Source organism: Desmodus rotundus, chromosome 7 (genome assembly GCF_022682495.2).
Source record: "Desmodus rotundus isolate HL8 chromosome 7, HLdesRot8A.1, whole genome shotgun sequence".
Lineage (NCBI taxonomy): Eukaryota > Metazoa > Chordata > Mammalia > Chiroptera > Phyllostomidae > Desmodus > Desmodus rotundus.
Genome location: NC_071393.1, coordinates 106,853,433 through 106,918,193, shown reverse-complemented (window position 1 = coordinate 106,918,193; position 64,761 = coordinate 106,853,433). Strand labels below are relative to the sequence as shown.

General features: G+C 38.3%; 2 protein-coding genes, 1 long non-coding RNA gene and 1 other non-coding gene across 5 annotated transcripts in view; 1 reads left to right on the top strand and 3 right to left on the bottom strand.

Annotated features, from left to right (window-relative positions):
* Window positions 1-4,921: 4,921 nt before the first annotated feature.
* Window positions 4,922-26,142, bottom strand: SNAPC1 (small nuclear RNA activating complex polypeptide 1). 2 transcript variants are annotated; one of them, XR_008427386.2, is made up of 11 exons: window positions 25,944-26,142; window positions 23,742-23,901; window positions 23,441-23,581; window positions 22,655-22,759; window positions 19,388-19,546; window positions 17,684-17,752; window positions 16,952-17,014; window positions 13,675-13,825; window positions 12,052-12,150; window positions 9,002-10,046; window positions 4,922-5,899 (listed from the first exon to the last, which is right to left on the bottom strand). XR_008427386.2 is itself a non-coding variant. In XM_024567720.4 (10 exons), exons 1-10 carry the CDS (start codon window positions 26,069-26,071, stop codon window positions 9,994-9,996), a joined length of 1,128 nt encoding a protein of 375 aa, XP_024423488.2. In that variant the 5' UTR covers window positions 26,072-26,142; the 3' UTR covers window positions 7,222-9,993. The 2 variants fall into 2 exon arrangements, 1 of the variants encoding a protein (XP_024423488.2); XM_024567720.4 differs by lacking the exon at window positions 4,922-5,899 and having other exon boundaries at window positions 7,222-10,046.
* LOC112312093 (small nucleolar RNA SNORA24) lies at window positions 22,301-22,431 on the bottom strand. The gene has a single exon (XR_002975541.2). It is a non-coding gene; the product is annotated as a small nucleolar RNA SNORA24 (small nucleolar RNA).
* A 12,767-nt stretch (window positions 26,143-38,909) lies between the features above and the next one.
* The window catches only part of LOC139441045 (uncharacterized), a 29,201-nt gene continuing 3,349 nt past the window's right edge, over window positions 38,910-64,761 (top strand). Inside the window, exon 1 of the long non-coding RNA XR_011651445.1 lies at window positions 38,910-39,104. This is a non-coding gene — a long non-coding RNA (uncharacterized lncRNA). The remainder of the gene's footprint in view (window positions 39,105-64,761) is intronic.
* Window positions 41,860-64,761, bottom strand: part of HIF1A (hypoxia inducible factor 1 subunit alpha) — a 48,093-nt gene continuing 25,191 nt past the window's right edge. The window contains exons 5-15 of the mRNA XM_024567391.3: window positions 62,636-62,748; window positions 61,345-61,547; window positions 53,862-53,968; window positions 52,587-52,734; window positions 51,140-51,360; window positions 50,191-50,477; window positions 47,429-47,551; window positions 46,890-47,314; window positions 44,497-44,605; window positions 43,804-43,930; window positions 41,860-43,134 (exon numbers count right to left, since the gene is read on the bottom strand). Of these exons, the coding sequence (XP_024423159.1) occupies window positions 42,983-43,134; window positions 43,804-43,930; window positions 44,497-44,605; window positions 46,890-47,314; window positions 47,429-47,551; window positions 50,191-50,477; window positions 51,140-51,360; window positions 52,587-52,734; window positions 53,862-53,968; window positions 61,345-61,547; window positions 62,636-62,748 (2,015 nt within the window). The 3' untranslated portion in view covers window positions 41,860-42,982. The remainder of the gene's footprint in view (window positions 43,135-43,803; window positions 43,931-44,496; window positions 44,606-46,889; window positions 47,315-47,428; window positions 47,552-50,190; window positions 50,478-51,139; window positions 51,361-52,586; window positions 52,735-53,861; window positions 53,969-61,344; window positions 61,548-62,635; window positions 62,749-64,761) is intronic.

Here is a 64,761-nt window from a genome sequence, read left to right as displayed (position 1 = left end):
GGGAGGGGGAGTGAGGGGGAAAGGTACAGAGAATAAGTGGCATAAATGGTAGGTAGAAAATAGACAGGGGGAGGGTAAGAATAGTACAGGAAATGTAGAAGCCTAAGAAGTTATATGTATGACTCACAGATATGAACTAAAGGGGGGAATGTGGGAGGGAGGGGGTGTGCAGGGCGGATGGGAGTGAAGGGGGGAAAATGGGACAACTGTAATAGCATAATCAATAAAATATATTTTTTAAAAATTTTTAAACAAAAAATAATTTTTAAAGAAAACAAAATGTTTTAGCTAAGTAATTTATGATTATTGCAGGGCTCTTATTGTGATTCACCATCCACATTGCTTGAGTTCATTTCCAGTGTAAGACAAGACAAATATCTCTCCTACACACCCTGAGGAAATTACCATATAGGCTCTCTGACCCTTGGCCTGTGACTGCTTCCTGTTGACTTTGTCAACACTCAGGCTATGGGAAGAAATGAGGGCAGGAAAGGGTGCAGGGCTGAAGCCACACACTGAGTGGGTCTGCGTCACCGCGGAGACTATTTTTGGTTGAAATAGCTATTGCTTTGTCTCTTTGTTAGAGTAGGTGAAAATAGAAAACTTAACTATGATTTGTGCAGATAGCTGGCGAGCTACTGTTTTATCTGACAAGACAGAAGTTTTTGACTGATTTGTCAGAGACTTGCCTTTGATTTTCATTCAGTCTCTGTATATGTCCTAAGCTTCTGAACAAAAATACTTCAGAACATTTAAATATGGCACAGATTCTGATAATAAACAAATAAAGCTTTTCCAAGTTATTTCAAGCCATTAGGTATTATGATATTAAATTATGGTCACAGAGTACTTGGGTGACTTAAACGAGTCCATAAACTCCCAAAGAACACTTAAGGGGAATCGCGGTACCCTGGGAGACCCTCAGAGCACAAAGGCAGTGAAGAAGGTTCCATAACTTCTGGATAGATGGGAGGCTATGGTCTCATTCTTCTCTGCAGTAAAACCTGTAGGGCATGCAGCCCTTGACAGAAGAGAGCCATGTTTATGCAGCTGGGCCCTGCGTGCACGCCGTGGCCATGAAGCAGGGCAGGCAGAACTCAGAGTGGTTGGAAATCAAGACAGGAAATCCCTGAAAGCCGCAATTACAGAGAGGTCACCCCGAAATGAGAGTGTAAAATCCCCTCAGGTCTTAGTCTGCAAGCAAGACAAGAACTCCATTGATTCCAGGCCAAATAAACTGCTGCAGAATGGACAGTGCCGAGCAGATATTTCAGCAGCTGCCCACTAGGGGCTCTCCAGAGTTCAAACTTCAAGTCCTGCCAGGATAGAGCAATGGGGCAAACACTGGCTTTCCATGAAAACTTAAGAAGGGCCACATCCTTAGAAATAAAGGAAAGGCAACATACGAGGACTAAGGTATTTGCATTAAAACTAAGGACCAAACCTAAACAGATTCAGCTAACAAAGCCTATAATCAAACCTCAATTAGTTCAAGATGCTGCATCAGTGATTTAACCATCTCCTAGAACAATGCTCAACATCCTTCAGAGAAAGACAATAGAGTGCAGAGCCTCTAATAGGTACCATCACACAGTAAAAAATTACTAAATATTCAGTACAGTGTGCAGGTGATGGGTTGTAGAACTGTGCACCTGAAACCTGTATCATTTGTTAACCGGTGTCACCCCAATAAATCCAATAAGAAGGAGGAAAAAGAAACAAAGAACAAGGACAATAAATTTTTTAAAGCTACAAATTTTTAAAAATTACTACGTGGGTAGAAAAACAAGAAAATGTGATCCAATAGTCTATAGAAAAAATATCATTCAACAGAAACACATACTGATGATCGCAATGCTGGAACTAGCAAAGACTTCAAAATAACTACACAAGTATATTAAACAATCTGGAGTAAAAGATGGACATAATGAGTAAAGAAAAGAAGAATTTCAGCAGAGATATGAAAACCATAAAAAGGAACCATGGGGAACATCCAAAAATCGAAAAATCTTACATCTAAATTTTAAAAGTTATTGGATGAGATGAACAGCAGGGAGGGTGAATACATGAGAAGAAAGGATCTGTGAGCTTGAAAACAAGTTGAAAGGAATCATCAAGCCTGAATAACAGACAAAAACTAAAGGGTGGGGGAGTTACAGTGACCTGTGGGACAGTATCAAGCAGTGAACACACATGTAGTTGAAATCCTAAAAAGAGGCAGGAGACCAGTGCAGAAGAACAGATGATAGACTGAGGAAATAAACCACAATAGATGTATCATATCAAAGTGCTGAAAGTCAAAAACAAAGAAAAAACATTTTTAAAATATATTTTATTGATTATGCTATTCAGTTGTCCCATTTTTTTCTCCCCTTTATCTCCCCTCTGCCCTGCACCCCCCACACCCTCCAGCATCCCTTCCTTTTAGTTCATGTGCGTGGGTTGTACATAAAAGTTCCTTGGCTTCTCCATTTCCCATACTAAACTTCCCCCTATTTTGTGCCTAGCATTTACACTTCTTATTCCCTGTACCCTTCCCCCATTCTCTCCACCCCTCCCTGCTGATAATCCTCCACATGATCTCCATTTCTGTGATTTTATTCCCGTTCTAGTTGTTTGCTTAGTTTGTTTTTGTGGCTTTTTAAGTGTAGTTGTTGATAGTTGTGAGTTTGTTGTCATTTTACTGTTCACAGTTTTTCATCTTCTTCTTTTTCTTAGATAAACCCCTTAACATTTCATATAATAAGGGCTTGGTGATGATGAACTCCTTTAACTTGATCTTATCTGGGAAGCACTTTATCTGCCCTCCATTCTAAAGGATAGCTTTGCTGGATAGAGCAATCTTGGGTGTAGGTCCTTGCCTTTCATGACTTGGAATACTTCTTGCCAGCCCCTTCTTGCCTGTAAGGTCTCTTTGGAGAAATCAGCTGGGAAGTCCTTTGTAGGTAACTGTGTCCTTTTCTCTTGCTGCTTGTCAGATTCTCTCCTTCTCTTTAATCTTGGGTAATGTAATTATGATGTGCCTTGGTGTGTTTCTCCTTGGGTCCAACTTCTTTGGGACTCTCTGAGTTTCCTGGACTTCCTGGAAGTCTATTTCCTTTGGCAGATTGGGGAAGTTCTCCTTCATTATTGGTTCAAATAAGTTTTCAATTTCTTGCTCTTCCTCTTGTCCTTCTGGTACCCCTATAATTCAGATGTTGGAATGTTTAAAGATGTCCTAGAGGTTCCTAAGCCTCTCCTCATTTTTTTTGAGTTCTTGTTTCTTCATTCTTTTCTGGTTGGATGTTTCTTTCTTCCTTCTGGTCCACACCATTGATTTGAGTCCCAGTTTCCTTCCCATCACTGTTGGTTCCCTGTACATTTTCTATTTCACTTAGCATAGCCTTCAGTTTTTCCTCTATTTTGTGACCATACTCAACCATTTCTGTGAGTATCCTGATTCCCAGTGTTTTGAACTGTGCGTCTGATAGGTTGGCTATCTCTTCATTGCTTAGTTGTATTTTTTCTGGAGCTCGAAGTCCCCCTAAAAAATATTTTAAAAGCAGCAAAAAAGAGGGGGGGCGCATATCATATACAAAGGATTAATGGTGAGAATCAATACTTTCATCTGAGGCAATGAAGGCTGAAGACAATAGAACGATTTTTAAAGTGCTGAAAGAAACAGCTGTCAACCTGAAATTCTAAATCCAGCAAAAACATCTTTCAAACATGCAGGTGAAATAAAGACATTCTCAGACAAACAAAAGCTCATAGAATCTGTCTCCAACAGAGCTGAGCTATAAGAAATTAATATTAAAAGAAATTCTACAGACTGAAGAAAAATTATTCCAAAATGCAAACCCACTGCCTAGGTTTGCATGAAGGAAAAAGAGCACTGGAAAAGCTTCATATGTGGGTTAATATTTATTATTTTTTCTTTGTTTAAAGCCACAAAATGTATGATGAGGTGTATACCATAAAGAAGTAAAGTATGTAACACTATCACAAGAGATAGAAGGGGGCTTACATGGATTTATATTAAGTGAAGGATATATGTCCCTAACTAATTTCATGGTAATCCCAAAGCAAACCCAGGCAGTCTGGTCCCCAGGCGATTTCTCTTAACCACTTCACAATGCTGCTGTTTGTCAAATGAACACTTTTGCCACTACTTGGTTCCTTTATGAAGTTGCAATATTGACAATAATGTATAGAATCATTATCATTTTAATCGAATCATGATTGGACCAAGAAATCCACGAGATTCCAAAGGCCTGTCCTGCTCACAACCTCTTCTAAGTTGCCAGAGTTGGGTCCTTCCACAGAATTTGCTGTGCCCGGTGGCTTGTAGCCCTCCTGTACTGGCCACAAGTGACTATACCAGGGATCTATGCCTTAGTTAAGGATGGCCATCCTCTGCGTGGACATAAAAAGAAACCAGAATGACCCAGTAATCTGTGCCCAATCAGGGAACTCTTTCGGATTATGACCAGTAGAATCAATCAATCAGAACTCTTTCAGAGACGGAAGTAGCAGAAGAAATGCGCAGAGAGAAGCTGGAAAACACATGAAGAAGAGTATGCATATTGTGACTACGCAGCAATGCACATCCATTTCAGGATGAGGCCACAACCCGGACATCGGAGCTGCTGGGTTTACTCTATGACAAAGATGTATTTTCTCAGCTTTCCAAGGAACCGTGCCTCTTATGAGACGATGGCCTTACTATCCTCTATATTCTTAAAATAAGCCTCCAGCATTTAAGATAATGTGCCTTGGTTCCTTGCAACCGCAAGGAGCCTGTCCAAACTTACATTAAACAAAAAATCAGACATCAGCACACACATTAAACCGAATATTTCAGGCATAAGAAATACAATGTAAAAAAGGGGTTATACAGCCTGAGGCACTGGCACGTACTTTATTTACTACAGGGAATTTTTTTTAATGTGCTATGATAATTACTACATAGTTGGTCAAAGATAAATGAAAATGTGAACAGTTAAGCACCCACAGGGTACTCTCAATGCCATTCAAAAAGAGAATTCTTCAAACATTGAATACAAGAAACAAGGGTACATTGGGAAGGTATTAATAACTCTGCATATTTTCCTGGGCTTTTAATGTCAAAGCAAAAGTAATTTTCAGCTCATAAAATTAATTTTTAAAGATACCTCAGTTAAAGATATTGTCTCTCTCCATACATGTATGTCTTTTTGTCATAACCAAAATAGGCTATTAGGAAGAGGACATACAGGTCTGTCCACAAGGTATCCAGCCATGTAATATGAAAAATAGACAGTTTTTTAAGAAGCTACAAGAAACATTGTACATAGGACAATGATGTTTCAGTCCCCTTCAAAGCAGGTACCTTGGGACCCCACACAGTTCTCCCAATCGCCATCGGCTGCCCCATCATATTTTCCTGAATTTCAGCGACGGCCTGAGATCTCTTCCCTTTCTAAAGTGATTTAATTTTGGGAAAAGCCAGAAGTTAACAGGCCCCAAATCAGGGCTGTAGGGGGACTGAGTCACCTGGGTGATTTGATGTTTCACCAAAAAACTCTGCTCTAGACATGACGCATGAGTGGGCCCACTGTCATGATGAAGCTGCAGTCTTCTGAATCATCCGAATAATTCCGTGGAGGAATGTTCAAGCTTAACGCAAAATTTGATGCAGATTCATTGCTCTATCTGCTCAGTCATTTCAAATGCAATGACCACAAAGTACACATCCTCACTCATTGGCGTCTACTGCCCCCACAGAGTAGTACGGTGAAGTCATCATTGTTCACACATTCGCATTCCAGTCCACTCTCCTTGGCTGCCAGGTTACGCTGATGTCGTGTGAACCATCCTCGTTATATTAACAATGGCTGAACTTCTTCCGGACAGACCTCGTACATTATACCTAATCCAGCTGGAAAAAAGGAAAACCAGGTGCTCCTTAAGTTGTCTGTTCAGCCACAAGAGCTTTGTCTCATACCAATCTGAGGACCTTTGTAAACACATATGCTTTCAATTATTATGACAAGAAAATCACTTCGGAAATCTCATGAGATCCACGTAAGAGACTTTGCTTGGGGCGACAGGCGCACGATGCAGTGTGCAGATGACGTTTTACCGAGTTGTAGACTTGAAACCTGTATGGTTTTGTGAGTGGATGTCACCACAATAAATTCAATTTTTAAAAAAAACATGTGAAGCCTTAATTATCATTCTGGTTTCCTTGGCATCCAAGTACATTTTAAAAGCTTACACTTTCCAGTGGTAATTATTTTGAAGCTGAGCTTTCTTATCTTTGCACTTTTAAAGCATTATGCAGTTCTTAATATTTTTGACAAGTCAGTGATATAGTTGTTTTATCTTGAATTTACAGCTGAGAAAAGGATTTAATTTTAAAAAATTAATGGGTTTTTTTTTTTTTGTCAGCTGTCTGAGCAACCTTTGCTTTGATGCTAAGCTTCACATAATAGGTGTGTACAGGTTTCACTTTTTTTTAATTTTAATTTTGTATTGTTATTCACTTACAGTTGTGTGCCTTTTCTCCCCATCCCTCCACCCCACCCCAGCTGAACCCCCTCCCTCCCCCACCTCCACCCTCCCCCTTGATTTTATCCATGTGTCCTTTATAGTAGTTCCTGTAATCCCCTCTCCTCACTGTCCCCTCCCCCCAAAATTAATGTTTTAAAGATACACAGTGAGTCAGTGTCCAAACTAGGATACAAGTTTTTGACTTCCCAGTATCTACATAAGTACAAGTATTCACACCATTTAGATAAATGAATTTTTAGTGCATTTCCCCATTATATTACTGTTCTAGAAATCCCTGTGTAACAGCGGCCCCCAACTTTTTTGGCACCAGGGACTGGTTTCACAGAAGACAATTTTTCCATGGAGGTAGGGGGGGTGGTTTCATGATGATTCAAGTACATTACATTCAAGCTCACCTCCTGCCATGCAGCCTGGTTCCTAACAGGCCTGAGATGGGGTACCATCCACAGCCCAGAGGTTGGGGACCCCTGCTGTGTAAGACAGAGTCTTTGCCTAAAAGTTGGTTTATTGTCCCGTCTTTGGCAGCAGAAAATACCTTGCAGGTGGTACAACTGTGTGTGTTTCAGGGAAGGAGCACTTTAATCGGTTGTGAAAGAGATTGGGAGTGTTTCCTCCCACTGAATGTATCCACTCACAGTCTCTGAAGCGTCAAGAGAAAGAGGTTATAAACCTCAATGGGAGCTTAGTCGTGCTTACACAACACAAACCCCTAATAGTACCAGAAAACACAGAAAACCCGTAACAGCACCAGAAAAGAAAACAAAGACAAGACACAAGGATTTCTCAACAGAACTGCACTTTTTCAGGGTAGTTTCCTTCTGAAGAAATCACTTACAATACCTTCTTTTCAGAATGAAAAATATTCCTCCGTAAGCATCCATAGAAGCTCCATTTTCTTTATGGTCCCACTTCTTTTATTCTTGCTTTGCTTTTCAGATCCAAGTAAAACTGGCATATAATATTATAAACTACTATAATTCCAATTCTCTACTTTGAACACACTGTCATGTATTAAGATTTCTGAAAGTGGTATGATTTTAAAATGCAGCTTGCTTATGAACATTGCCACAGTGACTCTTCCCTTACAAAACATTAATTTAGTAGTTATTTAACATTACAATCATGTGGTTATGACTTGGTATAGCCATTTCATTACAATTAAGCTGAAAATGGAAATAGCTTAACAGGTAACTAATATCTGAACACATTTTAATTCTGAAAACCTACTGATGAACACAAATACTTTCTATTTTAACTCTGTTCAGTAAGTTCTCATTGTACATTTAAAGCAAAGCTATCGAGTGATTCACACCGTATCTTCATAATATATTCATGAAAAACTTGCTACCAGCTAAAGCACTAGAGATGCTTTAACAACTCACCTCTCCTTAGTCTAGGTTTGTTACTTTTATCTATCTTTCTACATTTTCTGTTGTTGAGACTCAGTCTATATTCAACTGACAATTACAAAGATAACCAGTATACAGTCCCTTGCAAAAACAGTAGGAATGTAAATTGGCAGTATTTTTGGAGAACAATTTGGCAATAATTATCAAAATTATATGTATGTATACACACACACACACACACAGAATTTGATGAGCAAATTCATGTGTAAATCTATCCAACAGAAACACCGACCTAAATGAGCCAAGATGCACACACAAAGGTCAACCCAGCGTTGTTGGAAACAGTGAAAACGGACATGAGCCCACCTGCACAGAGGAGGTAACACAGCAGGGCTTGAGACTGCTGTCGTTAGGAAGGCCTGCCTGCGCGGCTGGCTTTCGGCTACTGTCTGGGAACTTGGCTGGTGAACAGTTCCCTACACCGGCATAAAGCTCTCCCCAAGGACCCAAACCTGGGCATAGGAAGCCACCGTGGAATTGACGTACTACAGTATATAACTGAGACTCATCTGGTTTTAAACTGACTTTATTGTCTGAGCCACATGGAAATGGATTAATGCTTACAGTCAAAGGTACTCCTCTGGATTTCTGTTTCTGTTGGCTTATGTAAAATGGCAGTGAAATTACAGACCAGAGTCTGCTGTTGTACCCACAGATACACCACTTACTAACTTTGTAAAGTGTGGCAAGGCACCCTGAGGTAGTTTCTTCACTGTACATGTGAAATGGTACCTAGTACTTTATAAGTACTGTTATGAAAAAATAGAGGGCTACTTACTGTGTTAGCTGTACAATGTTATAAACTTTAATGACCAGACAAGTTCTAGCAAATAACCTGGTCTACAAGTGGCCAATAATGGATCCATACCTCCAAGTGTCCCAACCCTAGAATATTTAAATCCCAGAAGCCCTGCCCAATGTCCACATGTCATTCATGGGAAACAATTCTGTTTAGGAGCTAGTGTGATGACATATATTCTAATGAATTAAAGTGGTATTTGGGCAAGTGTTAGCAGTTTGATTTTAAAAGATTATAGGTATCACGCATTGTCACTCACAGGCATTTGCAGAAATCCTGAATGCACGATGCTGGAAAACAGCCTGGAGCAGAACGAACTGTGAGACAGGCGAGCCCACGTGACAGGGAGATGGTCTGCTACTGGCAGCAACTTAAACAACATGGCTCAGACCATCTCCGTTTAAATGTCTCAAATGAGAAATTAACAGTGAGGCACATTCAGGAAGTTGTAGAATTTTTTTCTGAATACCAACTATCCTATAACCATAGACACATTCTGGAATTTACATTACCACTCCTAAAGACTTTATCAGAAATAATCAGTATTTAAATGTTGTACTTAATATATTTACTAATCATGTTATATGTATATATTTGGACAGATGGCTACATGCATCTATACATATACAAACAGAATACATACATACACACGTAAATGTTAGGCCAAGGGAGTTTTAAAACAAGCACCAAAAAATATATAATTGACTACAAAAGTGGAAACTGAGCTTCTTATGCTATCAATCACATAAGTTACCAACCGTGTAAATTTCATATATTAAAAAATAAAGCAAGTAAGGCAAAAACTTTAGTGCGCTTAACCATAAATATATAAAATAGTTAATATACACCATAAATCCATTAACAAATTATAGATACAAAATAATTAGCCATTTACATGCAATAAACAATATTTCAAGAAAAACGTTTTTAAATATATTACCAAAACTGTACTTAATAAATATCACAAGTTATAAGAAATATTAAAATTTTTCAAATAACAGGATTACTTCTAACATTCTAAATCAAAATTTTCTCTCCATTTATGCAGATTTCATAAAAAGTGTTCAAAATAAATTTGAATAAATTCTTACTCTAAGTTTTCGTATTTTTATTCTAGAACTATGTTAAAGTATTGCCATTTCAAAGAAATAACCTACAGTTTCTCAGAAGTATTTTTAATAATGGCAGCCTTCTGGTCAATGCACAAAGTATCAATCTTTTCTTCTGTCGGAAGGTTCAGAATTACGAACTCTACACCAGGCTCTTTTTTCTGAGTTTCCTTTTCCTCTTGGGTGCAGTGACCTCTAAAGACATAAAATTAAGAAGTCTGTCAGCTCTATAAAAATAATACTTAACTGATAATATGCATTTAAACTATATAGATGATAGACTGGTATTAAGTAAGAATGCCACACAGCAAAGCTCTAACAAGAAATCTTAGACCTGACATATACATGATTTTTCCTCAAAATGATGTTACAGTTGAAAACTTACTAATGTAGACTGCAGTTATCTTAAATCCTACTTAATAATTAGCTACTCTGAAGTTGTTTCACATGGGTATGCCCTCCCTATAATTAGCATGGACCCAGTGTGCAAGATCTGAAAGGTATCTAGGCCAGCGCAAAGAGATAAAGTATCTAAGATTTCAATTTCATTTCCATTAAACCTGGACATGTAACCCAAAACACAAGTACCATAATTCTTTTTCGCTATCACAGCAGACGCCAGAACCAATACACAAACAGGCATCCATGTAGAAAGTAATTAAAAACTGGTCATTAAAAACAAAGAAAATAACAGAAGATACAAAAACATGAAAATTATGAAAAATGTAAAGAAAAGAAATATTCCCCACCAATGAAAAATAAAAGGGGAGTAACAGGAAAAGGTGTAAGAAAAGACAAAGAAAAAATTAAGAATGCAGCCGCCAGGACAGAGCACAGGGGCCCCGGGAACCAACTGCCTGGGGACAGCGCGCACGGGCCTGGAGGAGACTTCTTCACAGAGGCAAGACTGAGGGAGGTGCTTGAGCGCACCCAGAGGGGATTTACAATTGAGGGAGAAGAGTCTGGGGGGTCAGTCAGTGGTAAGCACATAGAAAAATTAAATTAATAAGGCAAAAAGAATTTATTAACTCTCTAGAGAATAAAATGTAGAGGTTAAGGAAGAATCATAGCATATTGCATGGCCCTGCTGCCAGTAATGTTTTGTAAATGCCGAATACCAACACAACTAAAATAATAATTAAATTGGAAGGGTGGGACTGGAAAGCATTCAAGTGCTTGGGGTGGGAAGCAAAGGATACAAGAGAATTAAATCCTCACCTTCCTCAGGTGGAAGTTAATACATAACTCATAGAATTGACATATGAAGAAATGGCAATAGGAACATGTTATTTAGAGACACAGAAGTAAACCACAATAATTAGTAAAGGGTTAAAAGTGGCTCTTCCTGGGGAGTAATAAATGGGAGTCAGAGTTAAAGACTGGCTTCTTATAATGAGTATTATAAAATTATTTGAATTGTTCAATTATGTGCATATATAATTATGATTAATGAAAACCAACTTTTTAAAAGTAACAAGCCGATGATTTTGGAACAGGATTGTCAGCCAGCCGTAAAGATGTGTGTGCGATTAATAGTTTACATACAGTAAAAGCCAGTGAGCAAGACAAGAGAGAAACTAGTCTGAAACTCACCACAAGCCTGTAAAGGACTGTTTTGTGCTGACGTCAGCAAACCACAGAAGCACCGAGATTTCTGAAGGAACACACACTCCCTTTTACTTGTCTATTCTTTTCCTTGCATGTGCTTTTACAGCACCCTGACTCTCTTTACCATAATGTACTGGCTTGTTTTCCTTCCACACTAAACTGTAAGGCCACTGGGGCACAGACTGATAGGATTCAGTCAACAAATACTTCCTTAGGTCCACTCTGGGCCAGTCACTGGGCTCAGATCTACAATTACTATGATTAAAAGAAATGGTTCTTAAATTCTTGTAGTATGTATCTTTATATACCTCCACCTAGCTAGGTGCTTGAAACTAAGACACACCAAATAAATGCTTGCTGAATGAATATAGAGCCCAAATGAAAAAAAGTCAACAGGCATTATTCTTAATACATACTATATTCCCTAATTGGTGGATTTCCAATTACTACTCTGAGTGTCTCCATTAACAGTATGCATGATTAATGCTAAAATTCTCCAGTGTGCCCAAGGTGGAAGCACAGCAGGAACACACAGCCAACCCTCATGCTCTTCAAGCTTTCCTTCAGTAGTTGGACGAAATTTCGTCTCTACCTGCTTCACTCTGACTTCCGTTCTCCTCGTCCTCTTCCGTAATTACAGGCATACTCAGACTCAAACATTTGTCTTCCTTCTGTATGTTCTGTACGTCTCCTGAAAATGGATGGAAAAATGATTTTATATGAAAACAAATAATCTTTCATAAAAATTTTATACAAATAATGTCACTATTACAATATAAAAATTAGATGTTTAAACTAAAAGCTAAAATTGTAATGGTAAACAGAAATACGCATTTGAAAATGTCTTTTTTTAAGTATTGGGTTGGCCAAAAAGTTCATTTGTTCTTGTTTTTTTCCATAAGGTGGCTCTAGTAGTGCTTAGTTGTCTTTAACTTCATTCAAAAGAATTTTGTTAGACTGTATTGTGACAGCTGTCATAACAGCAAGCTTTTAAAAAAAATCCATCAGCCCTGGCTGGCTCGGCGGGTTGAGAATGGGCCTGAAAAGCAATGGGTCGCTGGTTCGATTCCCAATCAGGGCACATGTCTGAGTTATAGGCCAGGTCCCCTCTGGGGGGCACATAAAAGGCAACCACACACTGATGTTTCTCTCCCTTTCTTTCTCTCTCCCTAACCCTCTCTCTAAAAATAAATTAATTCTTAAAAATTCATCAAAATAGGTGAATTTGGGTGTAGCTATTTTAATATTGAAGATGGAAAAAAACACCCAACATTTTTGGCATATTATACTTTACTCTTTCAAGAAAGGTAAAAATGCAACTGAAATGCGAAAGATTTGTGCAGCGTATGAAGAAGGTGCTGTGACTGATCTAATGTGTCAAAAGTGGTTTGCAGAGTTTCATGCTGGAGACTGCTCGCTCGACAATGCTGCACGGCCGTGTAGACCAGTCGAAGTTGGTAGTGATCAAATCGAGACATTAGCTGAGAACAATCAATGTTACACCAAGTAGGAGATGGCCGACATACTCAACATACCCAAATAAATAACGGTATTGGTGAAAATGAAAAATGTGTCTTTTATTTTACAGAACAAACCACATGAGCTTTTTGGTCAACCCACTGTCTTCAGTTTGTTCCCACCTACCTACCAATCAATTCCTGGTGAGAGCCATGAGTGTTCTATCCTGGGCTTTAAGTATTTACTAATGTTTCTGATGCTCCTTTTTTTGTATAATTTTTAAACTTTAACTTTTAAAATAAGTCATTTAAGAACCAAATACCAAAGGCATGTTATAGATACCCTATTTTAAAAGAAAAGCAGGTATAGCTTAACTAGTATAGCTAGAGGGAAATATGGTTTATAGAATGTTACTATTCATCATACCTTATTCTAAACATAAGTTTGTTTCACACAGAAAAATTACTAATAAAGTATGATCTGGAAAATTCTAGACTGATTCTATAACTATCTAGCTAATTAATCTATCTGGGTGTAAATTTCATAATCTATGAAATGATTAATTTGATGACTCCTTAAGTCCCTTTCTGCAGTAAAATTCTAAGAATGTAAGATAATTCATTTATTTTTAATATTAAATCTCACAAGGTTCTCAAACACATATCTAATCCTTTTTTATAACAAAAAACCAGTGAGGGAAGATTGTAAATAACACCCCTTCTCCCTTGCTGAGTCTCAAAAAGACTTTAAAAGCGACCTCTTTTTCTGGAAGACATCTTCCTTCCTACTGATTTCAATGTTTCTTTGTTTCTTCTCTTCCTGGTTGCTTTGATCTGTCCTTGACCAGACGCAGAATCAGAGTCAGAAGAGTCCAGTCTGACTTGGCGATGCCTTCTTGACTTGGAAGCCTTAAGAGTTAGAAACTCAATTACCCACAATGAATTACAAAATGAATCCAGCTGATACAGACAAAATACAAAATCAAAGATGTATAAAGAGGTACAAAAATACAGGATCTGGCAGAAATAACGCCACTGAGTGTGATTGGTAGGGTACATGAGTATCTCGCACGAGATGGACAACAATTTGAACTTTTCACCTAAAATGTCACAGGGTGAGCTTAAGTGTGGTATTGTTCCGTTACAAAATTACATGCTTATGATTTTGTAATAAAATATTTTTATGTAATAAAAAAGGAGCGTTATTTGTGCCAGACTTAGTGCCCCATATTTGTCGTCAGTGCTGTACCATCATTCTGGCTTAACACCTGTCACATGTGCATACTCTTTCATCGTTACACAGAGCAAGTTCCTGCAGCTGTTACCACCACCCACTCAGACAGGGCCAACACGCAGCTGCAGCTGCACGCCTGGGAAACAGAGGAACACAGGACACGTACTGTGCTTTACTGCCCACTTACCTGTTCTCCCTTTCTTCTGAAATTTTATTTTCCTTAGTTACCACCATGTGTCCGAGTGGAACTACTTTATGCTGGCTCCAGCTCTGGCCATATGGCCCTGATCTAGTCAAAGTGAGTTTCACAACCTCTAGTTTGTCCAGGGATGGGCAAAGGATCTGCATCGTAACTGATAAAACTCAACTTAAGAATTCTGTTAAACTGTTAGGAAATAAAATTCTCCCTTTCCATTGGACCTGAACCTGGCCACAGGCAAGGCTGGAGCTGTCATGAAGAGCACTTGAAGAGAGTGAAGGCAACATAAAGGTGAGATGTGGCAGGGCAGTCCAGGGAGTTTTTAGTCCAGCAGCCAATGCCTAAGCAGAGCCCTGATTAACACAGCGCTTTCAGCTAATGGCACATACGCAGCGCAGGTAGGTATTAACAACTGGTTAATAGCTACCGTGTGCTGTATGTTAACTGTACCTCAACAGAGGAAAAAACCAAACTATGCAATAACACACATCTAACAATTTATGGAGATTATACTTTGATTAATTGATTTTTAAAAATTATTTCATAATTTCTTAAGCATCAGTGACCACTATATAATAAGGAAACAGTTCCGGTCTCAAAGAATGTAGAATTAATTTATTGTTCTTAGTGCTTTTATTCACCAATATCTTGTACTCAATTTACTGTGGTTTGCACATACATAACACTTAAACAATCTACAGTCACTTTTCATTTTTTTATGTATTCTTTTTTATTTCTACAACCAAAAATGATAGTAATTTCCCACAGAATACATTCTTACACTCATGGAAAAAGCCAGGAAAAAAATTAATTAGTCACCTAAATTTATCAGTGCCCCCTTCTGAAATGCCACTAAAATGAGAGTAAAGGAACAAAAATGAACAAACTCACAAAACAAAGATAATAAGAAACACAGCGTCTGTTAAAAAAATTAGGAAGTGGGGAAGTGAATGATAGCTGACAACAGAATGAAGAAAGCTGAAACCTAATTGCCCATATGTAGGAAGTTACTAGAAAGCAAGCTGGTCCAAGTAGATCAGGAACTGAAGCCATCAGAAATGGGACTAAAAAATGGGTAGATATGTTGAAAATCTACTTAGGCATCACAGTCCCATTTCTCAGCCTCAAAATTAAGTTGACTTCTTTCTGTAGAAAATAGGTTTGCTCTCTGGAGAGTCTAAACCAAAAAGGCTGTGGCCTGAGGAAGCTGGCATAGCTGAGGAAGGGGACAGAACCTCTTACTGTAAAAAGGGAGGTTACGTGAAACCTGCATAAGGAATGGTAAGCCTCTTGGCTGATTCTCCCGGTAGGCTTTCCAAACTCCAGCAGCTGGGCTTATTTGAGATTAAAAAGCTGTATCTCCACGTGACCACTCTTAAATATGATCCAAGGATCTTCAAACATTTGAAAAAGCCACCAAAATATAAACTCCAGAGGGAAAGGAGGAAACTTTAAAAAAACTGTAACATCCACAAAGAGATAAGGTAATACATCCAGAAAAAAAAGATATAAAGAATATTTTTAAGCCCTGGCTGGTGTGGCTCAGACTGAGTGCCGGCCGCGAATCAAAAGGTCACTGGTTCAACTCTCGGGGCACAAGCCTGGGTTGCAGGCCAGGTCCCCAGTTGGGGGCGTGCAAGAGGCAACCTATCGATGTATCTATCGCACATCAATGTTTCTCTCCCTCTCTTTCCTCCTCCCTCCCTTTAAAAATAAATAAATAAAATATCTTTTTTAAAAAAAGAATATTTTTAAGTGATAAAAGATTCAGAGAACAAGAAAAAAACATTAGTAATGAAAAAACATCAGCAGAAATTCAAAAATCCAATATAATGTTCAGAAAACAAAGTTTAAGAAATCTCCCTGAAAATAGAAAGAGATTAAAAACAGAAAGGAAAAATAATAAAAGTTCAAGAAAAGATAAAGAGCAAAAATGCAGTAAAGAACTTTATCAAAGAAAAATACAAAAAAATTCCTCTGAGCTCTTGCTGGTGTGGCTCAGTGGACTGAGTGCCAGCCTGTGAACCTAAGGGTTGCCAGTTTGATTCCCAGTTGGGGCACGTGCCTGCGTTGCGGTCCAGGTCCCTGGTGGGGGACGTGTGAGAGGCAGCCACACATTGATGTTTCTATCCCCCTCTTTCTCCCTCCCACCTCTCTCTCTAAAAATAAATAAATAAAACTTTTTTTTTTTTAAATTCCTCTGAACTGAAGGCCATCAAATCAAACAATGCCCACAGTGATGGAAAAAAGACCTATATCAAGTTATTACTATCATGAATTTTCAGAACTTCAAGGATAAACAGAAACTCCTAAAATCTTCCATGAACAGGAAAAAAAAGCTGGAAGACAATAAAGAACAATGGCATTGAAATTCCAGGTAAATACCAGAAGTAATTAAATGAGAAAAAGTTAAAGATGGTTGCCTCTTGAGGTTAGGAATACAGGGGTAGGAAGTGAGCAGGCGATTACTGGGTTATACGAGCCATACAGTATTATTAGACATTTTAAACTATGTACATGTATTACTTACAGGAAAAATATAAATGTAATTCAGAAAACATCAAGTCAATTTCTAAATTACCTTACTAAAGAAATAACTTACCTGAACAACAACTGAAAACGCCTTTGATTTAATTTTTGCTAATGTTTCTGCCCTTTCGCATCTCTAAAAGTGAAAATATACAGGAAGGGAAAAAGTTAGAGCACGTCAACATTAAGTGAAATTATGAATACCCACAGAAATAAGATTTTAGACAGAGGAAGGATATTAGAAAGTAACATCTATTAGACACATATTGAGTAAAGACACATAAACACACACCGCATTCTCACAGCAGGTGCCATGATGCCCTCCCCACGGCTACTGAGTAGTAATAGTAAGGAGGATAATATGGAAAGATCATTGGTGATGAAACCATTCCCTCCTCATCAGTCTACGGCCACAGATGGCCAGGCCCTTGTCTCATCCACTGAGTTAGATGAAAACCCCTGAGGCAAGACGCTCCACACCAGCTGAAAGACTGACAGGAAGTGAGAAAAGACACACAAAAGAACACTTACTCTGCCCCTGTAGGGACTCAGGTACCTCCAGCTTCATCCTGCCCACCCTCACTGAAAACAGTTACCACCCTACTCCCCATCTACACCTGATGTAGTCTTACACAAGGTTTCCAGTAAAAAACAGACTCGCTTTTCACAGAACCTCATGTTTCAGAATTTTCTAAGATACTGACCAAGGATCATAATGCTTAGTATACAGAGTCACAGCCACACATAAAATAAAAAGAAGTTAATCAAACTACTGCACTGTAAGCTATCAGTGAATTTTTCTGACCTCTGATTCTTGTGAATTTCCTTCCCTCTTTTCTTCTCCATCTTTAACTTTTGATCTTAAGGATGAATTCTGAAAGAGCAAACATTTCGCATATACAGATTAACAATTCAAATTAACTAAAAATTAATTGCAAGTCAATTTCATTAACAATGAGAATCATTTACTTAATTACTGAAAAACTGAAAGATCGTTTCATGTTATTGCAGTATGGTTCACCACCTGACATTAAGACCATGGTTAGGTGTCAAAACAGTTCTAAAATTCGTCAATAAAATGCCTAAATCCTGCAAATGAAGGATAACACACATTTTATGTGGTAAAGAAAACTGGTTTATTCTCCTCTCCTTCAGGTTTCAGAGGTCTTAGTACTGCTCATTAAAGATGGTTTGTTAAAGAGTACTGCCCTGGCCGAGTGACTTGGTTGGTTGGAGCGTCGTCCCGTGTACCGAAGGGTTATGGGTTTGCCCCTCAGTCAGGGCACGTACCTAGGCTGCGCCCTGATCGGGGTGAGTATGGGAGGCAACTGATCTACGTTTCTCTCTCACATCAATATTTCTTCCTCTCTCTCTAGAATCAGTAAATACATCCTAAAGTAAGGATTTAAAATAATATTTAATAAAATAAAATAAAATAAAAGAGAGTACTATTCAAACATTCTAAAATGTGCTACATCGTTAAAATAAATGTGGGTACAGGAAGCAAAGTATTTCCTTCTCCTCAAGACTGTCATCTCCTCATCATTTTCCTTGTGTATGTTTTTCTAAAATTAATTTGAGCCAGCTCCCTTTATATAAAGGAAAGCCAAAAAGCGGCATCAAATATTTCTGAAAAACACAAGATATCTATCTAGCATTTAAGAAAACACTAACACATTATCTCACACATAGTAAGTAGTTAGAAGTTGCTTATTTTTACTTCATTTTTCAGAAGTATTTACTAAAATAAGATGAAGTAGTGGTTTCAAAGGTAAATTTAGCAAGGCTAGCCTTCAGGTTTCCAGAGTAAAAAAGTTTCTCCAGCTGAAAAGGTTAATGTGGAGTATAGGTGGCTCTGGCCTCGGTATTGGGATCAGGAAACCAAACTGCAGATTTGTGTCGATGAGATTTGTAAAGGGTAATAAACCAAGGCTGGCAGAGCCCACAGGAGAGGCCGCCATGCAGGCCTGGCTGTCTGCAGCCGCGCAGCAGGGCGGGACCAATGCTGCCAAAGCTCTGACTTTCAAGAGAAGCTGGAAGTCTGGAATATCACATGCAGTCTATAAATATTTAAATGTTAGCCATTATTCAAAATTGCTAAACAATGTTAGGATTGATGTTGTGCCAAACAAAACACCTGTGTGTGCAGGATTTTGCCCGAAGATGCCTGTGTATCCTCTGGAAAATGTTAAATTATAAACATTGTAATAAACCTGTGGTATACAAGATGGCTCATTCCTCTGTAATTATATATATTATTTGATTGTACATTATAAAATTGTCATTAATTAGAATTATTTGATTATATATACAATATATATAAAATCTATTTATAAGGTTAAATAACATTACATAGCTAAGAAGTGTCAAAGAAAAGTAAAGCCCCCTAAATCTTAGCTCCACAGGAATGAAGCCACTCAGCTAGGCTGCCTCTCAACATCATCACCCATGTCTAGCCACGTGTACAGCGCCAATGCCACCGCGAGGTACCAAACAAGCAGTCACATACCTTCCTGTCTTTGTGCCACTGCTGATGCTCCAAAACTATGTTCTTAATATTATCAAAAAAATCATCCTTTATCAAGCTGAGGGCTTTGTCTGGATTGGACTTATCCGCTGAAATTACATGTTTCATGTTCTGATAATGGTCATGAACATTCAGCATTTCCTAAAAGCGAAAAGATGTGTCTTTCATTTCCATTTTATAGAAGAAACTCATAGGCAAAACCAAAACAAAATCAAATGACATTCCAAAGTGACTCCTGATGAGGAGTAACATGCTACAGTATATTGAAAATGACATAACTGTGTAAATAAGACAGCACAACTTTATTAATGAAGCACAGGCTGCTTTCAGAGGTATGTCCTTGTTCAATTCAATTTAATGAACATTAAGTAACGCACACTGTTTGGGAAAAGACTAGTTAATAAAGGATTACACTCCTGGCTGTAACAAAAATTACTTACAAAATATCATTGAATATCACTACTGATAATAACTAAGATCACATTTTTATTTTATATTGTCATTTCGAGTATATTTACATAGTTCTTTACACTCAGCTGGAAGACCCCGTATAATGACTCCACTTAATCCTCCACTTATGAGACGTGCCGACAACTTTGAAGACTTTCACAAGTTTCAAAGCCCATGTGCCTGTAGCCATAAGCTTCATCATTACTTCGGTGTTAAAATGTAGGATTAAAAGAAATAGAGGGGATTTATGGCACCATTTGAGGCATTATTCATTCATTAGACCATCCTCCCCCAGAAACTTCCATTCAGATGGGCAGATCTAAGGGGTAAGGAGAAAGGCAGCACACTGCAGGCAGACTTACGAAATCAAATAAAACCAGTATTGGGATGTGGTTCAAAGATCGGCAGCGGACTACTGACACTTCTTTCACAAATGGCACGACAACATCTGAGTCACCCTGAAATTAGGCTACTCGACTCACTTCTAGGAGATTTGGGTGGAATTCACAGGATTTGGTCAAGGAATCAGAAACTGCTCAGTAGTGACGAGTGCTCACATACGGAGCATCTACAAAGGGCAAGCGCCGGGCTTGCAGAGCCCCTGGCTTTTCACAGTTTACAACATGCTGTACTCCCGTTATTCTACTGCATGCAGTGCAAGAGAAGGGGAAGACCACCAGCTGCACCGGGTTTGGGCCCGAGTTCTGTCACCTGCTAGGTTGCGATCTTGAGCAAATCCCTCAATCTGAGAGTGTTCGGAAAGGAGTAATGCCACCTAACCCACTGTAAAAATATCGAGTGAGTGTCTACAAGTGAGAGTGTTCTGCCTAATGTAAAGCATCATGCAATTAAGTGTTAGGAAATAAAAGAAAGTGCCTAGACTTTGGAGTCTTACAGACTTGGACATTTAAATCAAGTGCCTAGACCTTAGTTTCTGCAAACTACTTAACTTCCCTGGGCCTCAGTTTCCTTGTTTTTAAAATTAGGAAAACACCACCTCCTCTGCAAGGTTACTATGATGATTAGTGAGATAACACGCAGGAAACATATAACACAGTCCCTAGCACATGTTGAAAACTCACCACGTAATGGTCATTATTATAACTGTATAAATGGAAAAAACTGACTTAGAAATGAAACAATTAGCTGAAGGTCATATTTAAGTAGCAGAGTTAGAATTAAAAATTGGATGTTTTAATTCAGTATCTCATTCTCTTCATATTATTATGCCTCCTTAACCACAAAGCTAGAACTAAGGAGTGGCAGAAGAATGACCAGAATTCAGGTGTGCTGATATGGAGACAAAAGCATTTGCAAGCCATAGATGGAAAGTAGAAAGTACTGAATTTAAGGATCATCGATGAATACGCGCCAAAGGCTCTACAAGGACAGGACAAGTAGAATCAAGAGAGGTATTGACAGAAAAGGCTCTCAAAGCAGGTCTGTGGCAAGCCAAAGATGGAGGTAGTCAGGAGGACTTCACACAGACTACTTCATGCTGAGGAGCTTCTAGGAACAGGCATTTCCTAGCCTGCCCCTTCTGACCCTCCTCTCCAATCACCCTAAAAGCACAGGCATTTGTGCCCTGGCCGGGGCTCAGGTGGTTGGAGCATAGCCCCAAACACCAAAAGGCTGCAGGTTTGATCCCCAGCCAGGGCACATACCTAGGTTGTGGGTTTGATCCTCAGTCGGGGCATGTATAGGAGGCAGCCAGTTGATGTTTCTCTATCTCAACCTCTCAATCTCTTAATCTCTCTCCCCACCCCCCCACCCCCGCCCACTTCCTCTCTCCCTAAAAATCAAAAAACATTAAAAAAACAAAAATAGGCCTTTGTGCTTTGTGCATCACCCCAGCTCTGTTCTCTTAGATCTTCCTAGTTTACAGTGAGTTTTTAAATAAGCACTGTAAAAAGGAACTTAAAAAATATGTATTGTTAAAAAAAAAAAAAAGTCCTGGCTGGTGTAGCTCAGCGGACTGAGTGCAGGCTGGGAAACAAAGGGTCGCCAACTCGATTCTCAGTCAGGGCACATGCCTGGGTTGCAGGTTCAGTCCCTGGTCTGGGAGCTTAGGAAAGGCAACCTATCGATGTTTCTCTCTCACATCGATGTTTCTCTCCCTCTCTCTAAAAATAAATAAAGTCTAATTTAAAAACAAATTAGACTCAGGCTTATATTGAAAATACTACCTAGGTAGTTTCCAGAACATTATTTTGTTTCCATGACATTATTTGCCACTCAATCCCGAAACTGTTGAGATTTGAAATCATGTTGGTCCTGTGCACTGCAGGACACTAAATGAGACTTCACCTGTGTCACTGAATTCCTCAGTCTCTTGTTATGTTTTCTATCACCCGTCAGGACAATTAGATCAACTTCACAGGAACATTTGAAACACAGTTAGATCTCTGCACAATAACCCAGCACCGTCCAAGTTTTTAAAATGAAGAATGTTACTTGTGCAAGTCAGAATCTGACACCAATTAAATGGTGCCAGCTTTGCCAATAAACAAGGACAGGCTCTTCCATGGCCACGAGGCGTGGCTGCCAGAGCTGACAGGTCCCAAAGACACATGGGGCTCTTCTACATCTTTGTTTCCAGCTGTGTTTCAAGATTTTATAAATTTTGATATATTTAGGGTGTGTTATTTCTAATACTTTAGAGAAAATAATATGCATTCTATGGTTGTTTAAAGCCATTAAAAATTTTTCAGTAACCAGTAGAAAAAGGTATAACCTCAATATATAGTTAACAGTAAAACATGTTTTTTTTACATTTCAAGAGAATAAAAGCAAATTTACCTCTAATACATCGGAAGTGATAAGTTTCATTACACGATCATTTGGGTCCTTAAATTCTTCTGTAATTTCAGCTCGCTGAATTTTTTTCTTCATTCTACATGACAGCTGTATGATAATAAATGTCTTTTAAAGTATATTTTTTTAAGTATGGAAATAAGTATGACAGCAACAAAAACTATCAGTAAACATGAATGAAACAAAAACAGCACTACGTATATTTATTAAATAATCCATTTATCAAAGACTATTAGACTTTTAAAATAACCCTTATGGTAACCCACGTGCTTAGAAACCCAAATGAGACTCAGAGAAGCCCCACATTTGCCAGCTGATGGCAGAGCCAGAACTAGAACCTAGTGTCTAATCTAATCTCTTCTAATCCAGTGTCTCAGCTGGCATAAGATCAAAGAAATCTCATATCTTATGAGTGAAAGTTTCAACTTTCCACCAACTGACATTCAAATTCTTTGTTCCTCTTTCAACAGTACCCCTCAGATGTCCGAATAAAAAACAATGAACAAATGCAGATGCTGAATGTAATGTCCTCTTCTATCAATCTGCTTACCAGACAGCATTTAGAAACACATCAGATTTAAAAGCAGAGACTGAATTTTGTTTGCAACAAAGAGTAATCGGAGAACATTTTCTCCTTTTTTAAGAAGTCTTTCTACAAGTATAAGAAACTATATAATAATATTCTTTCCACATTATGGAGACTGAGATAGTTTAAGGACGATGAAGTGTAACTTCTCACTGTGAAGAAACAATCTATCTTGGGTACCATACCAATTTGGGCATTGCTGTAAAGTGAAATGCTTTGTCTAGTCGCAGCTTCCTAAAAATATAGGCTGCATCGTAATGTTGTGCATTTATCAAATCTTGCTGAAATTTTAAAACTTCATCCCAATCCTTCAGCGCAACTCTAATCTGCGAACAAGAGAAGTAAAAAAGTTATTACTAAATGTAAATCTTCTTCACAAATGTTTTAGAATTTTGAAACACTGGCATTTCCACATAAATCAGTTTGCTGTAAGAATATGTACCCGTTTTGTGTTTCTGCTGGTAGAAAACAACTCATCAGTATTACCTTTTGTTTTGGTTGACACAGTTGGGTGTTATATAATCCATACAGCAGATACAAAGCACCAACTCTGATCTGGAAGGTGTATGGAGGTAAAAAATATCGCCAAGCCAAAGCTAAAGCTTCTTTTGTAAATGTGTTCTTTTCTAAATTTCTCATTCTACCGCTAGAAACAAAGAGAAAATATGTTACGACTTTAAATAAGTAATGAACCAAAATTAGAAGAGGTATATTCTAGCGGCTACTAGAAATTGGATGGGCATTCTACATCTGATCTCTTCCCGATTCAAGCTCAAAGACCTAATCTTGGTTGTGTTTCTTCCACGGAGGCATAGGCATACCCTAGGTAAACAGGGTACATCTACGTAAAGCATCAACGTGACGAGCTGAACTGGGGAGCAAAAGGGGAGGGGTTACAAATTATTCCCAGTTAAGAATTTAAAACATTTAATATATTAAAGTAACCATGGTTATGTTACAGAATAAAATACACAAGCTACATGCATTTAAATATATAATAGATATTTTCCTCAATACTCTCAGGGATTCACACGAATCCTCATTTGTCCTTGGGACATCTAGGTAAAAAAGATAGAGACTACCATACAATGTAATCCAACCCTCCTTCCAATTCTTCAGGGCAAAGTTCACCATAGGAAAGCAGATTCCTCTAAACTCCCAAAGCCCGGTCTCTCCAAATAATAATTAACACAGTAGAAGAATGCAAAATACCTACTGTAAGTATATGCAAATAAAGCAACTTCTAAAGAAAACTCCCCATTCCTCAGGTGGCTCTACCTTTTTCCTCCTTTTAGTTTTTCCTCATTAGCTAAAAAATGAGGTAACCCCAGCAAAATGTACACTTTTTTCAAGAGGGTTACAATGAAAGATCATGGGTTTGGGAAACAGGCAAACATATAGGTTTCAATATCTGCTCTACTACCTACTGGCTTTGTGATCAGGGAGAAATTACTTAAATTCCTTAAGCCTTAATTTCCTCATCTATAAAACATCCATTCTACCTGTTTTTCAGAGTTGTTCTATGGATTAAATACATTAAGCTCTAAATGCATTACATTTAATAGACATTAAAAAAATTAGTTTCTCTCCTATCATTATTTGTACAACGAACAGCTCTCCATTCTCCATCCCTACAATGTACAAACTACATAGGTAATTATTTTACATCAACAGAGAGAAAAAAGAGAACTTCTATATTTTATTCAGCAAAACAAAGTTTCAATCACAAGAATTTATTCATTCATCAATTATTTAGCCTTTGCAATATTGTTATGTAGTATGCTAATGGGCGCCAGATTTGTACAGTCACTGTCCTCTCAGAGCTCTGTCTAACGGAGGGAAAATTTAAAAATAATAGCAAAACTGAACATTTACTAAGCACTTAGAGCGCACTTAACATATATTAATCAGCTCATTTAATCATCAGAACCGAGGTATTACCATTGTCCCTCTTTTACAGATAAGGAAGCTCAGGTAAATAACCTACCAAAAGTCAGTGGACTCGGGTTCAAATTCGGACAATTGGGCTCCATAATCTGTGCTCTTAAACACTAATACTTTTCTTTTTAACTACACACAATCATAATGTATAAGAAAAAAAGAGCAGAATCCCTCACTTAATCTAGAAGGGCAAAGGAAGGCTTCCTTGAGGAATGGGCATTTGAACTTAAACGGAGTGAAGAATGAAGTGGCCAGGCAAGGGGAGTTGGGAGAAAGCTCCAGGCTAAGCAAACACCTGTAGGGGCCTAGAGACATTGGAAACGCCAGGAGAGGGCGGGAGCAAGAGAGAGTACGCGGAGATTGGTACCGAAGCTGCAGAGAAGGGCAATCACAACCGGTCTAGCCAACCCTGTTAGGAAATTTGAGCTGTATCCCAAAGGCAATGAAAACCACTGAGGGGGTAAGCAAGGGATTGCCCTGGTCAAATCTGCACTTTTGAAAGAGAACTCTGGGCGGCCAGGCACAACCACGTATTCGGGAAGAGGCCGCAAAAGGATGCAACCGAAGCCAATGAAATCACCCAGGGAAAGCACGGAGCCTGAGCAAAGGCGGCCCAGGAGAGATGGGGGTAGCCTTCAGAGAATGCCATTTTCCTAAGCCCTTCACAGGTGCGGCGACGGGGAGGAGGGGAGTGGAGGTGGGTGTGCAACTACCTACGCCGCGTCTCAGCGGACGAGAAACACCCACCAGAAGATGGTCCCGAACTTCATGCTCCTCCAGAGCTCCGTGAAGTCCTCGAAGCGAACACTGTCCGTCTCTTGGAAGCGGCTGAGCAGCGCCTCGCAGTCGGCCTGCAGGCCTGGAGGGGTCCCCATGCCTGCAAAACTTGTACATACAAGAGCTGTTCCAGCCCCGGCGGTCGCCGAGGAAACTCAGCGCGGACGCCCGGCTCCGACGACGTGACGCACGCGCGCTCCGTAACGGGACGTCCGGCCCCGTTAGCTCCACCTCCAACCCGCCCCGCCCTGAGTGGTTGCGCGTGTACTTCAACTGTTAGTCAAAGGACAGAGATCATCCCTTTTAATTTCTTTAAAAATGTTTGTATCTCAAGTGTCATATGAGCCCAAGAAGGAATTTAGGTCTACATTAGGCTCGATTATGAAAGATGGCTTTACTCTCACTGTCACTCTTTAAGGCGGAAGAGTGACAGAACTTAGCTTTCAATAGGTAGGCGGGAACAGTTCAGACCCTCAATGCTCCCCCTGGTGGGAAGAGGTCTAAGGAGGGTTTACTAGGAAATGGACGGGACTCGTTCTCCCAACAGTCTGTGTCTACGTAGTAGGGAAATTACTCGGAGGCTCTCTGGTTGTAAACCAAGCTGTCTTCTGCAACCACTCTTTTTTCGGGGTGGGGTTTTTTTTGAGACTTTTTATAAAAATGTATTTGAGGCGAACAGGATACACCTGGAAGCAAGATCTCACACAGACTGAGATAAATGCTCATTTTGCCCACTCTTGAGGAGCTGTTTTGTAAACATCTCCCCACCACCACCCACCAACCCCTGCTCTACAATCTAGCACAGTGCTTAGCAGAAAGCACTTACCTTATGTATACTTATTATTTGGCTAAATTGACTTCCTCTATACACTCCACTTCTTGGCTTCTCCTTGGAACTAGATATGGAGTAGTATTTTGTACTTTTCACCATTTCTCTGATTTCAGGGCATGCTGGTTTTATTCTTTAGGAGAAGTATCCTAATATAATAGGAGAGCATGGGTCTTTCTGTCTGTAAAGGGAGATTCAATTCACTTTACTGATCATTGATCTATTTTTTAATTTTATATATACAGAATAACATGCAATGCGTGCAATAAAAGGCATAGCAGAAATACGAACATCTGTGTGCATTCTACCTGTGTGGAAACCAGAATATTACTAACACTGCCACGCTAATGTGTGAATTCCTCTTTTAAACTCTTGCCCTGCCTCTGCCACTACCTTGATTACAACTATTTTATTTTGTTCCTCATTATCTTGTGTATGCTTTTTCACATGTGTATGACTACTTAAACAATACATTGTTTAGTTGTGGATGGTTTTGAGTTTTATGAAAATGATATTGCAATGTATAAACATATTCTTTGAATTGCTTATTAAATTTAGCAATGTTTCTAAGATTCATTTATGTTATTACTCATAGCTGTAACTCATTCGTTTTCACTCCTGCCTAATATTCCACTATGTGAAAATAGTTTATCCATTATTTCCTCAGTGCAAATGTAGGTGGGTTCCAGACGTTGCTATTATAAACGATGCCACGAACACTTGTACATGCCTCCTCTTTATTTGTAGGATCCCACCCAGGTAAAGCATAGGAGGCCCAATAAAATTTGAATTTCAGATCAAATTTTAAAATTATTTATTATTTATCTTAAATACTGTTTAACTGGCCATCCATTATTTTTGTTTGCTAAACATGGCAATTCTACTTATATGTAACAGCAGTCTAGAGTATATACACCTATGGTGGAATTGTTGGTGACAATAGGTGCAAATGTAAAATTTTAAAAGATGATGTTAAATTGTTTTCCTAGAGTGGTCGAGCTGATTTCCATTTCGCTATCAGTGAATGAAAGTTCCCAATTCAGCCATATCATTTCAGAACCTTGGTATCTAATCGTGGTCTTAATGTGCATTTCTCTGATTATTGACATAGTTGTACATTTTCTCAAGTTCTGATTTTTATTTCTATTTCCTCTACTGTGAAAGGTTGTTTATATATTTTGCTCATATTCAATTGGGTTGTTTGCCTTTTTCATATTGATTTGTAAGATCACCTTATATATTCTAAAAACTAAACTGAGGTTTCTTTTATGTATTGCAAATATCTTTTCCCAGTTTGTAACTTGCTTTTATTTACTATATTTATGGTGATTTTTGATGTACAGAAAATCTTATTTTTAGTGTAGTCAATTTTTAAATCTTTTCTGATAAGGACTTTTGTATGGTAGAGCCACAAATATTTTCCCTCTATCACATTATCAGTTAAGCTGATACCAATAGTATAACTAATAAACCTTGACTTCTCAGTGGCTTAACACAAATGAATTTTATTTTTCTTTCACATTAATTTCATGTAACGATGGTGTGGGAAGGGTTCTGCTCCAAAAAGTCCCCTGGGGACCCAGGCAAATGGAGACTTAAAATCTTTAGCTATTGGCTTTCCAGGCCACCCTGATTATAGACAGCTAGCCTGTAGACATAGGAGAAAAGAGAGTGTGAAAGACTGCATGAGAGGTTTTTATGGGCCATGTCTGGAAATAGTGTACACCCCGAGGACAGTCTGCTGACCTCTGCTGGTCTGAAAACTTTTATTACCCCTCCGTCACCCAGCTGTAGAGAAATAGAAAATAAGTGTTCGGTGAGCTTCTAATAGCAATTTGACAAAGTAAATTTGTCTGTTGAATCTAATAATAAAAAATGGGCTTGTATTTGGTGTGAATTTTTTAAATTTTATTTATTGATTTTAGAGAGAGAGGAAGGTGGGGAGAGAAAGAAACATCAACTTATTGTTCCACTTATTTATGCATTCATAGCTTGCTTTTGTATGTGCCCTGACTGGGGATCGAACCTGCAAACTTGACATATTGGGACAATGCTCTTACCAATTGAGCTACATGGCCAGGGTGTGGGTGTGAACTTTTTAATTTCAATTTTTCTGGTTTTGTATTTTTATTTTAGCTTTTAAAAGCATTGATCCATGATAAATTGGGAAGAAATAGTACATTCCCACAGATGTGTGAGAAGCACTGGTGTACACTACTGCATTTCAGTCCACATTCCATTGTCCAGAACTCATTTATGTGGCACCATTTAGGGGCAAAGAGACCTGGAAAGTGTAGTCCCTATTGGGCAACCTCTTCCCAGCAACTTCGGTCTATGAAAAAGGTGCACAGTCTCTGTTGAACTGCCAACATCTCTGCCACAACTTTACTCCAACTCTTAAAGTACTGCCTTTCACTCTTAATGCTCATATCCACCTAAAAACGATTTCTGTGGATAGTATGAGTCAAGGATCCAATTTCATGTTTTTGCACATATACACCATGTTTATATGTACATGTGTTTTCTATATGTGTAATTTCCCAGCACCTGTGGTTGCACGGTCCGTCCTTTCCCCAGTGATCACTTCTGTCACGTGTCAACTGTGCAGGGAGGGCTAATTGAAATGAGTACACGACTCTACGGCTCTGTACCTGTTGTTAAAGTCCCAAAACGTCTCCATTATTGTTAGTAAATAGTTACCGTCCTGAACCTCCTTACTGCCCTCAACACCACCGCCTGAGCCACCCAGGCCCCTCCCCTGAAGTCCCCAGATCTCCCCACCATCCAAAAATGAAAGGGTTAAGCCCGGCACAGGAAGAGGCCTCCAGGACCCACTCCAGCTTCGGTCTGCATCTGGGGTTACAGATATCTATCTACTTCCAAAGGTTAATTTAGATTTTGCTACACTAATACCACACTCTGATTACTATAACTTTAAAAATATCTAGAAAAGAAAGTTCTCTCATCTTCTTTTTCTTCAGGAGTAACTTGATTGTTCTTAAACTTTTGCTTCTTCCTAGAAATTTTTATTTCATTTTATTTTATTTTATTTTATTGTTTATGCTATTACAGTTGTCGCACTTTTTCCTGCTGTGCCCCCCTCCACCCAGCCAACTCCCCACTTCCATAATCAGTCCCCTCACCATTGTCCATGTCCATGGGTCCTTCAAAGGTTCTTTGACTGATCCCTTCATCTCCTTTCAATCACAGAAATTTTTAAATCAAGTTGTCAAATGTCTCTAATCATGCCACTTGGATTTTGATTGATTGCATTAAATTCATGAGTCGGTTTGGGACAGAATAACATCTTTATTATATTGAGACTTTCTATCCATACATTTGTCATCTTTAGCGTCTTCACTAAAGTTTTATAATTTTTTCCATAAACTTTTAAAATTAATTTTTATTCTATTTTTTCCATTACCATTTATCCCCCTTATACACTTTTCCACCTCCACCCCCACCCCCCTCTCCATAAACTTTTACATGTCTTTTGTTAGACTTATTCCTATATCCCTTGTTTTTCTGTAGCTATTGCATTTTTTATCTTTCACTTCCTTACACTTCCTAACTGCTTGATTACAATCTATAAAAATGCCATTGAATTTTATATATTGATCTAATATCCAGTGCCATTCCTAAATTCTTATTAATTATAATGGTTTTTCTATAGATTCCTACAGGTTTTATATCTAGATGATATTAGCAGCTATGAATAATGATAGCTTGCTTTTTCCTTTATAATCCTTATTTCTCAATTTCTTTTTCTCCTGTTACTACATCTCCCTGTGAAATAGAAGCACAGGAGCATGGGGGGGGGGGGTGTCTATTCACTACTATGTCACCAGTACCTGAAAGCGTTTCGTACATAGCAGACGCTCGTGAAAAGTCTAGTGACTTTTTCATTTGTTTACTTTTCAATTCTACAATTCCTCACTGGTTCTGTATTAGTTTTTATGTTTGTATTTGTATTTGGTCAGCCGTTGTCATCATACAGTCCTTTACATCTTTAAGCCCGGTTTCCTTTGGTTCTTTGAACAGATTTATAATGGCTGCTTTAAGTCTTTTTCTGTTAAGTCTGCCATCTGGACCATCTGATATGTAATCTCTATTGCTTGCTTTTTTTTTTTTTTTTTAACTATGTATGGACTAAACTTTCTTGTTTCTTTTCATGGCTCCCAATATTTTTGTTAAACTGAACATTTTAGAGAATTTATTGTTCAATTCTGAATACTGATTGCTCCCCCTTTCCCATGGGGCTTGTTACTTTGTTGTGTACTTGTTTATTTGTTTAATGACGTGGCTGGACTGTTTTAGTGAAGTCCATGTTCCCCAGAGCGTGCAGCCCGTTAAGTAGCTCTCAGAAAGCACAGTCACCTGGAATGACAGTGGTTTGGGCCGGGCTCTCTTTGGCCCTTTCCGGGATCTCTCTGTGCAGCTGTCTGCCTCTACTGGTATCTCGGCTCCACTAGCTGCCCGCTGACTGCTCCATTGCTTTGACAGTATCCTGGGGCATGAATTGCTCCAGTCTAATTCAATCACATTTCAAAGGTCCTTATGACTTTGTTAAATTGCTTTTAATCCTAGCTCTCAAAATCTTCTCTCTATATATATACACCCCTCAGAGCTCTAGCCTTTACCCCTTGGAAACAGAAAAAGACAGTGGCCTGGACCTGACTCACAGTCACAAAGGCTGAACCTCTAGCAGGCTAAAGATAACATCTTGGCCTAACTTCTGTTTCTGAGCCACAAAAATGGAAGAACCCCCTGGCTACTTTCCTATGAGACCAGACAGAGGGACACAGGAGCAGACCTCAGAACCATCCTTGAGGCCTAAAGAAATTATTTATTACCCTTACCTACGATCAACCAGCTCCCAGCACAACCTCGCCACCCGCCCCCAACCTGTGGTGCCTTGTACTGTCACCCCATATATTCTGTAACATACACGCCATTGGAGAGACAGGTCTTTAGGGCATAAGCTCCCCACCTTCATATTGGCCAACTCAGTACTAAACTATTTATTTTTTCTACGCTGCAAACTCCTGCTTCTACATTTCCTTGGGCCAGTGTGCACAACAGGCAAATGGATTCAAGGAAAATACATTTGGGTCCTGGTAATAGGATCCTTTAAGGAGTAGTCTTTGAGCCCAACCTCGAGGTTTGTTCTCATTCCAAGAGGGCTCTTAGTTGCCCCTCTCTGGCTCTCCCTTTTTCTCTCTGGTAAACTAGCTAGCCTGAAGTTTAGCTTGTTGCTGTCAGGGCCCTACCTACCAGCCTCCTTTTAATTACTTACCATCAGAATATCCATTGCTTTCAAGAGGACCTTTAAGTTTGAATTTTTTCACACTCTTCCCAATAAAGTCAGTTCCTCTGGGGAGAGCTCCAGAGCGCTCTGTGCTAATGGACTTTCCCTCTGGGGAAAATCTCTGAACCACTGCTCTAGAGCTGGGGATGGGGGGGAGTGGCCCACTTCTCTCAGAGGGCAGGGCTCCGGAGGGTGCAGGACCTTCTGTGCTTCTCAGGCTACTTCTGCTGGCTTTGAACTTCCATCTTACGTGTGTGAGCTGGGGTGAGGGTCACTGGGGCCAGCACTCTTGACCTGCTGCACCTGGAATAGGGCCTCTGTCCTGTGAATAGTGTCTGAAAGGAAGAAAGGAGTTCCCAGTCCCTGCAATCTCCAGGCTATACTCACCTGGAGTGTATAGACTTTGCAATGTGAAGCTAAGGAGAATGAAAAGTGCTGGCATCCTGGTCTCCCAGGGAGATATCTTAGCCCTTTACTGAGATCTGGGGGAACAGGGAGCCCCATCATCTTGGCCACATTCACCCAGAATGGAACTTTCATCACCCTGAGCAGGGTAGGAGAGGCAGCAGGTCATGCATGGCTCAGGTGCCACCGATTCTTGCCATTCTTACCAAGAGTTAGTAGATTTTCTCAAATAAATGTTTCTTCATGTGCTGTATTCCCTTTAGAAAATCTCAAGACACTTTAAATGATTGTTTTTAAATTTTTTACCAGTTACAGTTGTTTCATTGGGAAAGAGTAAGTCCCTGGAGCTCCTGATACTGTCCTTTTCCTGGGGACACACTTTAAGGCAAACTGCTGCCCCCAAGTTGCTCCCCATCTAATGGAACCACCCGCCGCAAGGAAAGAACCACAATTTTATTGTGATTAGCACTGTGAAAGAGGGGAGCACACTGCAACATAGAACACCTAGGAGAAACTCCTAACCAGTCCCTGAAAGGAAAAGCTTTCTAAAGTACAACTGAGTTGTGGATATTAAGGAAAGAATTAGAGGTGGAGATAAGAAGAGGGCTATAGACACAGAAAAAAGCAAAGTGCAAAGGCACAAAGGGATAAGAGAGCAAGTTAGCGTTTGGTTATGTATATGACTGAGCATGAGGGGCAAGGGGAAGAAACAGGCAGGAGATTCCAAGGCCTGGCATGCTCTGTGCTGGGAGATTTTCTCCCTGGATTTCTCAGTGTTCCTGCACATTCTGAATCTTCTGAGCAAAGGATGCCAGAATATAAGTAAGTCCTAAAGATAGAACATTCTGAAGGGGTTTAGAGACTTCTCTTCCCTGCAGCCATTCCAGGGTGATGAAAGAAAGATAAAGACCTTCCTTTCCACCCCCTCCCCAGAGCAGAGTTGTTTTCATTCCATAGCAATGTTCTGTGACGGAGGATGGGCAGATGGGCCAGCTGCTACCTCTGAGCTCCAAGTCTCTTAACGTGGGGTTTCCTCTCCAGTGCTACAAACCCTGCTGCACGTACAGGTGAATATCTGGCCCTTACTGTGTAACCTCCGGGGAGCAGAGGCACGGGGAGCCAGCAGTAATATGCTCTGTGGGTAATAAATGGTCTGTTCTCTGTTCCAGAGGTCTGGTGTTTCTGTCAGTATGTACACATACAAAAATCACAGACCCTTCACAGTTTTGGACTTCACACCAAATATAAAAGCATTTGAACTCTCATCTGAAGACAATCAATAGCTAATATTTTAAAAATGCTATTAATGAAAGCAATCACACTGCCTATAAGGTATTACAAATGCCTCATGTCAGAAGTCAAAGTCCTTTGGCACTCCACATTCCAAGGACAATTACTGTTTGCCATTGTTAGAAAGAAAAATCCCAAAGTGCGTCACTTGTGCTAAAAGCCTGTGATTCCAAACCTAGAGATTTTGTTTACTGATTTTTATTTTTAGAGAGGATGGAAGGGAGGGAGAAAGAGAGGGGACTTATCCCACAACCCAGGCATGTGTCCTGGTGGAAATCGAACCAGTAACCTTTCAGTGTGCAGGCCGGCACTCAATCCACTGAGCCACACCAGCCAGGGCCCAAATCCAGCCTTAATATCTCATCTAATTACACATTCAGCCTCTCCCAGGAGTGGAATTTTAAACCAATCAGTCCGGAAATTCCTAATTCATGCTAGTGAGGTCATCTGCCTGGAAAGAGCCCCTGCCTTCTCCTTGTCTGAAAAACTCCACTCAACTTCCTAGTCCCACCTTCTTCCTGCCTCTAAAATCCTTCCATTCTGTGCAGCCCCTCAGAGAACCCTTCTAACTGCTAGATGGGGTGTTGCCTAATTCATGAATCACTTATAAAGCCAATTAGATCTCTAACTTTACTCAACTGAATTTTGTTTTTTAAGAATATTTATTACATTATCCCCATTGACAGAATGTTGAGTGTGGAAATAATGTCGTCAAAGTTTTGTTTTAGAAAGGCCAGTTTGGCAACAGGGCAGTGTGCTAGGGATGGGACAGGTAACAGGGGAGGTAGAGGAAGCTCAGGCAAGAACTGATAAGGCAGTATTTAGTGGACACGTAGAGAAGGGGGTGATTAAAGAAAATCTAGAAACAAAAACCAAAGAGCTGTGGTCAGAAGAGACCACGTCCTAAACCAGACAAGCTCAGAGGAGGCCGGCATGATGGTCGTGCAGGCTCAGAGACTGAAAGCAACCACACGGGGTGGACTGACTATGTAGCAATCCCTAACTACAAGCAGTCATGGCCGCCTCGTCACATCCTGGGCCTGAAGATTCCTTGACAAAGGTCGATCGTTACCTTCAGTGGGCCTGTCTACTGTCTTTTTGCATCTAAGAGTACATACTTTTTGAAATGTCAGACTAATCTCCTTTTCCAGACCCCTGAGGGCACAAGCTCCCATCAGAACACCAGACCACAGAACCCATCATTGTTATCTTGTTCCCTGCACATGGTCTCTCTGTGCTGCAAATGTTAATTATGCTGTGCCCACCAATGTAAAAAAAACCCCACAAAAACAGTATGTCTCTGTTTTACTTTTCATCCCAAATCCCAGACACTTCCCCACTTTGCTTTCTCCTGTTCCCTTAATCTGTCGCTAACAGAGTTAACCCTTCTTACATCTCCTCCTTTGATCCTAATGTATAAAATAAGCTGCAAAACTGCCATTCTCTGGAGCATTTTCTCAGTTTGTTGAGGTTTTGCATCACCACTTATCCCGCCTATACCGTCTTCTACCTCCACGCACCCCTTCCCCTCCTGCGATCACCGTACTGTTGTCTGTGTTGGTGAGTGCGCTCTCTCTCTCTCTCTTTCTCTCTCTGTTTTGCTCAATCTCTCTACCTCTACCTCCAGCCCTCCCTCCCAGAGCTGTCAGCCTACTCTCTATGAGTCTGTCTCTATTTTGCTTATTAGTTCAGTTTATTCATTAGATTCCACATATGAGTGAAATCATATGGAACTTGATGTTCTCTGGCTGGCTTATTTTACTTAGCATAATGTTCTCCATCCATAATGAACCTCTAAAGAAAGAAAAGAGCTGAGTCGGACTGGATGTGGTGAAGGGCATGACCAGTGACCTCTAGAGCTCTGCTTTTGGAGACTGGGTGGTGCCACTCACCATGCAGGAGGAGGGGCCATTTGGAGCTAGTTATTGAGAGGCCAAATCTGAGGTGCCTGTGGGGAGCAATCTGGCCTGGATATAGATTATCAAGGTAGAGACCATCATGAAAAGGAGGGGGCAATGGTGGTTTAGAACTTAAATGGCCAATAAAAGTTCCTTTTAGACTTCAATTGTTTGCCCAATGAACGTGTGACTACCTCACTGAGTGGGAATTAACCATACTCTCAATGGCAGGTGCCTTATTTTAGAATATTTATATAAAATGTTACATTTTAGAGTGACACTGTTTTAGTCTGCTCAAGCTGCTACAGCAAAATACCACAGACTTCCTGACTAATAAACAACAATAATTCATTCCTCAGTTCCAGAGGCTGGCAGTCCAAGTTAGCATGGTCGAGTTCTAGTGAGAGCCCTGCTCCAGATTGCACATTGCTGACTTCTGGTTGTATCTGCACATGGCCAAAGGGGAATTGGACTTTCCGGAGTCTCTTTTATAAGGGTATGAGTCCCAGTTAGGAGGGCTCCATCACACGATCTAATCACCTCCCAAAGGTCCCTACCTCCTAATACTAATCATCTTGGGCATTAGGTTTCAACATATTAATTTGAGGGGACACAGACATTCAGAACAAGGCAAACCTCCTGAGCTCATCCAGCCCTCAATGACTGTTCATTGAATCAATGGATTTCATTGGGAGAGCCTGAAAATAGTTGACAAGAGATGAATTCTTCAATGTCCTAAATTAAATCACAGTGGGCTGAAGAGTGGGGGAGACAACTAAAGCCCTCAGTTAACATCTGTGGGCCAAAACTAACAAAAATCTATTCAGGAAGGAGGGGGTAACGGTGGAAAGGGGAAGGGACTAGTTAAAGAACATGTATGAATGACTCACGGACATGGACAACAGGGTGGGAATTGACTGTGGGAGTGGGGGGTGGGATGGGCAGAGGAGGGCAAAGGGGGAAAAACTGGGACAACTGTAATAGAGTAACAATAAAAAGTCTTAAAACTATTCACATTCTTGGATGCTTATGGAAACTACAAGCAAACTATTGAGCATCCTGCTTTATGCACGAACTTTCGGACGCTCACCCACAGCTAATCAAGAAGTGGTATTTCTTCCCTATGAACTAGGCAATTATCCTAGAACTGCCCCTTCTTTACCTTTTCCCACCACCTTCTCTGTGGTCAATGTAAATTCTCTCAAAACAACGCCCTTTTTCCTTCCCCAAACATTGTATACAGGAGCCCTGCAGCTGCAGGTGGTTTAGACAGTACGTCCCAAGACCTGGTCCTTGTTCTGGACGGCATATGGCTCCATAAACTTTCTTTCACAAGTTTTGGGCTATGAAGGTTTTTGTTTAACACGGTCCTGTTTTCCCCATTCTGCAACTCTGATCCTAATTCTTCTCTGGTCCTCACGTCACATGAATTCCTCTCCCACCTCAATCACGTGTGAGTTGGCCGTGTGCAAACAGAGGTGAAGGCTTTAAAAACAGTCAAGGATGAATCAGATGGGAATCATGCTCTGAAGGAACTACGTGTTTAGTAGGGGAGATAAGACATACATAAATGATCACAGAAGGTAAAAAAAACGAGAAGTAAGGAAGCTAAAGGTGAACTGACATGTAAGTACTCAGGGATGGCAAATATTTGCAGTTGAATTTGGCAAGAAAAAAAGGCAAATTCAGTATCCTGGCTCTTGACTTGCAGTATTAGTAGTTCACTCTGGTTCGGCTTTTGCTTTAAATATTCTACCAGCAGACTAGGGAGTGAGGCAACACTTTATAGTGGCTCGCCCCACGGCTTGTTCGGTGCTCCCATTAGAGCTTGTCATTGCAGCTGTGTGTAGGAACATTAAAATCTGTTTCAAAGACCACATAAATATCACCCAGAAATATTAACCTCTCCATAAAATAATATAGCTTAATGTTTTAATATTTCAAAAATCTCTAAGATAGATTTAACAGAGTCCAGTTTACTTACCAGGCTATATATGATACTTTCTCAATGTTTTAAATGCATTATCACCCTTTGTGATAAACGTTGCACCCCACCCCCTCCCCCGGCCTGTTCTCTATGAAGAATCACCAGTTTATATTGGTTTATTAGGCATCCATAAGACCAAAAGATGTAACACTCTCCTTAAATGGCATTTAATTAAAAACAAACACACCATGACTGAGGCTACTGATCAGTTTTATTAGTAAAAAAAATAAAATAAAATACCTTGACCACTTATAAAAACAGAATATTATTTTCTAGGAAATTATATTTGAAAAACCATAAACAATGAATTTTCCTGAAGAATATAATTTCCAATAAAATGTAAACTGCAGTCAGCTATGGATATGCGGATGTTATTTATTCTAAACAATACCTGCCTTTGTACTTTACATCAAACTGCGCAATCCTAACATACTAATTACAGCAGATTAAATTTAGAGCCCCAAGCTTTTCCGTATTCCGTAAACTCACCGCCCTTCTGCCCATCAAGATTATCTTCTCCCAAAGGACTCTCAATTAGTTGGCCTTAATAAGGTGCAGGCACTCAACAAATTCAAAAAAACAAAACAAAAACACCTGGGGCAGCTAACGTTTCCATTTACTTAATCTGAGACACCTCAATGTGTTTTATTCAAAACAAACTAAATCTTTTAAGTGCCTTGAGGAGAATAATTTAAACAAATTAGATTAGTAGATAACTATTTTTTTAAAAAAACTATAGGTAACCAAGGTCCCACCTGTTAGGAGACCTCAAATATTTTTTCTACTTACAAAGCACAGCTTCACACCGCAAAGCATTAGATTGGGAATTACCGTGACAGTTCTACAGCCACACGTAGTATCACCCCGCGCCCCCGCCTCCCCCCGCCCCCATCCACAGAAGTCTGGGGAAGGGCTGGGCGCCAGACTTGGGCAAGTCACCGAAGGCAAAGGGCAGTGGTGACCCTCTTGCACAGCCCGCCCGTCCAAAGGCTGGGCGGGCCGACCTCAAACCGTGCGCTCTCACACGTACGCAGGAGTACCCGGGAACTCGGAGCAGACGCGGCAGGCTCGCGCCGGGCGCAGAGAGCCTCTGGCAGGCGCGGGCTGCGGTGCAGCGGCCAAGCACGTATCGGGGCGTGGCCTGCAGCGCGGTGGGCGGGACTCGAGCTTCTGCTGGCGGCTTAAATTTCGCACCCTTAAGCAGTACCAGCGGCACCGGGGACTAAAGGGGTGTCAGGTCCCTTCCGCATCCTTGGTATTTTTCCTGATGAGGGTCTGATCGCTGCCGCTCTCAGGCACCTGCCTTTCCTCTCCTTCCCGGAATGGAGCCAAGACAAGGAGAGTATAAAGGACATAAGTAATGCGAGGAGATCGGGTGTCTGAGCAGCGTCTTGGGTAAAACCGACCACTACAGGTAAGAATAAAAGTTATGTCCAAGGTGTGAACACAACAAAGCTCCAGAAGGCATTCAGATTTGTGGTAAGGTGTAGCTTTTTTCTTTTAGGTAGACTATTTCGTATCAATTCTTCAGATTGAACTAATTCTCCGTAAAATGATCTGGGAGAACAGGTTCAACGCTATTTAAAGGGATGAAATAATGAGCAAAATGATTAAGTGGCAGACTTTAAAAAGCCGAGCAAAACAATTTTCTTTACATTTTTGTTGGTTCCAGCTAGCAAGGTTTGCAAAGGTCTTATTTAACCAAACCCAATTTTTTTTAAAAAAAAATCCATATTCTTTGCATTTGTTTTTGACATTTCTGTAATGAAAATTTGAACTTTTAGAATTTTGTTAGATTCTGTGAAACCACTGACTTTAAGTTCATCTTTTCTGTGTTTTGAAGGTTATAGAGGGAAATCAAGATATGCAATGAAAACAAATTTAAAAAAGTGAAAAAATTGTGATAATTGAGAGATTATACAAACTTAATAGAAAATAGACATGTCTACTGTGCTATGAAGTCAAAACAGCTGTGGGAGAACCATACCACACATTCATACAACATTTTGGTTTATCTTCTGTTCATACCTCATTTACCTGATGTGTCCACACCAGACAATCAAATCTGTAGTTGATACTGAAACCCAGCTAAACAGCACGTCGAAACACCATTTTATTAATTTCCACTTATGTTTTGCCATTCCTCTTAGGACATCTCCTCAATGTCCTTCCTGTATGATTTCATTATCTTCAAGAGACACCCACTCTCAGCTCCCTCCACGCCCACCGCTTTCCCGTTTGCTATTTAAATAGTTAATGGGGGAAAATGTTCTACTGGGCTGGCTAGCACTGCAAAGTGGTTAGCACCACTGGCTTATGGAGTTACTGATGACCTGCTCAAAATACTCTGAACCTTAGGTGACCTCTCGAAGCTATTTTCTCATCTAAAGAAGGAGATACAAGTACTAATTCATAGGTTATTTTTTAATAATATGCAAAATGCTTAGCACAAAGTCTAGCATATAGTATGTAAGAGATGTTACATTCATTTTAACTCCTAATGTTTGTCATTTCACCCAGCACTGGGAGACTGACTGCTTGAGAAACTATTTCCAGTTCCATGGTTAATAGTGAGGCTTAGAACAAATGAACAAGATACAGTAAGCTCCTTTACCATACCTTCTTCAAGTGTGAAAATAATAAAATGGTCATTTATTCATAGCAGCACCAGAAAAGAGAGGAGCAGGAATATTAATTAAGGGAGAAGAAGAGCTGTTATACAATTGTAACTGTTAGGGTAGGATTATACTTCCTGGATAAAGATATTAAAAAAGTTTACGATGGTACAATGCTGGGAAGAGAAAGGCTGGTTCTGCTATTTCAATTTCAAGCACTCCAGGGGATTAGTTTTTTAATGACCCACAGGTGGGTACTTGTTTTCTTCCAGCTTTACTGTTCTTTAAAGTGGCTTTCTCCTCTAAACTACTGCGCTTACAAGTCATTTTCCCAGGCTCCCAGACATTACACAATCGGACCATTTACTAATATTTGAAAACTGTAAACATCTAGTTTTCAATTCAAGGTAATTTGCTATCAGAATAAGCAAGATTTTTGATATTTTGACCTGAGAATATTAAAAAACGATTTTATTCTGAAATACCACCTCTAGTATTATTTGTAATTAGCTAAATACACAATTTGGACCACAGTATTTATATTGAAGTATACGTGTACTCCAAAATCTTGCACTGAGTTTTAGTATTGTAAATTTTGTTCCCAAATTTATGTAAATGTAATCACATTTTATTCACTCTACAGTAACAACGGCTCAAGATCCTCAAGATCCACAGCTTATTTTGTTCAGGATCTTTTGTTCCTGTAAGGTCAGGCTATAGTACCTAAGACTCTGGCACTGTCTATGTAATTTGTCCATAAAAATAATTTGCAGTTACCTGTAGGTGTGGGGATTCACAGTGACTTTTCTGTTTCTTTTTTTATAACTTTTTGTGCTCTTTTTTAAAAAACTGAGAATGTATTGCTTTTATAATTAGAAAAGAAACATAGCAATTTTATAGAAATTAGGAGATAAAACAAAGCTATTTTAAAAAATTTAAATATGCAGTATCATTAAAACAAAACAAGGTTAGTTCTGTTTTGTGTTAAGAGTCAGAAGACCTAAGTTTAATAAGTCTCTGGTCTGGCATTACTTTAGGACTTAGACAAATCGTGAATAGATTAGAAACCTTTATTATTTCTTAAATTAAAAAAATTTATTGATTTGAGAGAAAGACATTGATTTGTTGTTCCACTTATTTATGCATTGAACCCACAACCCCAGCTTGTTGGGACAATGTTCTATCTAACCAACTGAGCTTCCTGCCAAAGGGCAGAAACCTTCGGAGGACCTTCTAGCCCTTACAACACCATGTGACTATCATGTTCGCGATCCGTTTCTCTCATCCCATTTGTATTAAAACATTACAATTGTTTTAACAGGACCATAAACTTATAAACAGATTTCTTTTCTAAAAATATCTTCTTTGCAGTGGGGCGTTATGATTTGTTATTTAACATGACACCTAGAGACACAATGCACATTAAGGTGAGAGAGCAAAAGATAAATGGGGAAATCATTTGTGCTGTGCCCGTGTACTTAAACTGCTGACAAACAACTTTAGGAGCTGGAGGTATTGAAATAAACAGCAACATAGAAGCTGATCAAAGGGGGACCTGGTCCACAAAAGATGTTTATTTGAAGTAACAAAACAATACAGTTAGTGTTAGATCCAACCACAAAGAGCAAAAGGAATGAAAAATTTGTACAATGCACATAGAAAAAACAGGATGTTTACTGTAACAACTATATATTTCTAAAATAATACTTCTAAAATCACTCAATTATTGAAATCTATATGAAAACAAAAGGATGTTAATGGCGACAAAGTGCATAAAACCAAACATCAAATTTTGAGCAAATTAACATACTAGGCAATTCTGCTAACAAAGCATGATTTTTGTTCACTATCTGCTCAAAACATCTTTATACCAACAGGGTGGGCAGAACATTTAGGTTTAATATCAATTACACATTATTAGCATAAACTTCCACAACTACATGAAAGGTATTGTTTTCTTTTGAGCTGGCAAAGTGATTATAGAAACATCAAGTTCATTTCTCTGAATTGAGAATTTATCGAAATAAATGCCACATACCTTCCAGATATATGCATATCTTTCTATATCATGTAAATGGCTTTACCCATTTAATAAACCACACAATCGTTATATGATTAACAATGTCATGTTCCAGGGTTAACAATTTCATAGGCCAAAAAAAATTCTTCTTAAAAACTATTCTTATAAATGCAGAATATATTGCATGAGTAACTGCTGGTATTTTTTTAAGAAAATATACTGTGCAATTGTGGCTACCACGTACTGCTGGCAAATCATTATTGTTTACATAAAATGTGAAAAAACTGAGTAAAAAATTTTCAAAACTGATCACGATGAAAGGTTACTGCCTTCTTAAAAAGATTATATTGGCATCTTACTAAAAATAATTCAATAGGAGACAAACTCCCTAGCCCAAAATAAATAAATAAAAAGGTGCATTTTAAAAATGATGCTACTGCAATGCAATGGTTTAAATACCAAAGAACTGTGAGAATGTGCTACCTGTGATCTGGCATTAATGTAAATTAAGTAAAATGGGATCAAAACTGAACTAACACAGTTTGTGCAGTATTGTAGCCAGGCTTCTAAAATTAGATAGATATAGAAAATATAAATAGACTGCTTTAGGTAATGAGCCACCAGTGTCCAAAAAAAGGAATGAAATTATGAAAAAGCTCAGTTAACTTGATCCAATGCTCTGAGTAATTCTTCACCCTGCAGTAGGTTTCTGCTGCCTTGTATAGGAGCGTTGACTTCACAATCATAGCTGGTCAGCTGTGGTAATCCACTCTCATCCATTGATTGCCCCAGCAGTCTACATGCTAAATCTGAAAAACAAGGAGATACCTAAGTATTCATTCCTGTAGTCAATGATTATTATTAAACACCCACTATGCGTTAGGTATTGGGAAAACAAGGCAAATAAGCTCTTTCTGGGTTTTCCAGTCTATGGTGAAAAACCATAGCTACGGAAACAAGCCCAATCAAGTGCTATGTCAGAAATGTTTATAGCAGGGGTGTCAAACTCATTTTCACCAGGGGCCACATCAGCCTCACGGTTGCCTTCAAAGGGCCAAATGTAATTTCAACTCTTTAACAGTTAAATAGTTACATTTATACAGTCCTAAAATTTCTGGCCCTTTGAAGGCAACCGCAAGGCTGATGTGGTCCCCAGTGAAAATGAGTTTGACACCCCTGGTTTTACAGGATACAATGAAGGCACAAAGGAGTAACAAACAAATTTAGAGAAAGGAATAAAAACTCACACGGTTTAGCTTCTATTCAATATTAACAGAACACAGAGATATCAAAGAATTCTAAAAAATTCAAGTTCCATCTTAAAATAGCTATTTCTATGTTACAGCCATTACAGAAAATGCTACTTTCCTTTTTAATCTTGCTAAGGGATGAAAATCACTCTCACTTGGAGCAAAGCTCCTTAATAAAAAGCCATATAATTCTCCTTGTGATATTCAGGGCAAAAAGAATAAACTAACCAGAGGGTATTAAAATAATAGTCTTTTGCTCCATTCCATTCTGTTCACTAGATCTGCATCCTTTTACGCGTTTCCAAGAAAGTGATGTAGTAGTTGCACGATCATCTGGCTGCTGTAATAACGTTCCCTAAAAACAATAAAGTTATTTTAATTTTACTATAACTTTTTATAAAAATAGAAAACTTTGATATCGCACTATAAGCTTAGTAACACAGAATAGGCAGGCTTCTTAAATCAAATACTGCCCCAGATTGTTTTAATTCTCTCTCTTACCACTACTATGATAAAGACATTTATTTGCCACACACCATATAATGAAGGCTGCCTGGAAATTCTTTCCAGTTAACCTGGTTAAGCTGAAAATATCACTGGATTACATGAAGACTGACAACATACCTACTGTGTTTTGGGGTAAGAAGGAGAAAGTAACTTTAAGGGGAAAGAACAAGACTGGTGCTGATATTGGGTGGAATAGAGGGAGAACATCAGTTTTTACTCAAAATATATGTTATCTGAAAGTTTTATACTGAGAATATATTCATTAAGTGTTTTTAAGAAAGTGTATATACAGTGAAAAACCATGTATAAACTAAGAAATACAACTATAGTATTTGAAGAAACAAGAATTACCTATATGTATAACTTATAAATTACGCATTAGCTAGAAAAGCAAACACATACTCTCACACTTACAATTCCTACTGCTTGAAAAAGTGAACCATCATGTTCTATTTTTCGTTTTCTTTGAGCATTCTGCAAAGCTAGTATCTTTGGATTTAGTTCTTCCTCAGGAACAGTAGTTCTGAAAAAAAAAAATTAAATAAAAATATTGTCTTGTTTTAAAATTTTTAATGAAAACAATTTTTTATCAAAAAAATCCAACTTGCTTTCCCCCAGAAACTATATAATGCTTGTTTTCCAGTTAAGGAATATAATGTTACATATGAGAACTTTTCTTGATTACTAAAGTTTATCACTTTAAAAGCCAAAGCTCAATTTTTAAAACAAAATATCCTATAATTTGCACTTTATTATTAAAATAAAAGTGAACAGAACTAGACTGGTATTTTTGTAATTTAAATATTGGCCTTTCATTCACCTAATATAGATATTCCTGGGAATACTGTAATACAAAATTAATTTCACATTTGTATAGCATTTTCAGTTCATAAAACATTTCATGTTTATTAGTTCATTTTAGTCTCACTCTAATCCCAAAGACAGGTATATAATACCCATTGTACAAATGAGAAACCTGAGGCCTGTGAGGACTATTTCATAGTCCTATTGCTAATTAACTGGAGGTATGGAAGTACATTCTGGATCCCTTTATACCCATGGCCCTCCCAGTGATCTTCCTACTAAGCCATTTTGCTTCCAGTATCAATCTTATTATCAAACCTGCATGTATCTATAATTAATATTAAATACTGAAGAACTGTTTTATAACTCAAATACATCAATTTTGTCATAGCTATTTTGTTTTTTACCCCCAAGAACTCGCCTATCCATACATAATCATAAATGGCTCCTTGCTGTTCCGTATAGTTGAGAATGTATATGGGTAGGTGATGTATTATTCTGCCTTCCTACATGCAGTTTTGTCTCCAGTATATAGACAGGCAGGTTTTTAAACCCTTATATACCTGTGTTATCTTTATGAAGTAGTATTTTTAATGGCTATCTTTAATTTTTGTTACAAAGCTAGAAGTTGTCTGGTTTAATATAGTGCTTTGATTTTGCAAATAGTTACCTAGACAAACAGTAATGAAAAAGCTTACATATAATTCATAAGATTTATCTCTTAAAATATTTAGTGCATACTATAGAGAAATTGATATCAATTAAAAATTGCTAACGTGACCAGAATATTGAAAACGGAATATTCCATAGTCTCTTGTAGTAAACAGTAAACTATAAATTACAGGTCGTCATCAACATCATCATCACTATTTATATTGCTATTTTCATTCATCTGTCCATCCAATAACCACTTATTAAGCAGCTACTACCTGTCAGGTACTGTGTTAAGTATTAATACCATTAAAATGTCCAAGACACTGTCATTGCCCTAGAGAAACTCAAAGTCTAAAGTCAGTTGATGACACAGTAATTTATAAAGTAATGTAAAATGCTTCTTCTTTGTTAATCTAAAACCCCAAGATCATTTCTCAGCTCTAGGAAAAGGCCTCTCTCAGCACTCTGGTCAACATAGTAATGCAAGGCAGGAGAAACAAGCCATAAGCTCTGGCTATGGCAGTGCTTTTTCCTATTGCTGTTGATATCTGAATCCGTCTAGGCAGAGTAGAAAAGGAATCATTTCTCTCTTCAACACACTGACCCAATGACTAGCTAAAATTATTTCCTCTGATTATAGCTACAAATTTCAAATATGTTAAATCTCATTATAAGTTATATACAGAAATTATAATTTAAAATTTGGTTGATGTACAGATATTTGTTCAAATTCATTACATAGAAGCAATGTCAAAAAATCAGGCTGATTCCTGTTGTAGCTCTTAAAAATCTATTTAACCTATAATAAATAATGTTCTATAAACATGCAATGAAAAGTAAAAGCTACTGTAACATAACTATACATAAACCTTAAAAAGAAGTCTTGTAAATATCTATATTGAGGACTGAAGACCATCAGGCTCAATGTAGAATGGAGAACTGCAAATACCCTTAAGTCAGAAGGGCTTTTTTTCAGGTAAGCTTAAAAACAGCTCCATGAAATGGAAGCAGTGAGGATATGTTAACTAGCCTGATTTAAACAAGCATAGAAACTGGGCCAGTTATTGTACATCTATAGAACTTACTGGCTAGATTTTATTTTTAGAGGTATTAGAAGACCAGCCTACATTCAGATAGTTGATATGATTATTTTAGAGAAAATAAATACACAAGCTAATTTAGAAGCAGTTTTTGAAGTTATTATTTTAAGTTCAGAATTTGTATATCAATTTTATGCTTCTTAAAGCACACACATCAGAAAGTTTGCTATGTTTAGAAATAATTTATCATCACACACATTTTCTAAACAATAAAAGAAGTATAACTTTGATGTTACATATAATAAATACCTTTGACTCAAAGTGATAGATAACACGTTAGGGCTTCTTGGATGAGATTTTTCTGTTTGTTCTATCACTCCTTTTCCTGCTCTGTTTGGTGAGGCTGTCCGACTTCGAGTATCACTATATGGTGATGTTGTGGTACTAGTAGTTTCTTTAGGTATGTGGGTAGGAGATGGAGATGCAATCAATATTTTAATGTCTTCCATACCATCTTTTGTCAGTGTTTTTAATTCATCAGTGGTGGCAGCGGTAGTGGTGGCGGTAAGAGTTGGTTCTTGCATTTGAGTTGGCTGGAATGCTGAGATTGTGCTTGTACTTTGGGGGCTTGTAGAACTGCTTTCCAATGGTGACAACTGATCAAAGGAACGTAACTGGAAGTCATCATCCATTGGGATATAAGGAGCTAACATCTCCAAGTCTAAGTCAGTGTCCTATAAAACCACAAACGCATGAGTTTTTACAATGGCTACATCTTGAACCCAAAGTCATGTCAGACTAAAAATTAAAAAGGTTTAATATAAAGTATAATAAATGAATCCATATACCTGAGTAGAAAATGGATTCTTTGCTTCCGTGTCTTCAGCAAAAAGTTTCTCTACCAATTCCAACTTGAATTCATTGACCATATCACTATCCACATCAAAACAATATTCACTCGGACTGGTAGGCTGTACAAGGAATTAAATGTGTTTACTCTCCAAGAAGATACCTGTGTGTTTTGCTAGTTGTCAGAATTCTCAAATCAGATCTCAGAGAATATATAATAAAGTCCATCTGTTTTACTAAATTTTATCTAACTAGCGAGAAGTCAAATTTTTCAACTTAGATTTTTATCTAATTTTGCTAATATAGTAGTTCCCCCCTTATCTGGGGTTTCACTTTCTGCAGTTTCAGTTACCTGTGGTCAGCTAAGGTCTGAAAATATCAGGAAATTCCTGAAGTAAGCAATTTGTAGGTTTTAAACTTTGCATTGTTCTGATGAGCAGTGTGATGAAATCTTGCACTGTCCCACTCCATCCTGCCATGGACATGAATCACACTTTGTCGGGCGTACCCACACTGTATATACTTACCCACCCATTAGTCACTTAGTAGCCATCTTGGTTATCAGATCAACTGTCACAGTACCTCAGTGCTTATGTTCAAAGTAACCCTTATTTTACTTAATGGCCTAAAGTGTAAGAGTAATAATGCTGGCAATTTGGATATGCCAAAGAGAAGCTGTAGAGTTCTTCCTTTAAGTTAAATTGCAAAAGTTCTTGATTTAATAAGGAAAGAAAAAAACAAAACCATATGCTGAGGTTGCTAAGAAGGAAAAAGAAATTCGTGCTAGTTTTGCTGTCCATCTTAAATTACAAAAGTTACAGGCACAGTACATGACAGTGCTCAGTTAAGATGGAAAAGGCATTAAATTTGTGGGTGGAAGACAGGAACAGAAAGAGTATTCCAATTGATGGCAATGAGTTGTGCCAGGAAGCACTGAGCCCACATGAAGACTTCAGCAAGGAATCCCCGGAAACAGGTGACACTAAGCCATTTACTGCAAGCAAGTGAGGGATGAAAAATATGACAATCACTGGACAGCCTGCACTGGCCAGTGAAGAAGCTGCTGCCACATTTCTAGCAAAGCTAAAGAAGTAGATCAGGGGTCAGTACTATCCTCAGTATCAGGCATCAGCTGAGGGTCTTGGAATGTGTCCCCCACGGGAAAGGGGAAACTACCATATATATATTTCTGACTATACGTAATATGACATTTATAAAATTGCATTTATTTGTTTATTCTAAAGAATAAATCTCATCTGGGAGGGTATAAGGGGACTAAATGATAATGGAAAAAAATATACTAAAGATTAAATTAAAAAAAACAACAACAACACCACCTCATCTAAATAATTCAACTCTCATATGGTACCCAACTGGCCAACTAGATGACATATACTCACTGGAACCTCCTGTGAGGGCATGTTCCTGTGGTGATCTACCTAAAAATCTTACAGCTACTCTGGGGGCAGGATGGAGACTTACATTCTGTTACTTACATTCACCTTAATGAATGTACTATTATTTTTATTCTTTTAATATTTTAAAATTGATTTTAGAGAGAGGGGAAGGGAGGGGGAGAGAGAAGGATAGAAACGTTGATGTGAGAGAGAAACACCTATCGGTTGCCTCTCACACACACTCTGTCCTGGGACTGACCCCGCAACCTAGGCATGTGCCTTGGCAGGGAGGGAACTGAACTGCAACCTTCAGTTTGCGAAACGATGATGCGCCAACCAAGCCACACTGGCCAAGGCTGAATGTACTATTCTTTTAGAGTTCTGTGCTAAGAGTTGTAACCAAAAAATTATAGTTATGTATTCTGAGCATAAACTTTTGCTTTCCTCATTATAATACTTTTATTAGATTAAAAACAAAATGAATCAAAAACATTTTGTGCTAGGCAAACTGAGCAACCAGAGTACAGGACGTATTCTCTAGAAGGCTATGGGATGTCAAATCTCCTACTCTTAGCTTGCCAGTCTGGCTCCATAAATATTTAATATAAAATTAACTTACCACCTATCAAGGCTTATTTGTGCTTCATTTATCAAATCATCAGATTCAGATCGCAGTTACCCAACTCTTGAACATATTTTTAGACACAGAAAGCTCTGAAATTGAAGTACTACAGACTTAGAAATAGAGCCCTATGTGATACCTTTAGTCTTAGGCCAACCTAGCCCTAAAAGAGCATTTTTATTGTGTCTATAGGAACACTAATATCATGACAGAACTCACATAAAAAACAGCTACTGGGTATTTACTCTAAGATTTGGTATTTTCATGTTACACTTATCCAGAATTTCAAAATAGTGATGGAAACTGGACTAAATCAGACAGAGCTTGGGGTCCTTTCCCTTTTAAGCCTTGCCACTGGGCAATTCTCCAACTTGCAAGCTAGTATGTATGTGTGTAGAGCTATTGTAGGCACACGGTTTTTTCTTTATGGATGTCTAACTACAAAACTTTTTTTTTGGTCTCATTGACATAAATATACAGAGGAGTAATATATGTTTTAAAACTTTGTGATTTTTGTTAAGCCAGTTCCTTCCCATGTTCCTATGTTTGACTAAAACATGCACCGAGGTCCAAGTTAAACTCTTAAATTAACAATTCTTGTAGTAGTTTTAAAGTGCTAAAATGCACACAATCAAAGCTGTGACATGTGGGTCAAATAAAAGTTTGAATCAAGCCTACAAATACATCCCTTCCTGAACATTAAAATCTGAAATGTATCCTTTTATTATATCATGACACCTACCTCAGGTGAACTTTGTCTAGTGCTTCCATCAGAAGGACTAGCTGGCTGATCTTGAATCTGGGGCATAGTAAAAGACAGTTCCAGTGACTCTGGATTTGGTTCTAATTTTAACGCAACTTCCTGATTGAGTGCAGGGTCAGCACTACTTCGAAGTGGCTCTGGAGTTTCAGAGGCAGGTAATGGAGACATTGCCAAATTTATATTCTGTAATCTTTCATTAGATGAGGGGAGCATTACATCATTATATAATGGAACTTCCTCAAGTTGTTGGTCATCAGTTTCTGTGTCTGTAAGGAAACAAATAAGTCAATTTAAAGAATATCTAGATTTTAACATACAGAAGTAGGTACCCTTTTACCAAAGATTTGTCTAGTTCACTAAAATAATAAAAACGTTACCAAATTTTTCTTAATCAGAAAGTTTACAGATACTGTGGTATAACCATTAAGTCCAAGTTATCTTTCCAACCCACTACTGATAACTCCTATAATCTACACAGCACAAAATCCCCAGCAATTCCAACCCTTTCTTCATTAAAATTTAATCTAGTTTGAAATTATAGTGTTCATTTTTTGTGTTTAATGTTATGGTATGACTGCTGACTTTAATGTGACTATACCTATTGCAATATAACTTTGCTAAATTGTGGAGGAAATGTAACAAAAGGATATAGAAATAGCAGAGTAGCTGAGAAAATTAAACTGGGAAGAAGAAATACCTTAAGGACACGATGGAGCACAATATCTCATGTGATAAAAGCAGGAATGCTAAGAAATTAGAGGAGCAAAATATTTAAGAAAATACTTTCAAGAAGACTATGAAAAACAAAACACAAAAGACCATGCTGTCCAAATGGTTACCAACAAAAATGTCAACATGAAGTTCAGTTAAAATGGGCTTACATGAGCAGACACAGTTTAGGCAATTAACAAAATAACTGAAGACCCACCATTGCTGCCAAAATCTAAAGATATGATTGTGTCTCCAGCAGCTGGGGCCAGCAAAGTTAAAGCATCAGGTTCCTTCTTAAGTTTATCAAAGAGGCTACTTGTATCTTCTGATTCAACTTTGGTGAACAGCTGAGTCATTTTCATATCTGAAGATTCAACTGGTTTCAGGACACATTCTGTTTGTTGAAGGGAGAAGATCAAGTCGTGTTGAATAATACCACTGTCAAAAAGAGAGATAAGTAATTTTTAAGTGAGTATTTGACACAATGGAGATATAGGAAAGGGGGATTCTGAGAGGACCTTATCTCCTGAAGAAATTCTACTTTATGAAAAAGAACATTTTAAGATGCTCTGACCTAATCTCTCATGCATACTTGGTCACATTCATTCAGGGTTTAAAATACCAATATGAAATAAAGACCTATTAAAACTCACAGTATAAGATAATTCAAATACTTGACTCCTGTCAATTAAGAAACTTCAGCTAGCCCATTGGGAAGAGTGGTGGTGACAAAGCGATGTAAGTCAACTACATGGAAGACATAAATAGACCTTTCCAATGTTTGTGCTGACTCACATATAATGAAATTGGCATGTAAACTCTTTAGCACTAAGGATCATCCTAGAATATAAAGATATGTAGATAAATGACCAAGATCTTTCTGAAAGGTATGCCTTATTTTCTTTGGTGGTAGAAAAATGATACGGTTATGTCATCTGTGGGGACAGAGTTAGAAAGGGTTGATGAACAGCTAGCTCCATATTCATTTGGCTTAAATATAAATTTTATTGCTCCTTTAATCAATAAGAATTAAGTATCTACTATGTGAAATGAACTGTTACAAAAATTAAAATATCTAACACTTGTCTTCAAGTTTATAGCCCAGTATTGTTCCTACTGAAATAACGTAGCTGTCTTGAGATAATATATGCTGACAGCTATATGACTAGAACAAATCAATCCACAGATCTGGGGTTTTTTTTCCCCAAGGTCTTTTTAAAAGTAGGATTGATGCCCTGGCTTGTGTGGCTCAGTGGATTGAACGCCAGCCTGTGAACCAAAGGGTCGCTGGTTAGATTCCCAGCCAGGGCACATCCTGGGTTGCAGGCCAGGTCCGAGCAGTGGGTGCACAAGAGGCAACCACACATTGATGTTTCTCTCCTTCCCTTTATCTCCCTTCCCCTCTGTCTAAAAATAAACAAATAAAAATAAAATAAAAGTAGGATTGAAAAAAATGGGAACAGACAGCTACCGGTGGTAAGTAGTGCAATCACTGTAGAATAGCTGGCCTGGAAACACACATCAGAGTACTGAAAACCATAATTAGATAGAAATGTGAAAAAAAAATTCAGTTAATGTTTATAATCTTCTCTTCCTATAAAAGAACAGAGTATTCAAAAGAGGGTTATTACTTGTTCCCTAAAATATTTATTTTCCAAGCTTACCTCACAACATAATTTACACATACAATGCATTGTGGTTGAGAGTTCTTAGTGTTATATATGACAGTGGCTTGAGTTTCAACCCAGACATATCCACCTCTTTTGGCAAGCATCCGGTACTGTCCTGTGGTGACTTGTCCTTTAGTAAACACTACGAGTAAAATGGAAAAAGTGTCATGCAGAGAAAATAACTTTTAATTGTCAATCAAATGAATGGATGCTAAATGTTGATTGCTGTTTTAGAAAAAGAAATGTTTATATTACTGGAATCAGTTGTAATTGTTTAAATTGGAAGTGAGAGGAAAAGCCCCAGCATAGCTGAAAATGTACCCAATTTCACTTTTCTAACCCCCAAAATAAACTCCTGTCCCGCCAATCTTCACTTTAAATAAAATCTAAGTCAGGAATGAGGGACAACAGTGACTAAAATTCCTTTAATAACTTATATGTTGAAAGCATCAGGAAGAGTAGAGAATGAATAATCTTCATTCCACAGAAAACATTCAAGAAAGAAGTACTGCTATCATTTCCATAAATTCCTGCTATAGTTTCCAGATAACCAAAGATGCTTCAAAGAGCTGTGCTAGTGTATGTGAATCTCATTGACATCATGCCATTTTAGGCAATCTTGATTGCTGATTTGGGAAGAAGTACTAGATTAATAGTAAAGATGATTATTATTGTAAGTATGGGGGCCCATTACATAGTTCAAGGACACTAACTCAGCGACAGTCGAGCACTCCCAATCGCATTGGGAGGTCACGTTTAGGTACAGATTCAAGAGGCAAGTGAGAAATTCCGAAGTTGTACTGACCATGGGATCTTCAAATAACATTTGAGTAAAACTGAGAAATGTAACTTATATCAAGAGTACTTATAACCACTAGTGCGTGCTGTTGATCACCGTCACTTCACTAAACAATTCACTTCACTGAACAATTATTTTCTGAGTGCCTTCTATGTGCAAACCACTGTTCTGAATACTTAAGTATGAATTCTGAAAATGATGCTATAATATCCTATGATGTATTTTTTGGTTTTGTATTTAAAATACCAGGGAAGTTTTAGATAACAAATGATTCTGCTTTAACTGGTATTGTAACAAATACAAAATATAGAGTTATTGGTCAAGCTCCCTTAAGAAGAGTTTTGTTAAGACATTTAGTCTAGAAAGACTTGTTAATATTAACCAAAAAATTAGAGACGTATGACTGAAAATTAAAGAGACAGACAGCAAGACTTATATAAAACATCTATGAGCTCCTCCATTGTACTTACTGTCATGATGAGTTTTGGTCAGATGATCAGAGTCCAAAGCATGATAATATTCATAAATTGAGCGGCCCAAAAGTTCTTCTGGCTCATACCCCATCAATTCAGTAATTCTGTTAAGTAAAAAATGTGAGAAAAAAGAGAAACTAAATAAGAATGAGAAATTTTGCTTCTCTAAATCAAAAAACATGCATTAATCTTAGAAACAATTAAAAAAAAAAAAAAAAAAAAAGCATTTGCCCTGGCCAGTGTGGCTCAGTTGGTTGGAGCATTGTCCAGTAACCAAAAGGTGGTGGGTTTGATCCCTAGTCCAGGCATGTATGGGAGGCAACCAATTGATGTTTCCCATATTGAAGTTTCTCTCTATCCCTTCCTATCTAAAGAACAGCAATAAAAAAAAAAAAGTCCTTGGGTGAGGATAAAGAGCATTTTTCTTTGCTGAAAATAAATTTACATCTCACCTTTAGTAACTCTGCAGTTACTAAATACAACACTATCCATTTCTTTAAGTCCTCTGGATCCATCCTGTTATTCGACCCTTTAATCCCTTTCACTCAAACTTGTTGCCTGTTTTTATCACATTTTACTGTATATACTTTTGGTAACAAGACAGGTATCAATAAATTACTGGACAGTACCATAAAATTAAGCAATAAATGTTATAAAGGTAGTCACTGACATTTAACTTAAAATATAGTTTAAATCCTTAAGATTATCTTAAAATAATGTTAATCTTAACATTAACATAAAATTAAATGCTTTTGTGTGTGTAAAAACCAGATTCTTTATATAACAGGTCCCCTAGGCAAGGCTTCACTTTGTGGGATCACTATCAACTACAGAATTTCAATAGCGTTAACCAAAGAGTTTACACTAAATGGGAGTAAAGGAATATCTATTATGTTGGTTTGGGAAGATGCTCTTGTACTTCATTTTTAAATACATAAAATTATAGGAATTCATTTCAGAGGAAACAATGATATCAAATTGAAAGTGGACTCAAATGTAATCCAGTTACCCTTTCTGATTCTCTGGCAGTTCCTTTAGAATAGAGACTAAACCTTACTATCTCTATAACCACAGCCTGAAATGGAACCCTTTTCATGGGCAAGAGAAAGCTGTTTTTTAGCACTTCTCAGAAGACAAATGTTCTCCTCTTTTCTTGGAGCAAAACATGAGTTAAGCTTTTGATTTCTCAGACTTTAGATTTCAAAGAACTTCCTGAGGTGCAAGCAAAAGTTACGTAACACATTGTGCCCTGCCTGCTCCCTCAAATCAAACCCTAATTAATTACAGAAAGCACACAGGGAAGATATCCTTCTCTTAAGAAATGTATAAAAATAATATGGTTGTGTTGTCACACTTTAGGACAAGACCTGCCAGTTTATTCCAAAATAAATAGACAAACAGGAAGCTGATTTGTAAAAAACAAACAGCACCCAAGCCAAAATCCAGATTCTTTACAAAAGGATCTTCCTAAATACATCTACACTAGGTGGCAGTATTTCAAAGACAACTTATTTTTAAAAATCAGCTTTCTTTAAATTATGCTTTAAAAGTAATTTTAATTGGTCTTATGTAGGTTATATGTTTAAATATTGTCATTAAATTAATTTTTTCATTATATAAAACTTTATATACCTATGTATGCCTGGCACTGTTCTAGGTGTGAAATGGAAAGAAAAAAATATGTGGCTAATCTTCGATACACTTACCATACTACTTATTAAATAATATGGTAAGCACAGTGATAAGAACCTGCTGCAGGAATCAGAGGCAACACGTCTATCCATAAGAAGGAATGCTGGGGGCAGGGGGTTAGGGGTGGAGGGATTGAGCAAAAAGGAAAAAGGACTCATGGACATGGACAACAGTGTGGTGATTGCTGGGGAGAGGGGATATAAGGAGACTAAAAGATAATGTAAAAATAAACAATAAAGATTAAAATTGGCACAAAAAAAGAAAAAATCTATCTGATACAGTTTTTTTAAAAAAAGGTATATTGGGATAAAGGACAGTTCCTATAGGAGATTTATGAGTTGAATATAGAAGAAAGTCAAAGAAGAACAAAACCATTTCAGGAAGAAGGTACATCTCAAGCAAAGACAGCGATGAGAAAATGCTTGACGTTGTACCGGCAACAAAAACTATGATGTGGTCGGTGAGGGCACGCAGAAAGAGATGAGGCTGGCAAGTAGGCAGGAGGATCACATTAACCAGGGCCTTGTATATCACATTAAGAATCTGTGATGTAATCAGTTATCAATCAGTACTTCTCAATCTGAGTTGAGGTATATCTACCACTAAGGGATGCAAGATGTCAAAATATAAATAGCACATATTTTCCAAAGTCAGTTTTATTCATATTAGAGGAATAAAGGTAAAAAGTTAATTTAACTTTAGAGAATTTACACCTTATATTCTGTACCATAAAGGAAAGAAGTGATCCAGAAAATCTGATCAAAAAGTATTTTAACGGAACTAGGAAACCTGTGATCTAAAGCAACTGTCCAGACTTCCAGTCAAGACGGCCACATAGGTACACATGGGTCGCTTCTTCGCACAACCACATCAAAATTACAAATAAAATATAGAACTACCACCCCTCAGAAGGACCAGAACTCTTGTTCAATGGAAGTCTGATAACTATGGAATTAAAGAAACCACACCCATCCACTGGTAGGAGGGCCTAGAGTTGCAACAGGCTGGTCCCACACCCTCTTGTGGTGGACAAAAATTCAGGAGTGTTATCTTGGAAGCGAGGAGTCCCAGTCCCACACCACGCCCCCCAGCCCAGAGTTCCAGTGCCAGGGAAATAAGTCCCTACAACTACTGGCTGCAAAACCCAGCAGGCGTTGAGTTGGAGGAAGTAAATGCTAGAGCCTCAAGGAGTTCCTCTTAAAGAAAGAACACATGGATGCACCTACTCAGACTTACTCTCTCTGAGCTCCAGCACCAGGGTAGAAGCTTGAAAGGCACCAGTGGCATACAGGGAGCAAATGAAGTGGCTGGCATCAAGGTGAACAGAGGCCATAGTCCCTTTTCTAAACCCTCCTCCCCAAGGGCTGGTAGGCTGGTGCCATATCTGAGACTCCGCTCCACCCAATTTACTGGCCCACCAAGCTGCTTTTCAGTATGAATGGCTGGTCTCAGCTCTTATTGCAGAATTTACTAAATCTCAAATAAGCAAGAGCTGGTCTCAGTGAGCCCCAGGCCCAGCCCTAGCAGCAGCCAGCCTAGTTTCATAACCTGGCTTTGCCTGGCAATCTCCAAGCCCAGCACAAGTAGCAGCCATCCCAGATTGCCTTATAGCTCAGGAAGGGTGGCCCCCAAACACTGGTCGGGGCTGACCTTGGCCTGCACCACCAGGGAAAGCCCAGGGCCAGTACACCCAATGGACAACTACAGACCATGTCAAGCACCACTACCCTGCCCCTGAACAGCTGATCCTCCATGGACAGCAGAGGGTGATGGTAAGTGGTCACAGCCAATTCTTGCAGCTGAATGGCCTGGTAAATTCCTCCCATTAATCTGCCAACAGCGACCAAGGCTCAATTATAAGAGGAGGGAGTGCTCAGCCTTTATGAAGGGCACCTCAAGTACCCAGCTTGGGTGATGGGGAAGGCCGTGTCATTGGACCCTACAGGACACCTACTACATTAGGCCACACTACCAAGACACAACGTCAAAGCAGCTCTACCTAGTACTTAGAAACAAACACAGAGAGGCTGCCAAAACAAGGAGACAAAGAAACATGGCCCAAATGAAAGAACAGATCAAAACTCTAAAAAAAGAACTAAACAAAATGGAAATAAGCAACCTATCAGATGCAGAAATCAAAACACTGGTTACAAGAATGCTCAAGAAATTCAGTGAGTACCTCAGCAGCATAAAAAAGACCCAGTCAGAAACAAAAATACACTAGTTGAAATAAAGAACCATTTACAGGGAAACAACAGTAGAGTGGATGAATCCAAGAAACAAATCAAAGATATGGAACACAGGGAAGCAAAAAACAACCAATCAGGTAAGAAAAAAGAAACAAACAAACAAACAAAAATGAGGGTAGTATATGCATCCTCTGGTAAAACTTCAAGAGGTCCGAAATTTGCATCATACGGGTGCCAGAAGGAGAAGAGAAGGAGCAAAAAATTGGAAATCTATTTGAAAAAATAATGAAAGAAAACTTCCCTAATTTGGTGAAGGAAACAGACATGCAAGTCCAGGAAGCACACACAGAGTCCCAAACAAGATGGACACAAAGAGGCCCAAACCAAGACACACTATAATTAAAATGCCAAAGGTTAAAAGATAAAGAGAGAATCTGAAAAACAGCAAGACGAAAGAAGTTAGTTACCTATGGGGGAGTTCCCGTAACACTGTCTGCTGATTTCTCAAAAGAAACTTTGCAGGCTACAAGGGATTTGGCAAAAAATATTCAAACTCACGAAAAGCAGGGTCCCAAGGCCAAGATTGCTCTACCCAGCAAAGCTATCATTTAGAATCGAAGGGCAGATAAAGAACTTCCTAGACAAGAAAAATCTACAGGAGTTCATCATAACCAAACCATTATTGTATGAAATGTTAAAGGGATTTATTTAAGGAAAAGATCAAAACTATGAACAATAAAATAGCAATAAATACATATTTTATCAACAATTAAATCTAAAAAACAAACTAAGCAAACAAAAACAGAGTCAGAATCATTCATACAGAGAGTGTTTCGATGGTTGCCAGATTGGGGGGGTGGGGGGGGGGGGTGGAAGAATGGGTGAGAGGTGCGAGGATTAAGAAGTACAAATAGGTGGTTACAGAATAGCCATGAGGATGTAAGAGGTACAATAGAGCAAATGGATTAGTCACAGAGCTTATATGCATGACCCATGGACCTGAGCAACGGTGGGGGTATTGCCTGAAGGGGACAAATAGGGAAAAACCAGGACAACTGTAATAGCATAATCAATAAAATATAATTTGAAAAAATAAAAACATTAATGAAAAAAATAAAGCCACTATGCAGTGTACCATTCATTCATTTTATGTGTCTTGAGGACAGGAACTGTTAATCTTCATTTCTTTATAATGAAGCATCTCTTAGCATCTCTTATATTGCCACACACATAGTAGGTGCTCAAATAAATGTTTCAAATGACTGTAGTAAGTCCTAAAACTCAAAACCTTACTTTGCTGATCTCTAAACTGGTTGTCTTTACTCCTCCGTCGTAATCATTTTGCCAATTTCCTTTCTCTTTCTAGCTCCATCACTTTCCTTTTTCCCCATTGTACCCCTATACTTTGGTACTAAGTTCTAAAAATAAAAAATAATTCCTCAAAAAAGGATCGGCATTTCTGTTCTAGCATTCATTCACATGAATAGGGCAGTAAATGCTGTAACATACTTCCTAGCTTTTCTATCTTCATTCTTCTTGAAGTTGACACCAGAGGTGAAACATTCACTATGTACCAACCACTCAACAAACTCTTAATCCTTGCAACAGGCTTTTGAAATAGGACCCTTATTTTTTGATAAGGAATATGAAATTCGGAACAGTTAAGTTCTAAGACCAAGGCCACACTGTAAATACCACAGCTAAAAGCCAGCACTCCTGGCTGAATCCAGGATTATATTATTCCAAAGCCAGTACTCTATAAATTTCCTTTTCCAATGGGGTGAGACATTCTTATCTATATTATGACTAAGTGCTTAAAAGTGGTTTTCTCATATAATCTTTAAGATAACCCCCCAAAAGTAGGTGTTACTAAATATGAAAAAACTGATATTCAAAGAGAAGAACTAATGAGTCCAAGATCATTTCAAAATAAGGCAGCAAAGTCAGGATTTAGTAGTCTGGCCACAGAATTTATGCCTTTAGTCACCATGTTATATAGCCTTACAGTAAAAAAAACGGGACAAGAAAGCAAATCATTATAACAGTAGAATAAATGCTAAATGACAGAAGTATATAGAAACAGTTTAATTTTAGGGAACATGGAAAAGTCTACAAAGGACAAATGCAGTACGTAGCCCTAGGAAGGTAAGTACAAGTTAGGAGTTGAAAAAAACATTACTACAGAGTGGGAAAGTAAATGCAAAGTACTGAGACAACAAAATAGCATGTGGAGCACTCTGGCTGTAGGAGACACATCAGAAGGGGTCCCCTGTCCTCCTGATTAATCTGGAGAAGTAGGCAAGGGCCAGATCATAAATTTCTTTGTTTGCCATAGTAAGAAGTTTAGATTTTATTATAGTCTGTCTTTCTTTTGGCTTTTTTAAATGCATGTCTTCTTTTGATAAATGAAACTGTCCTGCCCTCCTCTAAAAATTTTTAAAGATTTAAAAAACTTTTATCATTTGTTTTTTTAGAAAGAGGGGAAGGAAGGAAGAAAGAGAGGGAGATAAACATGGATGTATGAGAGATACATTGATGGTTTGCCTCTTGCACGCCCCCAACTGGGAACCTGGCCCGCAACCCAGGCATGTACCCTGACTGGGAATCAAACTGGTGACCTCCTGGTTCACAGGCCAGCACTCAATGCACTGAGTCACACCAGCCAGGGCTAAAAATTTTATAAACTAAGTTTTTATGTGCGAAGATGAAAGAAAACAATTGAGGCATTTTCAACAGGAGAATGACATGATCTGAATTTCACATTAAGAAGCCACCTTTTAGAAACCTGGTTGAGAGAGTAAAAGTGCACAAGTCTATTGGTAGAGAGACAGCTTAAGAGATTATGTCAACAGTTCAAGCCAAAGGTAATGAGCTGAAAAATTTAATGACAGAAGAACAAAGGTGAAAAGGAGGGAATGGATCAAGAAATATAAGTAGATTAGTAAATTTATAAAATGTAAAGACCAACTAAGTGTAGATAATGAGGGTAAAGAAAAAGTTAAGGATGACTTCCATATTTTTGCTGGAGTCATGTTTAACCATGGTAGACATCATAGGAGGAAAACCAGTTTTTGAAGTTTTTGTTTGGGGCAGTAGTGATGCAGTTCAGTTACAGAAATATTTAGTTTACAATACACATGAGTATCCAGGAAAAAAAATCAAATTGGCAATTAAATAGAAATAGTTAGGAATATAAACTAGGAAATGGCAATAGAAACCAACAGATGATAAAGCTGCTCAAGGAAAATACACAGGTGAGGAGATGACCAAGGACTTTTGTTTTTAGTCCATAACCAAAGTAATCTACCTTCCTCAAATTACGACGTATTGTATCTTTGAAATACAGTTGTTTTCTGTTTAAATTAGAGTCCCTAAAGGAAAAAGACCTCATCTTAATAATTTCCAAAAATTACCTAGTGTGGGAAGTTTTCATAGTACATAGTAAATGTTCAAAATGGCTGAACTGATCATCAAAGTTAATATATTACAGAGTTCTAGGATGTATTCAGCTTAGTGGAAGTAGTCTTTATATATAGTAAATAGTTTTTAAAAAGTTGTATTTTAATTAAAATTTTCAAGTTATATTTTATCTCATTTACCTTTCATCACAATAAGAAAATTTCATATCCAGACTGTGACGACTGAGGAAAGTCTTGCTATCTAATGGAATTTCAATATTTGACGGATGAGGAATGGGTTCACAAATGAGCACCAAGCACGTCATAGGTGGTTTCTTATACCCACATTGAGACTGGTTACCATTGGTATCGTACACATGAATATGTCCTGTGCAATGAAGTACCTGTGTATAAAGAAAAGTAGTTTAAAAAAAAAACAAAAAAAAACAATGCTAGAAAAAAAAATCAGAGATAAGTAGTTGAGTCTGATATGGAAAGTAAGCTCTGATAAAATACACTGCCCTTAGTAGATTAACTGTATTTCTGGAAATCAATAAATATTTTCTCTACAACACTACCCATGACCTACCCCTCAGGTACCACAAATTATCTTTTCTTTTAAAGAAAAAGAAGGAACTCTTACCCTTTGTAACAGCATGGATGGACACAGAGAGTACTATGCTAAATGAAACAAGCCAGTCAGAGAAAGACAAGGACCATATAATTTATTTCATTCATACATGGAATCTAATGAACAAAATAAACTAACAAAATAGAAGCAGCCTCTATAGATAGAGAACACACTGACAGCTATCAGAGGGGAGGGAGAGTTGCAGGGCTGGGTGAAAAAGGTGAAGGGATTAAGCAAAAAACGAACAAACAAAAAGAACCTCAGACACACACAACAGTATGGTGGCTGTGGGGTATGAGGGGAGTAAATGGTGACGAAAGGAAATTTGACTTGGGGTGGTGAACACTCAGTACAATATACAGGTGATGATGTATTACAGAATTGTACACCTGAAACCTATATAATTTTATTAACCAATGTCACCCCAATAAATGCAATGGAAAAAAAACATTAAAAAATCTTCATACAAATCTGGGCTGCTTTTTTTCTTTCATCTGGTCATCGTAGCTGTTTGATGGTTATTTCTTACTGTGATAACTATTTTAAAACTGAGCAAAAAAAAAAAAGACACAACAATGAATAGAATAGAAAATTAAGCTCTATCAAGATTTAAACACTGGATGGTTGGCAAAGCCAGCTTGATTGTTAGCTCAGTAAACCAGTGTTCATAATTCACATAATTTAAGTTCATGTCTCAAACTGGCAAATATAACTGTACTGTTTGGATGTTAAACCTGCAAATGCCAAAGGACAACTCTTAAGTTTTCTTTCACAGTTCTAAAGCTATCTTAATACTAGCAATGTCAAGATGCATGAAATTATTTCTAAGTGCATCACCACTCACAAAGCATTTTTACTTACCTTCCATGTTGCAGACTTGATGTTCATAGTTCTCCCCCGGCTAGTCAGGGTACACTTCATTCTGAGAAAAAAGCTTCGCTGTGTATTTTGCTCTTTACCTTTTTTTACAAGGCCTAAGGAAAGCATGAAATAAAAGTTTAAAAACATAACTAAATATGCAAATTTGTTATAGTAAGAGTAGCACAGTACCCAGCAACTGGGAGTTGTTCAATTCAACACCCCAGCACGAACAAAGAGAAACACACTTGCTTTGCCCACTCCAACACATGCAGCAACCTAACCCTTTGGTCAGTAACGGGTTCTCAACTGCAGTGATTCCCTCAGTCAGTAGGGAGAGAATCCATAATTGGGTCACAGTTAATCATTTCACATACAAGCCAGTAAAGTTGGTCAAATTGCAAAGAATTATAAATATGGTATGAATTTGTCCTGTAAAGATGCTCAGTGTCTAAGCATATACCCAAAGAAGTAACTTCAGCAAACCCTTCCAAACCTTTACTAAATGTTAGTTCAATTTATAACAAGCACTCCATTATTTATAGAACTTTTAAAATACAAAATTTATTTTTAGTAGTAAATAATTTTTTATCTGATTTTCCCATAAATCTTCCTATAAAGCAGTCAAGAAATTATTTCTATTTTATTATTAGGCGAAAAAAAGTAAATGACCTTTCAAAGCAAAGTTAGAATTAAATCAATTCAGGTCTATTTACTCATATTCCAAACCTAATATAACTGAAAAACGAGATTACAGCACTCAGGTGACTAAGCAAATAACAACCTGATTTGTTATCTTCTATAGGAGACCGTTCTGCATGGCCAGGGTCCAGCTCCCACTCAAGAGAGGCCAGTGGAAAGCCAGGTCCAGCACACAGGATCCACGCCCATGGATAGGTTCTCCCGTGAGGAATCAGGCCTGCATTGTACCTAGGCCACTTTGAGACTTGCTTTTTGCTAAAACTCCCTCACCCTGAATTTTGGCAGGCAGCAAAGGTTTAGGGCATATCTTTAAAGTAACTTCCTAAAATCTATGCTAAACCTTCCAAGGATGAGTGTAACCAGTTCAACCACTTTTCCCTTTACATTTGTAAATATCCTTCCTTTTTGATGCAATTAGCAACATCCTCTCCTTTGTTTTCTGTAACCACCTAAACCGAACCTGTGCACAGTAAATGAGGACCATCCTCAATGAAATGTGCCCAGAGAAGCAATAAAAGCCTGTCAAGGCAAGGGTCAGCATGCTCTTCTCTTGAGAGTGGCCAGGGTGCTCCGAGGCACTTTCCCTTTGAGAGTAACCTTGTGGTCCCTTTTCCTTCACAGGACTCTGTAGTCCATGTGAATTTGTCTCATCTCAGCCACAATGCCGAGGACACTGCAAGCCAGTGTCTGCCTCAATCTCATAGATCAATCTTATTCAATATTCATTATTCGGGAACTAGACTAGACACTGCAGGCAAGACACAGACGAATAAGACACACTGACTGTCCTGAAGAAGTTAAACATTTAGCAGATATGAAGTAGAACCTATAAACTTAAAAATGGATGAAAATACGGTAGTAGAGAAATTTTACAATCTGTAGATTTTTAAGGATAGTATTCAGAAAGAAAGGTGTTAAGTAAAAAAAAGAATCAAGTTAAATTTAAATGTAGGCCTAGTTAGCTGGAAATGCTGGCTGGAGTAATGGAAGGAGTTGTAGTTCAAACTTATAATAACGGAACTAGCAAGTTAGGGCAGTCTTGGTGCTCATACAAGTTGTCCGGGTTTACATAAATAAGGACTGAATTTGCCCTCCTGAGAAGTGTCTGACAGTAGATTTTAAAAAGATGCAAAAGAATCACACTGGTCTTGGTGATAGTGTAAGGGTGTGTGTTTGGGGGATGGGGAAGTGGTACTGGTGGGGGTGGCAGCAGTGATCCACATATAAACTGGGGTATTTTCAGTACGTCATAATCGAAGCTTGAACTGGACCAATCTTTGAAAATACAAACCTACTGAACGGGGACATGAACATAAATTTTAATCTAAGGTAGTGGCAAAGTACTAGTATTTTCCTAATGGGAAAAACATTTTGAAGAAATTTTCAGCCTTCTAAAAATAAATCTTTTTAACATTACTGAAAGAATA

Coding starts and splice junctions, on each gene's coding strand:
- SNAPC1 (XM_024567720.4), bottom strand. CDS start 26,071: ATGGGGACCCCTCCAGGCCTGCAGGCCGACTGCGAGGCGCTGCTCAGC. Junction 23,582..23,741: donor TGTGTCAACCAAAACAAAAG/GTAATACTGATG, acceptor TCTTGTTCGCAG/ATTAGAGTTGCGCTGAAGGA. Junction 17,015..17,683: donor GAAATTCACAAGAATCAGAG/GTCAGAAAAATT, acceptor TTTCACTTTTAG/AGATGCGAAAGGGCAGAAAC.